We start from the raw sequence: 64,902 nt of genomic DNA, 5'->3' as shown, positions 1-64,902 counted from the left end.
CCGCAGCCCCAGCCTGCCCACAGCAGCCGCAGCGATCCCACAGTGTGCCCGTAGCCACGGCACCGTGTTCTCCGCCGACGGGAGGGACACGCAGCCGCTGCTGTTTGGAAATCGCGCCCAGCCCGCCTCGGGAGCCGCGCAGGCTCCTCGCGGTTCGCAGCACACGCTCCTTGTGCCGAGCGGACACCCACGGGGTGCCCGGGGTACAGCGGTAACAATCTGTCTGCTATTCTGGCTCTCTCCGTTTCTCTTTTTCCCTCTTTGTTCCCTTTTCTATCCCCACTTGAATGGAAGTGGGAGGAACACTTACCCTTCTTTATCAATAAACAGTTCTCAGATATAATATTGCCGCGTTTGCGCTTTATTTTTTTGTGCAAGAAATCTATTAAAAGAATCCTCCCCGACTCCCTCTTCTCAAGCGGGACGGGACATCATCACTATTTCCTGTGTTGTAATCCAGTAAAATAGAGCCTTACAGTTTTGTATTTATGTGTGATTGACTTTTCTTAGCTTAAAAATAACTGTTACTCTGTTTGATGACTCTTTGCCCTAACAAATATCAAATGTCTTTCCATGAGCCAGGATGTTCATTGGAACACATAGCAATCTGCTTTTAGACAAATCCTCTTTATGTGCTTATAAAGGAAGTGTATCTTAAGGACAGCATCCTTAATCCTCACTCTAGCAGATACATTATTTGGTTCTTGAGAAGAGGTCACAGGAATTTTAAAAAGCCTGTTTTTCAAATTCAGGAGCTCTTGGGTGCTTTTAAAGAACACTGTAAAGTGTGGGTGTTCTGCTTCTTTGCCTGCTGACAGGTATAGTCATAGTAAATTTTGGGGTTGTAATTAAAGTCCAAAATACACAAAATAGAGAATAGTAAAAAAATATTTTAGATATTCAGTGTTATAAAGAAACATAAAATATTACTCCTAAAATCACATAACTTTTACTTCATCCTTTAACTAATWTAAAATTCTTAGAAGAATTGCTTAGATTCAAAAATGCTAATATCTGTTGGTAACTTTTGCCTTGTGAAAATAAAGGTGAAAGCCAGAATTTAGTAAATTACTTTTCCCCTTCTAAGTGTTAGCTCCAGCTCTATGAAGCTTCATCTGTTATCATTCAGTGACTTGTGTTAGATTCAGTTGCTTTCATTTTTTCCTTTCTTTTCTTTTTAGAGCCTAGGACAAGTGCCTGGCTTTTAAGAGTCCACTTAGATTTATGTGTAGTGGTTGATACACATAAATATTTAAAATCTCTTCAAACTAAAGTTGGTATATTTACTGTCACTGCTACTTGAGGGCAATTCATACATGCTTATTGAGATTGTTTACACATGCACCCATAATTGCAATGGCATGTTTGATAATATTTTCTGTTTTTGTTMGAGTATGTAACACAGAGAAGGTCAGCCACACAACAAGGACATATAAATAGGACTTTCAAAAGYCCGTGTGGTAGCAAACCGTGTACATTGCCCCTTAGAATAGTGAGAACTGATATTTTGTGATGCTCTTTGCATAATGGTCTGTCAGACCACTTAAGGCTTGCACATCTGCATTTGAAGACAGACCATTATCTATTGCATTATCCATAAGAAGCTATGCCAAATTTGTCAATCTGCAAGTATAATACAAAGCACTCACTGAAACTTAAATCAAATTTAGTTTGTTCTTTTACTACRTCTCATAATACTTTATTTAATGGGRAAAACAATAAATATGTTTTTAATAATTCTGTGACCTTCATGTTTCTGAAATTGCTTGAGCTCCAGTTGGTTTYGGTTTTTTCCTCTCAGCTCCATTCTGGTTTTTAAAGGTAAGAAATCCCCATGACCACATGAAACTGAGAAAGAATCAAACACTCTGCACGACCTGTACAAAGCACAGGGGCTTTTTGGCTCCACTCTGCAGGAACGAGCAGCCTCAGAGTGACTGAATGGTGCCAAGTACAGAATTTCCAGGTTGTTTAGAACATCCAAAGAAAGATATGCTTGAGGAAGAAGTTACTGCACCCTTTGACACATGGGGGTTGTTATCYTGGACTTTGCATCAATGAACTGTACTCCACATACCTTTATTTAAGTGATGGTGAAGGGCAGGCTAGTGGGTGAGATGACTGCTTGAGGGAAAACTTACTACATCCATGGCTTCTTGGGTGTTMTGTTGAATTCACAAATTCTGTTATGTTCACAAATAGCCCTAAAAATACCTATGGCAAATATAAGACAATTTTCCTCTTTGCAATCTTTTTAGTATCTTAATATGCTCACAAGTGAGGCTCTTTCTTGTTGACATGAGTGCCACCTGGTCTGTGAGGGAGAGAATCTAGGAGCTGGGAGGGGTACTGTGGCCAGCAGGGAGGGCCTGGCTAGCCAGGGCCTGTCCCACCACCCCTAGCCGGGGAACAAGGCAGGCAGGCATGGGAGTGAAGCCCAGAGCCCAGGTTATGAAGCAAACATCTGAAAATGAAGCAGGTCCAATGTCAAGCACATAAAACAATCCCCAAGTCAGGATCAAGGTTAGGACTGGTGGTATTAGCAAGAATCCGACAGTCTAGGGATCACCATGCAGGTCCATGGTGACTGGAAAGGTCTAAAGTCAACATTGAAAGTTGGTGCCCTTCTAACCCCTTTTGGGTGGGGAGGGTGTGGTGTGTGTTATCTGTGCATTTTTCTCTGTTCCTCCACATAGTGTGCTCCAGACTGGGGTACAGTATGAGGTCACAATTCAGATCAATCCTGTTGGACAAAAATATTTCTGGTTTTCAGTTCTGACATCAGTGAAGAGCCTTCCCCTGTTCTGCCAGAGCTATGCTTTCAGGACAYTTGAAAGAGAATACATGGCATGGGTCCTGCTTTCTCTAACCCTTGTATTTTCTCTCTTGATGACAAGCTGACCCATCATGATGATGAGCATTGTTTCTCCATGATWCTGGTAGACTTTTTCTTTGTAGAGAAAACTGAAATTAAAACAGGCATAAAAGTGTTAGCTTCATACACAGCTCATTCCTACTTTATAAATCTCCTTAGGAATATATTGAGGTCAGTATTACACAACTGACTGATTTTTAAATGTCTGGAAAAATCAATTGAAAATGTTCATCTCCTGACCTATTTTTTTCTATTACTGCTTCATATTTCTCGCTTGAAGGTCCTTAGGGTTTTGGTTCATTGCTTTTAAATTATTAATGTTATRTATATGAGAAGCAGGGAAAATAGTATCTGATGTCTTTCTTTCCTCTTCAGCTCTTCACTCTTTTACAGAGGACAATCCTGCATGTGGGGGTCACATCTGAAAACCCTTTTTGTTTTCTAATTGATATATTTTTCTTTCTTTTCTTTTTCCAGTTAATACTTGGTTATTCATCACTGAAAGTCTTCAAKATGCCTTTTCTGAATGAGGGACTGGCAGAGAAGACGGTTATTGGATGAACAAAACTAACACAAGATTAATTTCTTAACTGACTTGGAGATTTTACTACAGCATGAGAGACTGTTTTCTTGAAAATCAAATAATTCATAGCCTTTATACTTGCCACAGATAGTGAAATGTAAGCATCTGAGGAACAACCTGATTTTACAAGTTTGGGGGTTTGAGAGCAGTTTGGGTATGGGAAATATAAAAATCATGTATATATGTATCCATATGAATTAACTGCCATAGCATTTTAAGTTTGTCAGTGAGTTCTTCATCTTATCTAGGCTTGTTTCTTTTGTGTGATGTTGTAGAAGCTGCACCTATCCTGTCTTTTAGCTCTGCCATGGTCAGGCTCAGGCAAAGCAAACGTTTGATGGTGTTGGGACACACTCCACAGGTGGGAAGAGGGATGGAGCCACAGGCGGGCATGCAAAGTCGCTTTCAGAGTTTTGGAGATGGGAAGGCTGAAGAGGGATGAAAGAAACAACTGGCGGAGCACAGCGGGGAAAAGGCGGGCGGTGGGGCTGAGGCGTGCAGAGGYTTTGGGCGCTGAATGGGGACGGAGACGCTGATCAGGCAGGCAGGGGCTCGGCCTCTATACCTGCCCCTGCTCCGTGCCCTGCTCCTGTGCCCTGCACCTGTGCCCTGCTCCCATCCCCTGCACCCATCCCCTGTCCCTGCCGCTACCCCTGCCCCCTCCTGCCCGCCCGGGCCCGCTGCTCTCGGCGCGGGGCGGGGGCCCCGGGCCCGTCCCGCCCCGTCTCGCCCCCGTCACCAGGCGATGCTGCGGCCAAGATGGCGCCGGGCGTCGAGTGAGCGCGAGTGGGGATWGAGGCTCCTCTCCCGGCGCTCTCCCCACCCCGGGCAGGGCGGGCGCAGGGATGAAGCGCGTTCCTGGTCCCGGCAGGTCGTTGTGAGGGGCGCGGGCAGGCAGACACCATGGCGGGGATTATCAAGAAGCAGATCCTGAAGCATCTCTCCAGGTCAGTGGGGCGCGGTGCACCGGGCAGGCTGAAGGGGCTCGGGGCGGGGGCGACGGTGGGTCCCTGTGCCTGAGAGCGACCCCCGGGCTGCGCGCTGGGCGGGGGGACCGGGTCCGTTCTGTCCGCGGAAGGGAGAGCTGAGGCCGCCTCCTCGTAGTGATTTGGAGGCGGAGGGGGTAGCCGGGTGCCCGTGTGGGGCTGTCCGGTGGCCACAGCCGCTTAGCTGGCCGCTGGCCCCCGGCTCCCTCGCTCGGCGCCCGGCGGCGCAGACGGGGAACGGGCTCGGTCTGCCTGGCGCAGGAGGGAGTCACCGAGTGAGTCACCGCCGAGCTCCGGCCGCCTCCCCGCCGGGCAGACGGTGTCCGCCCCCGCTAGCCGAGGTGTGCGGGGGGCAGAGAAGCGAGGAAACCCCCGGCCCTCGTGGTGCCCCGGCGGCGAGGGGAACAGCAGCCGCCCAGGTGCGCTGGCCGGCCGGCGCTGGGGCAGCTCGGCCTGTGTCCTTGCAGCTCAGGTCGCAGCATCTGAGCTCTTGAGACGCAGGTGAGGCCGGGCAACAAAAAGGTAATGCAGAGGGATGAGAWTAAGTTCCTGGTTTTCTGGGTGACCGAAATAATGTCTAAGGTGCCTCACGGCCTAAAACAAGCCAACCTACTGTAAATTTCTTAGCTGTCAATGTCGTTTGCTTGAAAGATGGAGAAATTGCAGAAAGTACACAATCTGATTCATACAGTTTTAAAAAGCCACATCACGTTTCTACCATTTTGTAGAGAGAGACAAAAACCCGTTAGGTACTGTCGTAACACCATAGCCCTTCAAATTCTTCAGGGCTTACTTTTATGTCTTAAAAAAATATAACGTTTTTCCAAAATGTTTTATTCCACTGTTGTATTTCTGAAAAGTGTTTATAGAGAATATCAAACAAAATGAAGTGACAGATTGTTATTTGACTAATCTGTTGTTGATGCACATGGAAAACATAATTCTCATTCCAAATCCTTTTATATCTATCTGCTAAATGTGATGTATGAAGCRGTAGTAGAATAATTTTTCTTCTCTGCCCTGCTCGTGAGTTATGTAGCAGGGAGTGCTGATAAAGAAATCTTTTCTTCATATGAAAATGACAGAGCACTGTGTGAATGGAAATGCAACATGAAGATGTCATCAGCCTTGAGTCAGTTTCCTAATCAGCGTTGTGCGTGGAATAGCTGGATTTAGCTTGTTTCCTGTAGTGGTATATAGCAAGCTGTATGGAAAGTGAACTCTAGTCTCTGTGTTTAGGTTAAACTCTAAAATGTGTCTGGGAACTAGTCATGAGTAAAATAAGTCAGTTTTTTCTAGTTTTTCAAATGAACAGCTGCATAGATTAGAACTAAGAGCTTTGTCATGTTGGTAAATTTGTGATTGCTCTCTTGAGTGTTGTGAGAAAGGTTACTCACCAAGTCTATGTCAAGTGATTATAACACATTTTATCACTTCTGGAAAGCTTATGAGATAYATCCATTGACCTGGTAGCAAGTTGAAGCTGATGCTCATAATCCATAATGCTTAAAGAGTGTGTTTGCTATGTAAAATATAGACAGTATTATTAACCTGCTTATTATGGGTGTTCTTCATTACATGTTTAGATATTATCTTTACTTTCTACAGAACAGATGTTTCAGTGGTTGCAGAAGTTTGTTACTCAGGCAAACAGAAWTCAAGTGACATGAGGTTCTTAAATTTCAGGATCTTGATTTTTTGACAGAAATTATAACAGTAATATTTCAAGATTTTCTTTAATAAGTTTTGTAAGAATGTGATTAAGGAGCCAAATACATAAGGAATTTCCTGTAATAGAGAGAATGACAAAGGACACTCTCACATTTTACTTTTACTACATTAGTTCCTGTTCWGCAGTTTTCATAGCTTCTTGAAACTGCTGCCTGCTTGTCATCTTCAACAAAGCAGGTATTAGTGGCAGGATTAAAATTTTTAGGAAGAAGTCCATGTATAATAAAGCAATAGTGGAAAGATTTAGCCTCTTATCTTGCTTTATTTTCCTTTTTGATTATTTTATTCCCCTTAGGTTTGAACAAAGATATGAACTTGTACCGTAAGTTACGGAGAAGTACTTCGATTTTTTGCCACAAACCACTGTTGAGGTTGGAAGGGATCTTTAGCGGTCATCTTGCCTATCTCCCCCAGTCATCATTGATTTGGCAGCATTTGCTGTGAAGATTGCTGCAATATCTGTTAATCATGTGTAATCAATTTTCAGCTCTTCTTTACTATCTAGATTCTATATCTTCTAATTTAAAAGTGTTGTGTCATTCAACAGTGCAGTTTCCATTTAGCAGTTTCCAGTGCTTTTATTAGATGAACTGATAATGGACAGTGGTATGAAGGAGCCTCATCATTCTACATTTGTTAGATAGGGAAATTTTACATAGGTATGAATGTTTGAAGTCTGAGAACAAGAAGAAGATGACCCAAACTACATTTTGAAACAGTTTTGATATCTAYATTACTTTTTATCTTTGTAAAGGGTTTTTCTTACTCCTGTGTTACAGTTTAAGAGCAGTGAAGGTAATAAAACTTATTTTATTCAGTTTGTGACAAATCTATATCTCGAATCAGGATCTGGTGATGAGTTTTCTGCCTTTTCAGTCTTTTAAAATTTGAAGAAATGTCCTCTATCTTCAACATGCATTTTTCTTTCCTAAGGCTGTGGTAGAAAATGAGAAGGAGGGAAGGGGCAGGAACAAAATAAGTGGTTTTGTTGTACTTCACATTTTGTAATGCTTGGTATATGATTTGAAACTAAATGTATCAACTAAACTGAAGAGGTGAGTTTGTCATTTGGAGGCTTGAATTTTTGTCRGCTCCATATTGTGCTGGGTGTGGTTTTGCTGATTGCAGATGATGGATTGTTTATTTCTTATGTGCCATAAAATGAAACGAGTGTCTGGATAATGGCATCATCCTTTACACAAGTAGGAAAGACATACCATTCCTAGAAGTCTCTCTAGTGTTGGGATTACCTACTGTRAAGGTCTTTCGCAGTGAACTGAAACTTGTGTTGAATCTTCATTTGTGATGTTAGGTATTTTCAGTGCATAAGAGATTTGTTGTTGAAGARCACCTTTTTATTGCAAGATTTTGTGTTCAGTGCTCTGCTATGATGGTAGCAGATATCCTTCAGTATTTCTTCTTTGTTCTCAGACTTTGTGGACAAGTGTATGAAACAATGGTGTTAAAGATTTCCAATGGGAATCTAGATTGCCATGCAAGTTCACTCTGGTGTTGCTGTGGTTGTAAGGGATCATCTTCATGGCAGTTTCAGTCTTGCATTGTTCAGATGGGAGATACATCGAACAGAGATCAGGTATTACTAACACAGACTTGTGTAAGGGTGTTTTCAGGTGTTTCATAGTTTTGGCTTTTAGTATCATTGAAATTCCCTTCCTAGTTAATGAGCAAYTTCAGTCCTCYKTATATCTGCATTATCCAGCCTTTCTGTGAAAAAGTTTYGTTTATCAAGTCATGTRTGAGAAGCATGAAGGAAAGCTTATAAACTTTGCCTCTCTGTTAAGCAGCCACAACTGAATATGACAGTCTCCACTTCAATTGATATTAACTCTTATCAATGATAACACATAGTACAACTTAAAAAGTTACAGTTATCATCTTACTTGCTATTTTCACAGAGAAAACAGTGAGAGGTTTTAAAGTGCTTGGTATGGCWGAAATTATTTTCAGTTGTGTCATTAGTTAATGTTCTGCATGAACTTAGACCTTTGCTTTTGCTCATCTGAATCAATAGATATGAACATACTAAGATTTCAACAGAAGAAAATTGCAGTGAGTTTTGTGACAATTATTTTCGTSTCATAATTGGGAAGTCATTCTAAAGCTCATATGAAGAATGGTTGTACAAAGAATAGCATACCAACTGTATGGATATCAGGAATCAGCTGGTCCTGATACAAACAACGATGTACCTCATCTGGTACATCTTCACTGATAACATATAATGATATGTTACACTGATATAATGATATGATACACTGATAACCAAAATATTTGCCCTGCATATTGCCTTGCTTTTATGCCAGTCAAACATGCCTGGTTGGTGAGGAGTGTTGCCCCCTCAAGACATCTGAGGGGACTCCTTTAAAGCAGTTGTAATGCCTTTATTTGACTAGAATGGGCTGTTTTCTTCCTGTAAGTAAATGAACAAAATTGTTTGGATGAACTTTGAAAATTCTGCTTGTAGCAAAATAAGTAGGTTTTTGCTTATTTTCAGTTCTGTGTATTCCACTTCTGTGTCACTTTCGTTTTGTGGAAGTTAGCCAATTCCTTTAGCCAGCCAAAGAACACAAAGTGTGTACTTTTCTGCTTCTCTCTTTGTAGTAATTTTGCAGTGTATTCTACGTGACTGACTTTATTGGCTTGTGCAGTATGTGAGAAAATTGCAAAACACAATGTAGACATAACAATTTCTGTTGTTCTGAATGAATCTGTACTGAATCTGAATGCTTWCAGGAAGTGTCAGCATTATGTCTGTCTTAAATGTTGCACCAAGTGAAAGAATAAGCCTGAAAAACATCAGGTAGTAAAGCAGAACTGCTTGAGACAGCAGAAAAGGAGGAGGAGAAAGAGCAATTTAAAGTTTCACTATAATCCTGTATTTCTTAAATTCTCATATGTTTGAAAATCAGTACTTTTAGTGTTTAAGTGGAAATTTAATGCCAACAGTTTTTTTCTCTGTGAATGTGTTGATAATGTACTAATGAGTATAAAGGAATCAATAAATGTGTTTTTCAACAGAAATAAAAAACTTTCACTTTCTTCTGGTTTTGTTAGTAGCTTCATGCATCATATTGCATTTTAAGGTTCTGTAACAGAACATCTTCTAAAATCCAAACTGAAATTGCTACRGTGCTTTATGAAATTACACAGGTATTTCGGAGATAAGTGAGCAATAATGTATTTTCTGGTAGAATTCCTAATCATTGCATTTATTTAAAAGTTGATATTAAATCTTGTATTACATCTCAGAAAGATCTCTAATCTTTCAGTAGCATTTGAGTTAATAAAATAAACTCACAGAACTTGACTTCTGTGTTTCAGTTTAACATTATGTTTGCAACTGTATTATCAACCTGATTTTACAGACATTGTGCATGCATAATAATAACAAAAATGAATACATTTCCACAATCAGCTCAAATTAATCAGTAGCATTTTACTTATATGCAATCATTTTCTTAAAGAATTCTCAGAATAGTTTGCTAATAAGTTGCACAATTAAAATGGGTCTTGGTCGCTGTTGCAATTACCTGACATGCCAGTATGAAAGATGCCCTGGAAAAAAAAGGACATTTAAATAAAGCCTATGAGGAACAAAATTGTCTCTTAAGATCAAGTGATTATGGAGTATGTAAGAATCAAAACTAGCTCACGGTTATGTATTTTAAAATTTATTATTTCTCCTGCTAAATCCTTTGGTTTTTGTTTGGTTTTTTTTTTTTAATGTCAAAGCAGTATAAAAGTATGTGCTAAATAATTCTAAGAATGAGAGGTGCTTTTTAAAGTGTCTTGTTTTATTTTTTTTCTTTTTCCTACAAGCAGATTGGACAAAGGAGATCAGATAATTTCTGATGAAACATTAATGGAATTAWAAAGGCTTACATGAAGAGATTTATTTCACAGTTTTTTTTGCAAATCATGAGAATGATTGCTATGAAGTAATTAGACAGTGYATCTTGGGTTTGGCCGCTTGCACAATAACCCATATTTCTTCATCCAGTAACTCCTGTAGGAGTACACTTCCTTGCAGCTAGTCCTAATCATGGTTCAGGTCTCTTCATTGTCTCCTTTTTTGATGAGAAAAAACATGAGAGGAAAGAGCTTCAGCTAGGCCRTGCCTTTTTGTTCTTCCAGCCTCCCCAGGATGGATGTACAAGCCTTGCTGTATGAACGTCCCTAGCACAGATTTTATGGCAGCTCTACTGTGTATCTTCACCAAGTAGCTTGAGAACACCAGAGGGTTTTTTTTTCCTCAGAGACCCTTGCTGCTTCTGTCTCCCAAGGAAGCAACACTTGGATTCAGCTACCCAGGAAGCTGAAAGTTTTGCCTACTTCTGGAACAGTTTTCATGTTGTTTCATTGTTGGCAGTTGGGAGACCGGAGAAAAATCATAATTTGTAACTAGKTGTCTGTAATTCACTTAAGTGATAAATCTCTTAAATGCTGTTCAGATATCCCAACAAGCTACTTGCCAAGGTCACTGTCCAGATGTTTGGGTTTTATTGTACCCAAAACGTAAAAGTGTAGGAATTAATTCTGTTTAAGCTGAAGCATCTCTTTGAGGTGAAGACARTTTGCAGAAAACTTTTTCTTTTTTCTTTATTGTACTACAATTTCATAGTCTGCAAAATCAGACTGTCAGACATGTAAAGGTCTTTGTAGCGCCACCCCAAACACAAAAACAAATYCAGAGGTCCCATTCTCCTACATCTCTAGGGTCAGGTTTCTTTAGTGTGAATTTTGAATAGCTGATGTTGAGACACTGTGAATAGGAACAGACAATGTGGGTTGAGAAATCTCAGGCTAGGCAAAACAAAACTGAAAAGTTGTCTCCCATTTAAAAATAAAATAAAATCCTCTTATGCTGCATCTTTGGGCTCTCTTCTGTCTCATCTTCCAAATGTACTTAYTGAGTATTTCTGAAACCACTTGGCTATATTACACAGATCTTTTCTGCATGATTTTCTTTATAAGCTGTTCATGTAAACAGGGCTGCAGTGTTGTAGTATTACACAGCAAGGGATATTCTCATGGGAATCTAGAGTTTTACACAGGTCTGTTTCCTTTTGAGTTCTGTAGTGTCATGAAGTGTAACAAACTGTTGTAATTGCAGTTATCTTCAGCTAAAATTCTCTTACATTATTGTATCACTCCTTTTTCCCTTTGAACTTGATCCCTTGTGTGTCCCCTGTGTCCCGTTCCCTGCAGCGATTCCAGCTGGCTCTGGTGGAGATTGGTTTGCTGTGAATATCCTTACTACCAAAATGAGTACCAGAAGCTTCTCAGAACCTGTGGCAACTGACCACTTGCTTTCACCAGGAGTAGGGGCCTTATGTCTGAATACCTTGCCCTCAGGTAACTTCCTGTCTCCCACCTTTGTAGAGTAAATGTACAAGGTGGTATGTATTTATATAGATTTAGGAGTGAAGTGAGCTCTATAAAATTACTTGGGTTTTCACTCCTGTTTCTTTTTTTAACTTAGAATTCTGTAAATGGTTATTGTTTGCTATGCAGCTGCATGTTTTGATTTTTGGGGGTTTTTATAAATCCTAAACTAAACTAAGTTGTTACAACTAAAATTTACAAAACTGTTTTGTGAACTAAATCAGCGATCCCATTTTAAACATACCTTTTTGTGTTTTCTAAGTGCAATCTRGGTGTTTCCTGATATCTTTAGGCTATGTGACATTTACTGTTTATCATTTGCATCTGCTTAATTCCTTTTCATAACTTACTGTGTGTTACCTCTGTATTGATATATTTGAAGGGTCAGTCAGCTTTTTACCTAGTTTACAGAAGWAATTGACTGATTTTCTTTTTTTAAAGGAGTTCTTATATTTTATACCTTATCAAAAGATACTGTGTAGTGTGATGTGATCCGTTAGCATTAAAAAAGATATCTGCTAATGTCATATAAGTAAATGATGCTGTTTCCAAAAGGCAGAGGTTGTTATGCTTTTACATTGTATAATTGTTTCTTGATTTTAAATTTCTAAAATTGTTTTTCATTAAATGGCTTTTCTTTGTATTAGATACAAAATGTTGTATTTTAAGTGGAATTTAATAGTTATCAGGTGTAAGCAAATTGAAGTGGTTTTTTTTCTGCCTGTGGTGGGGAAGTTGCATTTGCATTGCCACATATGTTTTGATGGATTCGGGATTTGTGTTATCTTGTATTCAACATTAAGGCCTCACATGTATATGTAGGATTGTCATGTTTGAATAAAATACTCTGGGTTTGATCATACTGGCCATTTCTCTGCTTGATGTGAAAAGACTCATGGAATTGAAAAGCTAATATTGGTCTATGTAAGGGTTTATTGTAAATGAAAGATAAATTGCTTGAGCAACATTTCACTAGCAAGATGATTATCACTCATGCAGTGCAAGCTYCTCATTTATGCACAGTGCTTGTCTGTGTCTGAGATGCGCATATCTGCTTCATGACACATAATTAGATAATAACCATTGATGACAGCAGCTGTCTCAGTTCTGCCTGTACCCAAAAAGCAAGCAATAGAGTTTTTCTAAATAGAAAGAAAATTATTTCGTATATATGTTATTATAGAATTAAATAGGAGAAGCATTATGTACTATCAAGAGACTTGGTGGGGATGTCAGTATTTGAGAAGGTATGGAATGGGTCTTGAAGTGGATAGGAGCATACTGAAGTGTCTTTAGGAAGTTACCTGGAGTAGGAGTCCCTGCTGAAGGCCTTCTGTGTTTTGATGAAATGGAAGCAATTATTTGAAAAGTGTCAGCAAAGCCGATGTACTATGCAGGGCTCCTAGGATGGGATGGATAAGGGGATGGTGTAACACTGAGCCAGATGCGTTGCACAAATACTGGGCCAAGGTCCTAATTAGTGATTTCCATGGAGAGGAAGATCTGGCTTTAGACTATGATAGGTCAAAAAGCCTGATGAGTGTTAGCTAACCCTTGCAGTTCACCTGCTGATAGGAACTTCTTGGGAGAAAACTGCATGGTATTTATGCAGGACACAGCATTCATTGCTGACATCCAGGTGGATTCTGGATGCAAGCAGGAGGATAACTGGAGGAATAGCCTCTCACACCACCAAACGTGTGTCCATTCTAGGCTTGTGTATTGGTCATCCATTGGTTCACAGTGCTGGTGAGATTTTATAGTGCTGTTTGGCAATGCTCTTCCTGGTGCAGAATGTGAGAGTGCCGTTGTTTGTAGGAGGAATTTTTTTCCAGAAATTTTAAAATTTGTCCTTACTAGTGTTTATTTTCAACTCAATGTGCTGTTAATATTCATAAAYAAAGAACTTAAGTGTTTTATGTGTCAGAGTGTGTATAGTTGATCCTACCATGTTGTAAATATAAAAGGTGTTACCTCTCCCCAAAAMCCCTACCACAGGTGCCTTAATTTTTCACTTTTTTAGAGCTTCTGATTTTTATACTGTATTCTATCCTGATGTTTTAATGGATATTAAAATACTTTGCAATTAGTGTTTCCTTGTACTTACTTTCAAAGTATTCTGTTTAGTTTCATGTATGGTTTTGTTTCTATATTAAGGTAAATGAGCAGCTGATTAACTTTTTGTGCTAAAAAAATAACACTAATTATTATTTTTATAGTAAAAATTAATAAAATTAATATTTTAATAAGTGGGAAAAGTGTCCAAGATGAAGACATTCCATATTTTGTGGTGATATTTAGTACTACTTGCCATTCATTTTTTATACGCAGAAGTACTTTAACCTTTATATATCTCAGGCAATTTTTCATCAATCATTTCTTATCTTCCTGCTTTATTTCCAAAAAAATCTGTCTTTCACTTAGAACTCAGTAGTTTCCATGACATGTATTTTCAAATGTTGTGTATCTTGCATCAGCAATGAGTTGGCTATTGCTGCAAAGCCATTTGCTGCTGTTTTGGGTTCCTCAGAAAGATCGTTTTCTGTGGTCTTGATTAATGTGACTTGTATGCTACGTCATCTTTTATACATTTTAACTCAGACTGCAGAGCTAAAAGTTTTTACTCCTAAGCTTGCATAAAGCACATCTAACATTTTTTTGCTAGGTGAAATACTASTTTAATACACTTGATTAAAATTAAAGCATCCCTAGGACAACCAGGACTCACTCAAATGTTTCTTGTCCTTCCCAGTTCACCAGCTTTTTCTAGGACGTCGCTAAATATATTCAGTGCTTTTGGCTTTCCGCAAATCCTTTGGACAGTGAGTTATGTGATATTGTTGWTCTTGCAGTCTCCTGACCAATACTAACTCTAAGCCTTTACTGTTRATTTTATAGCACTTTTTGTGATGCTTTTTCAGTGAAGTTTTTTGAAGTACTCAGAGAAGATATCAGCTACCTGATTCTAATCTTGTTTCTTAAATTTGAAGGATTGAAATTGACTTCTTTTACAGAAGTTAGTTCTTTTAAAATTTRGTTATGTTTTTCCCCTAGTCTATCACATCCTTGCAAAATTTTCATTAGTTCGTTACTTTATCGATGCAGGCCAAACACTTGTTGCATCTGTAAAGACTGTCTTTCGTCAGTCTTTCACTTAGTGGCAGCTTAATCTTTAATCCTGTGTGTCTGCAGTGGATCTGGCCGTTTCTGTTCTGTCGTACTTGGATCAAAAAGAAATCTTCTGAATGTCACTGGGCTTAATGTTACTGGTATGTAGAGCTGTATTTTAATCTAGGCAGTTTTTCTTTTTCCCATATATAACTTGCTACCATCTAAATAGATCTAATCATCTTGGTACTTGGGACTTAAATACTGAAGTGCTGTTGCAGGAAAAGGTACAGCAATGCTCCTGAACTCAGAATTTACATGTGGTGTTTTTTTCCCTGAGACACTGATATTTCTTTTGGCTACAGCAAAGAAAATATGAGAGAGGAAATCATTATGTTGCTTGCAGCATGCTATTTGTATTTTTTTCTTACTTAAAGCTGGGGGGAGTTAAATGTATTTTTTTTCCAGCTCAAGCCAGTTATTGAAAATCAGCTGTGGTGTGTGATATTATGCTGGATGAGAGAACTCATAACATTACATATTGTTGATCCCAATACTTTTTTTCTGTGGCAGACTTGACAGAGAGTTCTATTCGTCTCTTACTTAAACTTGAAATCTTAAAATTTGAAGTGGTACAGTGAGCTGAATGAGCCCTTCATTCTGTTACTTAGAGTCATGGGAAGCAAATGTCTTCCTGAGRAACTTGATTGAAAAAGACCATTTTTCTTGCTTCAGAAATGTTGTGTAATGTTCCTTAGAGATCAAGTAACATGGTTCAAACAGGTGAAACTGTAAAGAAAAAAATCAGTTATCTTTGTGTTACATTTCTGCTGTTCTATTATTGATTTATTTGCCAGTGCTTAATAGGTCATGCTTCCCTTTTTCAGAACCTGTTGTTTCAGCAGTTTGAGTTCGTAACAAGGAGATAAGCAAAACTTGTGACACATACTCTGATTTAGTAGTCTGTCATGATTAGAACATACATTTAGAATAATATCGCTGAGGAAATTTTATTTTAGAAGCAGTGAAGGCACAGGGTAGAGTTTGGGTAAGCAATTGTGTACTCAAGGAGATGTGCAGAACAGCTGAGAATCTGTGTCCAAATGTGATCCAGACTTCTGTTATTTCTCTACCAAATCCAGAGGTTGGCTTTTCTGTTGACAAACTTGACAAGGCATCTGGTATTTACTCCAAGCCTTTGGGGAGTGCAGCCCTAAGCATCATATCGTGTGTTGGCCTTCATTATACAAACCATAAGCCTGTGACTTCAGAAAAGTGTTTTCCCATCTTCTCTACCTGTTGTTGAGTTTTTTTTTTTTGTTTCTGTTTTCAACTTCTTGGCCATCTCTGCCAGCATGGTGGAGTGCTCCATTCAGAGCTCCATGCCTGTGGTGTTGCAAACAAACCTTCAGAAAATAAGTATTTCAGTTAAAGAAATGCATCTTTTATGTAGATTTTGAGTTACTTTAGAGGGAAAAAACTGAAAGAACTATTGTGGTACTGACAAAATACAGTGATTGTAACTTATTGCTCTGATTCTTAATAGTGTGCTATTACTGTGTAATCTTTTACACTTTTCACTGAACTCTTAGTCTGTACATTTTAGATTAAACTTGAACCTSTATCTGTAACTGAATAGTAATATTTAGTGCATGTGTATGTATGTGTACCCAAAGAAGCTATGCTAAGGTGCTTGTGCTGTTGATAACTTCATATTTCTAGACTCTTGCATTTAAACCATAAATRCTTCACGGCATTATTCTACTTATAAAATTCAATATTAAAACTGTATTGAAATGCATACTGTCACATAGTAATTCATACCTCAGATATCTTTAGAGAGACAACGTGTAGTTTGTGAAATTGAAACTCAGTYTGTGAAAACAGTTTTGCTGAGAATATCTTGAGGTATTAGTAAACCAAGTCTGTATTGCCTCAGTAACAGTAATGTCTTACTGACACAGCAAAACAAGGTAATAGAAAGCTTTATTTCCGTTCCTCTTGCCCTTGTCTTTTATTTTTCTCTGTTCTGCTTTATTTATTTCATGTAGTGAGTAGTCTACAATCGGTCTGTTGCCTAGAAAAGCAGTCAGAAGTTCATGGGATGTTGTGCAGAGAAATGGCCCTGTTGTTAAGATCTCTGCTCCCAGTTTGACCAARTTTTAAAGGAGCAATTAACTCATTCTAAGGAAAGAAAACCAGGGTAAAAAGCAAATGGCAAGCTGGTAGGGGGACTGTTTGCACATGCCTGGTCAGAGAGAAGAATATGTGTGTATCATGAACTCAGGCACTTCRTTGGTTCTGAGTAGTTACATGAAAAATTTATAGAAAATTTTTAAATGGTTTTGCCCTATCCAGGATTTCTAATCATGAAACATCATGACCCAATCAAGGATTTCTAATTATTTTGTATTCAGAATTAGGTGGGCCTAAATTTATGGGAATTACCTCTCTGTTTTACATAAAAATGTGTGATACATATGATAGCCTAAGAAGTTTTCAAAGTGTAAGCAATTAAATGTTYTAGGTCTCTGTTGGCTGAGTGCGAGCCCACCAGAAAGAAAAGTCAAAGCCCTCAGTCTCAGAGGGGCATGTGCTGATCYGATGTACCGTGGGATTCTAGAGCAATACCATTTGGAGACTTGCRGTTGTCCTAAGGACTTCTTTAGTTTTTAATTCAAAGTGTTGTTSTTCTTGTAATTTGGCTCTTCTTTCAATTTTATGCACAAAGATCACAATTCTTATAAATTCTAACTCACAGGTATGTGATTGCAAGGCTAGCTGCCCAAATAGGCCCGCTTTTTTTTTTATGTTTGAACTTATGGGCCACTGTATAACACGAAAAGGTTTTTCTATTACAGTAAGTGCAATGGAATGGTTCTGAAGTGCTGAAATKGTTCAGCAGACAAACAAAATTATATTATATTATATGGAACAGCTGAATTTAGAAGGAGAAGAGAATTGGCACAGGTGAGTAAAATGTTGGCATCCTCAGTGGAAAACTGGCACTGGAAGAAGCAGATRGTTAAAGCAGATGTGATTGTTGTGTGTTATGAAGTTGCTACYGGTTTTGGGGAAACACCACAGTCTCCTCAGCATCCAGCTGTGGAAGTGGAATGAAGAAACCTGCTATGAGAAATATCAGGACCTGCCAAAAATACCTTCTCACGCCTCATCTGTTGAGCGTTTCCCTCCATGACTTTTGACATGAAGGGTACAGTCTTAATAGGTGGTGATCCTCTTATGTTTGTCTCTTCCGAATGATGCAGCACGTAGAGCATTTTTTCATTTGCTGTCTGGAGGAGAAGAAACAAATACAAAGCAACAGTCTTGGAAGAATTTAAAAAAAAMATCTATATATAAAAGTGATGGTCCTTGAATTGTTTCCCTCTCCTTGTGCTCCCTGTTGAGAGAGACTGGCTTCTGTTTCATTTGTTTGAAGGATATTGAAAGTAACTCAAAATTGGTTTTGTTGTTGCCATTCTCCTCTTTAATGGTATTTTAGTGTCTTTCTTGCTGTGGAGTTTGAAAACCTTTCTGTAGGTCCTGTGTGTTTCACTGTGATGTGTCTGCAGTTGTGACCAGGATAATACTTAGATCTGTCTCCAAGCTGAGAGACATTTCTAGTGTGGCTGACTAACAGGGAATTTTGAAGGGTACTTCTTTCACAGAGCATGAGTATCAGGAGACTTGTGTGTACATGCATGTGTGTAATGGCAGAATATGTTTTTGCGTTTGCTATGTAAATGTGACTTTAAAATAACACCAATTTTTAATTCTAATGTTGACCCTTATCTAGAAAATMAAGAGTGAGAGGTACTGCCATGTGACTGAAATCTCTCAATGTCTGCTTTTTGTCATCTAGGAATTTTGTATGACCTGAGTCAGATGAGACTTTGCAATGATTTCTGAGATAGGAAGTTTTGTGTTTGCAGTTACAGATAGGTTGTTTTAATGAGGCAGGTTACTTAGCTCTTCTCATTATTCTTGTTGGAAGGAAGAAAAAAGGGTAACCAGAAAATAAAGTAATTCAAGTCCTTTATTCCCCTCATATTGTTTTTAAACAGAGCATTTGGAAGTACAATAATTGCCAAGGAAAATACATTTATTAATAGTCTTATCTCAATATATTTTTAGTACTGAAATTATTAAGCTGTTTTATTTACAGATTAAAGCTCATTGTTCGTGGATAATTTATGCCTTATAAACAATACAATTCAGCACTTCTGTCATAAGAAACATGTCTAGTATTATTTGCAAATATTACTTGTGTTTTGTCAGGCTAGGTAAATGCATTTCCTAACCATCCCAGGAATGGMGTAAGGCASTTGAACTCAGAAAATGCCTGCTTTKTTTCCAGCTGTAATTGGAAGCTGTTAAGAGGAAAAGCTTGCTGACCTTCTTCATCTTCTTCCACCATCTCCCCCAGTATCAGACTTCATGAGGATCCTGTAGTTCAGTTAGAAGTTGGTCTCTTGAATGGAAAGGAAATGCTGGAATTGCACCTCCTGGGGCATTGCTTCAGGCAATGTTTCATCATTGAGGACAGATAAACCCCTTTGCCCTTTGCCTTCAGAACAGCAGCACCTGGAGATTTTGGTGGGAAAAGGCACTAAGCATAATGCCAACAGTAGTATTTTCTGCTGCCTAATCTTATAAAATYAGACTCAGTCCATGAGCAGAAACAATTTTTCATGGCAGATTGAAAGTGTGGTTATATAGCCTATTCTTAGCTTGTGGTAGATACAATGCCACAGCTATTGGTTTGAGAATAGAAAACCCGTGGGCTCTGTCATGTTGCCTCACAAGGATGTGAGCCATTTGACACAGTCACACAGATTGTTGTATTGTATCWGCAAATCCTAGTGCCTTTGAAATAGAAGAAATTTAAATGTACTCTTTTAAATAGTTCTATTTTTCACCATGTGGATATCATACTGAGGTTTCAAGTTTTCATCCAGTATTTTATATACCTCATGCTGCTGTGTGTGTATGTCTATTTCTAATTTGGCATTAAATTCTATGACTAAATATAATTAATTTTGTAAATAAAACTTTTTCATTTCAAGATCCTAAAGAAATATGTAGAAAGGTACTGTTTATGACAATAAGTTGAGGGGTTTGAGATTTTTGTTCTCCTTTTGAAAAATTAAAGAAGAGTGAAATAGGTTCAATTCCACTTTATATAGTTTGAAATAAATACTTYAATAGTTAGAGTCAAAGAGCATTTGTTATTCCAGGTGATGGAAAAATTAGAAGATAGCTCATATTTTTGTTTGTGTATTTATAAATAGAGTTAATGAGATGAAAAAAGTTAAAGGGACAAATCAATTCCATTGTACCCCTTCTTTCCAGGGTGAAATTTATCTAAGAACCTACGATGATTTTTTCACCTCCAGACCATTGCTTTAAGTTAAATTGTCACTGGCATCTATGATAGCTTTGATTGCTTTATATGTATTTACTTAAGATGTGTTTATCTTTAGATTCACCAAAAATCTGTCACCTGACAAGATCAACCTGAGCACGTTGAAGGGGGAAGGTCAGCTGACCAACTTGGAGCTGGATCAAGAGGTGCTTCAGAACATGCTGGATCTTCCAACATGGCTGGCTATAAACAAGGTGTTTTGTAATAAAGCATCCATTAGGGTGAGTATTTTATTGTGCTGGCATGGTAATTAACCAAATCTTTTTTCATTTCCTTCTTTCTCTAAACTTCCAAGCAACTTTGTATTAATAGGAAATTGTGRTAAGTGCTTGATTACATTTTAAAGKACAACAGAGATGTTATCAGCAGTAATTTCTTCCTAATTTTTGTTTCTCATGTGATAACATACATCTGGAAACGACAAAACTAAGAGCGATTTTAAAATTTTTTTTTCTGAGTAGAATTTATTCCTGCATGTTTTGAAAATGAGCTAGAAGTAAAGGTTTGTATTTGTCCATGGTGGTTGGCCTACCATAATTATTGTTCTCTTTTCTGTGTGTTCTCTCTTAAGTCGTGTTCGTTTATTACTTTCTCTCTTGTTCTATTCTTATTTCCAAAAACACCTTTGACTGCTTCTGTTCTCTGTGGGAAATGTGGAAACATAGTAAATCTAGTAGATATTGCTTTTTTTGTCCAGCGTGGTTGCTAATAATTGAAACAATGTATATCATCTGTTCCACATTATGCTAGTAAGGGATTAGGAAATGAAGGCTGGCTCTCTTTTGATTTAAGTTACAATGTGGCCAAACATTGGCATCTCTGCAGTCTTTTAGTGGGGTTTGTGGGTTTTCTGTGTTGTTTTGGCTGCCCTTGTTTCTCACAATTGTCCTGATTTTTTCTGARTGCAGTGAACTTGGTGTTTTGTTACAGGCATCCAATCAGTTGTAGGGCAACGAAGCAAATGTAGATATTTTTTTTCCTTTTAAAGGAAAGGATATGTAAGGCAGGGATGCTTTTTCTGATGCTTGACAACTCACTATTAAAGAGACAGTTTCTGCTTTGTTCTTCTTTTTCTGCTCAGTGATAAGTAGATTATGAAGTCCAGAGATTTTAGCACCTAGTGTGTGCATAAAGGTACTGTATGGTMTTTGGAGATAAATTTAAAGTTTTGAAAGTAATATTATGCTGAATTCAGAAGTTAGAACTAYAATTTGTATACYTAAAACATATTMTATGTRATTTATTTTACAGTATTTTTAATAYTTAACTTGCTTTAGRATACTGTGTTCTCTTGCAGATACCATGGACAAAATTGAAAACACATCCCATCTCTTTGGTGAGTTCTGAAATAAACTCTGAAATATACTATGTGTAGCAGGATCTGTATCAAATATTTATATAGTTCTCTTGATGTGATTGTAGAGATAACTGGAACATTAACAGGCCTTTACTACATATCCTCTGTGTAGCAGCAGATCAAGGCAAAATGCCTTAATGTTTTCCTTGACAGGTGTGTTTTCTTAATCTGTGGTTTCAGTGTAATCACCATAATGTTTGACTATTAGCTAATTTCTGTCAAGTTTTTAGTCATTACATGTTAATTTGAATTTACCTGAAGGGTAGTTATTTGTCAAGCTTTTGTCAACCCTTTTAACAAGTTCCTGCCTCTCTTTTGGAGCTGTCTTTTTTAGGAACTTTTCAATTCTACGTCTTGGCTATAGTAGGTTTGGCACAGATAGCATTTACGGGGTTTTTGTAACAGTGTAGGATTCAGCCTGGATATAAATAGGAGGTAAAATGTGTAAATAACACTCAATAGAAGTAATAGAAGKAATTAGAAGTAATATTAATTCTTGCATTTGTTTTCCTTTGTTCTTTATTTTTAAGTAGACTACTTCTGGTAGCATCAGAAGTAATTTATTTGATGATGAATAAACTTTGTTAATTGCTTTTGCTTAAGAGTGAATATTCCTTTAGCTGCCACGTTTCGTAGCCTTGCATGAATGTGCTTGTAATTCCTTTATTCTGAATCAGACTTGGGARAGACACGTTGTTTTAAATAATTGATGCATTTGCTAGTGACCCAGTTATAATGTACCAATGTCTGTACTGCTTCTTCCTGACACCCAGAACTTAAAGTCTGGTAATGCTGAGCTGGGATGATTCAACCTCTTGGTGTGAGATGCAACTGCCAAGTTAGGAAATCGGTTTAAGCTGTGCTATTCTTAAACATGACATACTTTGACCTATGGTAGCAAGATGCTGTTTGCTTTGCTCCTGTTGGACTTACAGTAGCAATCTTTGAGACTAAAATAACTTTCAAGGTAACCTTTTTTTCATAAAGGTTTCCTTGACCAAGTGGTTCAAATAGGTTGCAAAAGTTCACTGTTCAGTGGTAGATCGTACTAACAGCCTTTTTTATTTCTAAAGTGTAGTGAACTCAGTGGCCCAAATGTCAAACCTTCGCTCTTCATTAAATCACTGAAGTTCCAGTATTTTGGCAGGGATAGGGAAGGAGCAATATTTTTGCTACTGAGAGTTTAATTAAGTTGGAATAGCATCCTCTGTTTGCACAGTCACTTGGTAACTAGAACCCACCTGTCCAGCCGAAGGGCCTTTCACTGGCCTGAGTTGCCCTTTGTGAGAATCAGTCTGTTAGCATAGTGGCATGTACTGTTATCTCTGCTCATAACCAATTTCTGGTTTTATGTGATAAACAAGATAGTTTTGACAAGTGATTTGGGTCCCAAGGATGATGTACAGCAGTTTTTACTCTGTCCGAATAGAGTAGTTACCAGTGAGAAAAGACACAGATCTGCATCCAGGCATTCTTYGCTATCTCTTATTTGTATTTTGCAAACTCCATGAATCACTGTCCTACTGTTCTTTGCACTAGTCATGTAGTAAAGGCAATTCTTAAAAGAGTGGTGAAACTTCCAAAAATGTTAGGATAACTGGGAGAAATCTTGGCTTCCCCCCACTATCCGCAAACTAAGGGATTGGGTTTTTCTTGGTTTTTTTCCTCCATTGTTTTYGTTTTTCAAGGCAAGGTAGTCATTAAGGCAGATGAAAAAATAATTTAAAAATATCCAAATTTACTGTTAACAGCTGTTGCCTCCCTTTAAGCATCAAAATACAGCGAAGTACTACTAAATCCAGACTAGACTAGAATTTTTTCATTATGATCAGGTTTTCATGGATAAGAGTAGCACAAATAAATGTAGAGCAAGTGGAATTATGACGATAGGCATGATTAACACAGTATGATAATAGTCYAGTAGCTAGAGCAGGTTGAATTGTGAAAAATCTAAATTCTACAAGGGTTTTTTTGGTGGTTTTCTGACCTAAGAGTATAAATGTAAGAATTCAGAAAGGGGTAGAAAGTTAGAATTAGACAGGGACATAATCTTAACTGCCGTGCTTTGAATCAGCTTGCATTAAATATTAAGTATTTTATTGAAAGAACAGCCATATCGAAAGAAAGCTCAGATAACTGCACCTTAAAGCATGCCCATTTKGARATGCAATTYYTGAAAATGCATTTGTTGGATAAATAAAATTCAAGGATTAAGAATTCTGTAACRCAATATTTGACTGGGGATGTCTCTTAGAACTCCCAAAATTTAAAAAAAAATGTGAAAAAAAGTTTTAAAAATTGGAAAAATTGACGTGGCAAAAAATGTTTTATGTATATTTCAGAAAAAGTTCTCAAGTGACCTTTTTTGTTTGGATTCTTGTTCTTCATATGTTGTGTATTTACTCAGTTACCTCTTAGGTCTCCAACTTTTTTGTTTTGTTTTGTTTTTCAAGTCCTTGGATAAAGTTGTAATGGAAATGAGCACATGTGAAGAGCCCCGTGCCCCTAATGGACCCTCTCCTATAGCAACTGCATCTGGACAGAGGTCAGTGATGGTACTTATATGTAATCAATCAAACAAGGTTTTGAATTGCTATAGAACGGATCAACTGTAGATTTCCAGAAGTTCATAGGATTGCAGCTTGCCATTCCAATATCTCCAATTTTTTTTTTATTGCTTGTGCATGAAGTAGTCTAGTGATAATTGAACTATTCAGACCCAGGCCTGGAGAGAACATGTGACCTAAGTATGGAGCTTGCAAGGTATGTTTCGTGTAGGTGCAGCTACTATGTCAAATATTTACTGAGTTTTATTGACATTAATTTTTTTAAAAATTAATGATATCTTGCCTTCATTCTTTTTCAAAAATATATATAATGTTCCTATGGGTTTAAAATTTTTTAATATTCGTTTTGTCTAAAGAATTTTAAGTGTTAGTGCAGTGTTTTAAGGTTTTATTTCCTTGATTGTATCAGCCAATTCTTACCGAGAGATGCACACTTTAAGAGAGATTTAAGCAATTTGGTGGGACAATACAGCATTATGTCAGTGATTTTCATCTTTCCACACCTTCAGTCATTTCCTTTACATGGACCCAAAACATTTTTCAGTGGTCACAGGGATCTRTATACAGAGAAATAAATTCGATGATACAATTGCTTTTCTTGTTTTAACATCTGTGTGATGTGTAGAAGTAGTCCATGGGCCTCTGTATCTCYTAAGGTACAGCTTGAAAACGATTGCTGTAGAGATTTCATGTAGAATGAAATTTGTGAAGAGGAAAAGGAATAACAAACAACACAAACTGTTTTTTCTTTAAACAAGCAGAAGAAAACCCAAGAAAATAAAAGGGCAAAAAATTTTAGATGTTATAATAGTATTTAGTATTCAATTTTCCATTCACTAATCTGAAATACTCAGAACGTATAAGATTTTTATTAAAAAGTTWTTTGCAACTGCTTTATCTTTTTTAATACTGGAATGCATGTTGGTTCGTTGTAGAAGTGTAACTACCATTTAGGAAGCCTTTSTTTATAGAATGAAATAAAGCAAATACTTCATGCTGTTTTTAATGGACAAAATAATTTGGTGTATAGAGAGAAATACTGACCAGACTGGAATTGTCAAAGACTTAATTTGACATTAATTACTCCCTATGTATGCATGAAGAAAAGTAGATTTCTGCATAATGATGTAGACTGCTATTTTTATGTATGTATCRTAACATATAATACATCCATCCACATAATTTAACATGGAATGATTGTATTAAATGTTGTACTTTGTATAGATTGACCTTGGTCAAATATATGTTCTTTAACTAATGTAGAGAGATTAGGATCACAGAGTGGAAATTGCTGTAAACTACATCAAGTATACTGAGCAAAAGTTGCTAAATGTAGAATATATTAGTAAATTCATTTATTTTAACATCTATTTCATGATTTATTTAATCTGTTTAATTTTATGCCCTTTCACTCTSTTTATATTTAATATGTTGGCATTTCACTTTTTAGTGAATATGGCTTTGCTGAAAAAGTAGTAGAAGGCATTTCAGTTTCYGTGAACTCCATTATAATAAGGATTGGTGCAAAAGCCTTTAATGCTTCGTTTGAACTTTCCCAGCTGAGAATATATAGTGTAAATGCAAACTGGGAACATGCTGACCTTAGATTTACCAGAATACAAGAAGCTCAACGTGGAGAGGTAAATAATACCTTTTGCTAACTTTTTTCCCTTGTTTTTRTGGTAAAGGAGGAAGTTGAATTGCAACCTTTTACAGAATAGACAACATGCTGTTACTGGGAGTGGAGACACTGTGCTCTGTAATTTCAGTTGTCCTCTAGGAACACAAATTTGTAAAAACGGTGAATGTGAGTCAGATCAAATGGCCAAAGTAGACTCAGGCAAGAACAAAGACCAGAGCAAGCRGGTGTATTATTTCCCTCTTATGTTCTCCAAGAGTGTGACTATTTTAAAATGCAAACTGAGCATGACTTGAAGAGTACTGAAAGAACAAAGAATGGTATAYTAAATGTGGAGGGATAAGAGGTTGTGCTGTTTTTGTTATTGTTGTTGTTATTATTAGTAATAATAATAACAACAAGAATAATATTTTCAAAGTTTTAAATGGTTATTTATTTGCTTGTGAGGGCTTGCCTGATAAGGATTTTGTTTTCTAAAGCAATTTTAAATGAATATAAGTTCTTGTACAAAAACTAAATACTTTCCTTGGAATGTCTAAATCATATGTATATATAAAAAAGTAACAGTAAAGTGTATGTGTTTCTACTGTCTGGGAGAAGTTCACATGGAAGTGCTAGTTTGATGTCCACCATACTTTCTCCCAGGTAACCAAAGCAAGATGTATACTGAGTGCAAGATGGATTCTAAATATTGTATTCAAGGRGACTAATTTTAGCCATACATCTGGCCTTGGATAAATCGGTGTTTAAGTTTTGCCCATAAATGCCTATTTAGAGAGGATCATTCTGAAATAAATAGAACTTACTCAGAGTTAAGGAGTCTGGTAGTTGATTTTTATGTATGGAAAGAAACCCAAGAGAATATCARTTAAAAATACCACAAAAGTAAGAAGTTGAAAACTATTTTTCTGTCAGTTAACCTTTTCTGCAGCTTATCTGTATGCTAATGCTCCCATGTTAATGAAGTCTAAATGGGAAAAATTAAAGTTTGACTAGATGGAATGGCAGATTTTTTGATTTTGTGTTTTTTTAAGGAAGAATTTTATTCTGAACAGTTGAYCTGTGCACAACAGCTTTCATTGGTGGAGTATTTCTTTTAGTGGAATGAATATCAGAAASAAATTTCTAGAAATTAAAGTGAATGATTTGTTAGCAATAAATTGCATGAAAAGGTGAAAAACCAAAACTGGTGCTGTACTTTAAAGGTAACATTTTGAATGATACTTTTGGGGTGTAATCACTTAGCTTTGTGCTGTAGCTACATTCTTAATGTAATAAGGAATCTCCTTAGAATTCTTCTAGAGGCTTTTGATCACATCTCTTCTGTATGAGGAGGATAGATAKTCTGCTTTTCTGTAGATACTGTTTTAGGATATTTTGCACTGCACCTTTCCATCTTGCTCACTTGATTGTGTGTGTCTCACTTCCRGACACACTGGGTATGTTTAACTTAAGTCTCTGTGTAGGTTCTCAGGACATATTGCTGTAAGGTTTTCAAATGGACAAGAGGAGAATGACAGATAAAGAATAAGACAAATACCAAACAAATTCTTCCTTCTTACTCTTTACTCATGGCTAAGCTTTGTTTCTTCAGGGAGTAGTCTTAGAATCATGGAATCATTAAAGTTGGAAAAGACCTCCAAGATCATTGAGTCYGACTTTTGGCTAAATGCTATCATGCCYACTAAACCATAGCACTAAGTGCTGTGTCCAGTCATTTCTTAACCATCTCCAGGGACAGTGACTCCACCACTTCCCTAGATAGCCCATTCCAATGCTAAGCCAAGTTTTTAGTGAAAAAATTCTYCCYGATGTCYYGGGTGCAGCTTGAGSCATTTACTCTTGTCCTGTTGCTACTCTTGTCTCTTGCCTGGSAGAAGACACCATCTTGCTGCAATCTCTTTTCAGGTGATTATGGAGAGCAATAAGGTCACTTCTGAGCCTCCTTTTCTTCAGGCTAAACACACCCATCTCCCTCAGACGCTTCTCATAAGACTTGTGCTTCAGAMCCTTCTTCTCTGGGCATTCTCCAGCCACCTCCATGTCTGCCTTGAAGTGGGGGAGCCCAGAACTGTACAGTCACTCTGCCCCCAGCCTGTGGTGCTGCCTGGGGTTGTTGTGACCCAAGTGCAAGACGTGGCACTTGGCCTTGTTGAAAATCATARAATTGCCCTTGGTCCATCAATCCAAACTGCCTGGATCCCTCTTCAGTGCCTTCCTACCCTYCAGCAAATCAATGCTCTCCCAGCTTAGTGTTGTSTGTGAACTTACGAAGGGAACTTCATCCCATCATCTAAATCATATAGGAAGGAGTTTAAGTTAAACCAGAATTGCTGTTTTTTCCTGTTGATGTCATGCTCATTTGATGTTGTTCCTGGACACTCACTCATTTTTCCATGTTTGATTTTCAGCGTCCAGCTGTACTAGATGCTCTTGTATCATTATTCTAACATTTGCTTGCTGTGTCTTGTAGAAATCCATGTAGTAGATTCAAAGCTTGCGAGCATGCAGTGTGCTCAATGTTTAGCTTTCTTTTCATTGAAATAAAACATTCAAAAAATACCTCTCCTATCCTATAGCTCTGCTTCCCTCCCTGCTCTTTTCTTAGACTAAACTACACAATCATTGTTTTCCTCTCCCAAAAGCAACCTAGTATGCTTCTGAATATTTTAAATGCTGCTTGTCACCTTGGCCTGCTTGGAAGTAGCTTAATGTTTCCGTGACATTTTGGAGGTAGAAAAAAGGATGAGGGCTTTACGAATGAGTGGAGTAACAAATGATTTGTATTTGTCCTGTTCCTGTGGCTTACATGAGTTTGCTTGTGCATATGTGCAGATGTGTACATACACATGCACAGGGTTAGGTGCAAGTAAACTGTCATATTGCCTCAAGGTGTTCTTCTCTTTTTTTTTGTCTTCAAAGGTTTTGACCTTTAAAGAAATCAACTGGCAGATGATCAGAATAGAAGCAGATGCAATCCAGAGTTCTAAGCATGAAATCATGAGTGCTCCAGTTCGACTGATTACTAACCAATCAAAAATTAGGGTCACGCTTAAAAGAAGGGTAAATTTGAAAAGTTTAAAATCCTATTTTATTTTTTAATTTTTAACTCATGCTCTTAATGCATGCATGCACATAGTAAAGATTTTAAATTAAGGCCATATTGAATGTAGAATTCCCTGAACTAAATTTATAATACCATGTATTATGAATTTAAAATTTTATATCTAAAGTATAAATTTAAGTTAAGACTGTAGAGTTTACCAGATATACTGCAGGCAGATTTTGAAAAGGAAGACCTTATACAGGTCTCATTAATAAAATGGTTTGATCTGTAGAGCTTTGTTTATCATGGTGCCTGGTTTTTTTATCTTTCTAGATTCAGGTGATGATATTTGCATTGCTTATATTTAGACAAATGGATCAGTTTAATATCTCATGCATGCCAAACAMAAGAGTGAGGTATAAATATACTGTGTCTTAGGCACTTCTTAGTTAATGAGAGGAATAAAATTTAAAATAAAAAATGTTATTGCTTTTTGTGTGCAGCCTTTTTTAAACCCACGTGTTTAATATAAGTACTTTGTTCAACTTCTTTAAATTTTTGTTTTACAGTTAAAAGATTGTAATGTAGTGGCATCCAAACTGGTTCTGATTCTGGATGATTTGCTGTGGGTTTTGACTGATTCCCAATTGAAAGCCATGGTGCAGTATGCCAAATCTCTTAGTGAAGCTATAGAAAAATCAGCAGAACAGAGGAAAAGCTTGGCTTCTGAAACAGCCCAGGTATGAGAATTGATTGTCTCACTGTATCATTGGCAGGTGTTCTACAATATAACGCAGTGTGGTTAGTTTCATTATTTTAGAGAATGTTCAGTTACTCATTTTCATTCAGCTGTATAGCATAAATTACACTGGGAATGAATCGTAATATAAAAGTCTTTATTTTCCAAGATTYTGTGTATTGATGTTAATTGCAGAAAATAAAAAAGTATTGTTTCTTGATGTACACTGTGTTTAGGTGTCTGTATTACTTAATTCTTTATTAACTTTAAGGTACATTTGTTCTCCAAATATTTTCTGGTTATGAATTTAAATAATTAAGACAAGCTAAGGTAACCTTAATGCGTAGGTAGATACGCTTACTATAATGATTTAAGGTGCTTGTCCAGTTTGTTCTCATGTTACTGAAAAATTAGGTTTTTTGAAGAGCTTACGTTCATGCAGCTCATCAGAATATATAGTAAAAAAAATGGTACTTCCAACATATTTCTGCTGGCATATCTGTGCTGTTGATGTTGCATGTAAATTTTGGTGGTCTTCAGCACGCAGAGCAGGCTAGACCAGCTGGGCTTTGTGACTGGCACCTCTTCTTGTCTGTGTAGAAGCATGACAAGTACAATGATAAAAGAGAAGTGCTATAAAATAAAACATAGTTTATTACTGAATACAGTCAGTTGKAGGGAATCTCTTAGAGTGAAACTAGTGTAGTGTAATGGAGAGTTCACTTCTTGTGCTGTTCCTGATGCCTTACAATGTGGTTTCATGGTTCAGCATCAACAATCTAATGGTTACCTGTCCTTGAGGAGGGAGATTCTGATTCTTCAGTGCCCTCCCTGTATTTGCATCTCRCCTATTCTGTGATACTGACTCAGGTTTGACCTTATTGTGATGTAGCTTGAGGGACTGAATTAGCAAGAAAGGAGACCTTTGTTGGGTTAGTTCCCTGAACGACTTGCAACAAAAGTTAGAAAAAGGCCAGTGCTGCAAGTGACAGGGGTATAAGGAAGTGTGGGGAATGGGGAGAACATGGGATGAATTGGCACTGCAGTGCAGCTACACACATCCATTAGCTCAACTTAGCTTATTCTGAAACAGTACGCTTAAATCTCAGTAATGATCCAAGGCAGAATGCATGTTGTGCAGATTTTTCCACGTTTCAAAGGCTGTTTTTTTTGTAAGTAAACAGATACTTATGCTTGAAACAAACAATAAACATTGTAAGTGTATGTGACTAAATATTTTTTCAGAGCTCTGCCCCTGTGCCCAGCTCCCAGCAGGTGAAAGCGCACCAGACAACAGCAGCACCTGATCAAAATGATGCAATAGTAAAATTGTTCAATGATTTTGATGTCAAGGAAACTTCTTATCACTTAGTAATTTCCCATTTGGAYCTACATATATGTGATGATATCCATTCTAAAGAAAAAGGTAATTTCTTTGTAAGTTATATGTCTGTGAATCATAACCATCTTTAGGAGACATTTGACTAATACAATAATGAGGCAATAGTAATAATACAGTAAAGTCAARAGGCTTCAGTTTAGAGGAACAGTCAGAATTGTCTCCAGTGTCTGTGGACACATGTAAAATTATTTAGATGGCTCTGTCAGGACAACATTTCATTATTAAATTAATTATTTTAGAATAAGTGCAAAAACTAAGACTGCTAGTAGCTTTTGTGTTTTTTCCTGTCTCCTAGGAACCGATTCTATCAGTCTGATTGTTACTGCTGGGTTTTTTTCCTTTTGTGAGTTAACTGGGTTATGAAGAATGCAGTTGCAACATTTTTGTGGCTTGAAGGGGTGACTATACAGTCTGCTTCTGTATTACTCTTATAAATACAGACTGATAAAAGAGCAGTCCTCTTTGTGTTACTAATTTAGACAATTTGGTATGGTCTGCAGCACATGGAAAGAATGGAACAAGTGTCCTGTGACCTTAAAATTTTGTGTGTAAATCTTGTACTGTTTCTTGTTAACAAAAGCCKATTGCATGTAGTCACATTTAGAATCAGAAAAAAAAAAAGAAGACAAATGAAGGCACTTTTTTAATGCCTTTTAAAAGTGATCATAGGAGAGYGGCATGTTGGTTTATTTCCAAGAAGCTGGCTAGACACTGAAAAATTTATGGAAACATACAAGGTCTGTTGAAGAAAAGTATGAAAACTTAGGGTTTAACAAATGCATTTCCTTGATTAGGGAAGACACTTTCAGAGCAGCAGAGCATAATGTTCACTGTCTAAAGACTTACATGTAGTGTATCCACTGAAGTTGGAATTTATCACTTCTAGTGAGATCTCTTTATTGGGCCTTTATTTTTGGCCATGAAGTTTCAATTCAACAGTGGAAAAATCAGAAGATTCTCAGAAGACCCCTTCACTGCAATATTTGTCAAATAAAATTATATTTGTCATATATGTTGTATTCTTGAAAATTAATGTTGACTTCAAAGACAGATCATAATCATACAAAAAAGCTTTGTTTCAKAAAAACTGCAGTAATCTGTTTTCAAAGTGTTGTCTTTTTAGTAGCATTGAAMACAATACATAATTTTTAAGTAGTGACTGAGTACAGAATTCTACAAGCTGCTCTTTAGAAACCAGTGAAGACTATCTGAATGAAAATTTTGAGGGAAGATGATGAGGTTGTAAGGAGAGGTAGTAAAGGGAAGAAAGTAAGAGCTGTTCGGTGTTTAAAGGATTACAGCAACGTGAGAACTAAYATGCTAAATGCAATGTCTGCAGAGCCAAGTATTGTTTTGTTTTACAGACCCAAACAGACGTGTTACAGGAGGGGCCATGCAGCTTTCCTTCAGCTATTTAACAGTGGACTATTAYCCATTTCACAAAGCAGGTAGGAAAGTGAGCATTATATGAATTACCTGTGACTGTCTTGCTTGAATGCTAAAAAATTGTGTGTGCATTTTTACAGCTTGGATAATGGTGTTCAAACCATTTGAAATGCACACCTTTTTACTTCCTTCTGTATGCAAAAACAAACAACAAAAGCAAAAGCCTGGGAACCAATTTAATTTCTTTCAATGAGCTGTTTTAGGCCAAATGCTTTTCATTGTTTTGTTTGGTCAACAAAACAGTGTTTACACATTTCTGACATGAAGAGAACTTTGTGTTGACAGAGGAACGCAGTATTGCATATTGAGAATCAGTAATTGGATATTTGCACATATCAATCTGCTAGATTTTTTTCAGAGATAGAAGTCTCTTTTTATGTCTGTTTCTATTCAGTGTTTTGCTTTTTATTTTCTTTTTCTGAGCAAGGATCTCAGTGTGTAGACGTTCAGTTGTGTAGCCCTTTGTTAAGAAAAGTTATTWAAAAAAGTTAGCAATTTCCAAAGAAGTGTTTCTTACAAATAAAACATTTCTCATAAATAATTTCTAGTAGAAATCTAAAAAATTTAGAAGAGACAGGATACAATACAAAGAGTKTGATGAGAAAAAGGGCCTGATCATCTTCCCAATCAGATTTCTGTAGCAGAAATCCACATCATCATCCATGTTGTTCTGTCCTCTACTCCCAACCTGGAAGCATTCAGGCATTCATTGGCTGATCATCCATCCCAAGGCAGAGCTCTGTCTGTTCCCACTGGTCTTGCCCTTGGTGCCATCTTGTGCTTCCCAAAAGCCCCTGTTGATCACTTGCAGCATTTCAGTGTATGCTGTCCTGCCATGAGATCACAGCTGTGCAGCTGCATACAGATGTGTGATTGCCCCTGCTCCCACGTGGGTTAGTGTGCAAGCCCTTCAGAGAGGAGCTGCCCAAACTGACTTCCCTCAAGTGGTATAAGAGCTTTTGCTATGGGGTTGCCAACAAAGTCCTGTAGGTCCTTTGGACTTTGTGTGCATGTACTAGGGGAAACCCCATGTTAGCCTTGTTTTAGAGAATTGCAGTGTCATGGGCTTCAGGTTAATGCATCTTTGCCCTTTTGTTCCCTTTCTGGTTTCTTTCCAGTTCCTTTGGAGTCTTCCTTAGCTATAAAGATGTAAATAATTGACAAAGATAACTATGAGGAAGAAGGGTGGGAAAAATTGTTCTTTTGTGATTGGCCCCTCTCTGAAAGTTTCTTCAATGCTGCAATATTTATATTTAAACTTGAAATCACATCTTTTTCCAAAATAATTTTCCTATTTTAATAGCAAACATATTTACTCATCCCCAGTATAAGTATTCAAAAACTCATTAAGTCCCAAAAAAGATAAGTTTTCACATGGTAATATTTAAAGAGTGATATACCAACTGGTAGAAGTTATTTGTTATTGTATCCTTGTTATTGAACAGGTTAGTAGAATGTTGTTACAGGGACTGTTTGAACATATCTCAATTTCTTTCAGAGGTTTGAATGCTTGACCAACAGAAACATGTTGGAATTGGAAACAGGAACAAATGGATTTCCATTGGGATTGATTTTTAAGGCTGTGTGTGCTGCAGCACTACCTGAACTTACCTTCTTGTCTGTGTGCCATGAAGGTGATAGAGAACCAAGACAAAAAGAATGCATTTCTGAAAAGGGACCAGGAACTCCTTAGGACACAGTTCTGGCAGGAAAGATAAGCTCRGAAAAAATGAGCATGAGAACATAGTTTTGTTACTTGCTCTCACTTTTTAAAAAAAATTGAACGGTTTTTTGCATGGTCTCATATATGACATTAAATTGTCATAAAATTCCTCTGAACTGAAAATATTYAATCATGTTTTGAGCATTAGTGGCGTTATAAGGCAGCTGACAATGATTTTGTGAAGTTAAGAGACTTGGTTTTGTGGAATAAATAACTTCTGTTTTAATGTCTGGTATGACTTCTGTTGTTCCACAATTACAGCATGCAATGAGCTTATATTTTGAAGAATAATTGTGAAATAGTGGARACTTGTTATCCTGTTAGAAGCAAGATTTCAAATGAATTAATATTTTCCCCATTTGTCTTATTTGCAGGAGACAGCTGTGATCACTGGATGCATTATAGTGATGCCACAAAAGCCAGAAGTGGATGGGCCGAAGAATTACTAAATGAATTCAAAAGCAATGTTGAATTGCTTAAGCAGGCTGTGAAGGATCAGGTCATAGATTCTCCTCCCAAATCACCGCCTGCTGTATCTCCTCAGAACCTTCAAACAGGTGCTTTGTTTACATCACTAATTCTCTACTTCCATGAAATATTAAAACTAAAAAAAAAAGACTGTTCTTTTCAATGATTCCATCACTGTTCTTTCCTGCAGGCAAGGAACAGATACCGAAAGGAACATCTAGGGCTTCCTCTGTATCTTCCCAACAACCAAAGGGCAAACTGATGTCTAGTCCTATTGTGGTTAGACTTGCAGATTTCAATATATATCAGGTACATTTCTTCAAGTTAGTAAAAGTGGGGCTACTCCACTCTTGGCTGTTATGTAACTGTGKTTTTTTAGGGACAATTATGAAGCCYAATGAAATGAATAAGTCTTTCCATTCATTATTGGATTAGACCTTTATGGACCTTCTTTTGCTTTGTTAAAATTGTGATCCTGTCACAATTATGTATTGGATCCAAGTTCTGCTGTTCTACAAATTATGAATTTGGAATTTAAATTTCATGTTTTCATTGTACTATCTTATGTGCCCACTATTCAATACRTGGTTTTGTATATCATGCTTTTCTTTTTGTTTTATTTTTCAAAGTACATAAAAAAGTTTTAAGAGGTTTTTAAAGTTTTTTTAATTACTTTCCCAGTCCTTTCCTCACCAGTGGTATTTTGAGCAGACACTTTAACCATTTCCATCCCCCTCCCCTTTGTTAGAATGAGTAGTTTTGGTTGCTGGTTGCTGTTCTGAGGCAACAGAATTGATGAGTGTATCTGTTAGGCAGAATGGTAGTGATATGGGAGCATCTACTCTTAATTTCAAGTCCTAACAAAAATGCTTTGTGTGTGTCCTTTGTCATTGTGATTTCTGCTTGCTCTTGTTCCAACACTTTTCTGCCATATCACTTCTGGTGTTGTGGGTTTGCTGCTAGGAGTCTTTATCTGGATCTAAAGTGGTTTTATAATATTGTTTTGTACTGTTCATGTTTCCATTTGCCTTCCACTCTTGTCTCCTCCACTCTACACAGACACATTTTCAGTTTTTAAATGGTCATTATTTTAGTGCGATTTCCTAAAAGCTATTTTTCTAAATAGATCATTCTACTTTAATTTTTGTGTGTGTTAATGCAGAGATGTTTGCCTCTTAAAAACACCTACATAGAGTGAAGCAGGCTTACAAAGGTCATGTATTCCTTATTTCCACTGAAACTCATTCTAGTAGACATCACCATACATTCAATATTAATACATTGGTTAATTTCAAACAAGCAGTTTGACCTACTAACTGTCGAATGAAAGAGCTTTGTTTTGGCTGCATAGTTTTTAACCTAGGATACATTCAATGAAATTTAGGGTCAAATATATATCAAATATTGATTTCTTACTTGTTCCATRCATTGTAAGGAAACAAATGAAGGTTACTGCTCCATGCTGTCCTGATTCTCCTATGAAGCAGACCTTAAGGCRTATCCAAGCATACATATCTCTGCCAGGTGCATGCTGAACACCTTGTTTAGCATACAGTTTGAGAGTCCTCCTGTGTATTGGAATTTATTCTTAGGACAATACAAGAACTTCCCAATGTGTGGAATAAACTTATCTACCTTATCTAGACCAGACTGTGTGGAAATACACTCCATCCAAGCATAAATGCTGAAACAGGAGCTGTAGTATTTRCAATAAAAGATCAGAACATTCTAGTCTTCTGCTGAACACCTTTGAAAGTGACCTGCTGCCTCTTACCTCGTGTKARGGAAGGGGATSTGTTATCTKTAAARCAGTTTTTGTGAAACTGTTCTATGCAAATCTTTCCTGCTASAAGGCAATTAAGTCTTCCTTACTGTCAGCACTTTGTGTTGTACTTGGGGATCTACACCCAAGAGYAGTGGAATGTTACCTTACTAGGGATAATACCTTGCAACTACAAACCCTTAATGATTCATGAAAATGTGTTAATGAAATAATCTTTTATCTTTTTACAGGTTTCGACAGCAGACCAGTGTCGGTCTTCCCCTAAAGCTCTGATCTCTTGCAATAAAAAGTCACTTTACCTTCCACCAGAAATGCCAGCTATTCATATTGAATTCACTGAATATTACTACCCAGATGGAAAGGACTTTCCTAGTAAGACTTTTTTTTTGTCCTGAAGCATAAATTTTGTGTGTTGCTTTCACCTTTGTGAAGCTTAAAACTTGGAAATAASTATGGTTTTCTAAAATGAGTTGAGCACAAGACTGCTTCATTTCCACACTGCTTGCTYCTGGCAAACTCCTGTTAGTACTGATTTTTATAAGCATGGCTTTTCAGTCTTAAAGCATTTGCGACATTTTTACTGGCACATGAATTATTCATTCTCCAACATCCACATATTGTTTCTGCAATTTCACTGTCTGGCTACATAAAARAACTATTGCAGTAATATCTAAAATGCAACAAAGACCTGCTGGAGTTATTTGTAGGAATGTGTTCTGTGACCAGTTCTGGTATRTATACAGAAATGTTAGTGGATTTCTAGACTTTTAGAAAGTCAGCATATGTGGAGATGTTTATCTTTCTAAGCTTTCACTATATACCTAATGAAATTTTACAAGGAGTTRGTTTATACTGAATAAAAACAGTTACTAAAAGCAAACTTAACTAGAAAACTAGGACTTGGGGACAGCAAATTTCCATGCTGTTGCCCTTTTTCTGTAATGAGAACATTTTTCCCCTTTCATCATGTCAATTCTATTCTTAGTTTTCTTACACTCAAAAATTCAGTTACTTGCTCGGAGTGAGAGAAAGAAATACCTCTTCAGGTTTCACTTAACAATTTATTCTTCCTTGAGTCTAAAGGACCAGGTTTGTGTTCTTTCTCTGATGAAAAGTACTGCTGAAAATGTAAGTTTGCAATCATTTAAAAAACAAACAAAMCCCAACCCATAAACATTTTACTTATTCTCATGGTTTTGTTTTCTTTTCTCTTTTAGTTCCATGTCCAAATTTGTATGGCCAGCTGAACGCTTTACAGTTCACCCTGGATGAGAGAAGTATTCTTTGGCTGAATCAGTTTGTGTTGGATTTGAAACAGAGYCTTATTCAGTTCATGGCCATGTACAAGTTAAATGACAATTCAAAATCAGATGAACATGTTGATGTTAGAGTGGATGGACTAATGTTAAAGGTATGCTGCCASTGTGGAGGGGTTTTGTGGTTCCTTKGAAGRCTATTGCTTCTCTTACTCTGAAAAGCTGTTAGCAAAGCAACTTCAGAAATAAATACACAAATGAATGAAAACAACGCTACTGTCAAAACTTCTGCAGAATATGATGGTTTGAAGACAGCCATCTTGTCTCCTGCACTCCCTCATCTGTGTCCTAGGGGTATTTTGGTTTTGTATTGAAGTCCTGAATGGGAGTAGTAACAAATTATTTTTAGTGAACTTGGCATAGCCGAACTAAAAAGAAATTGAACACTAAAGTAAAAAGAACTAATGAAGATTAATATTTGTACTCTATATTAATGCAGGGTCCTCCCTAGTTCCTCTGGTTGTATTATATCAAAACTCTTTGATCTTGTTAGTGAATGCCTAGAGTAAAGAAAACAGTTCATCTAAAGTTTATTTCCTTCTCCAAAACCCATTTTCTGGCTATATACTGTACTTCATGCTGGCTGTTGGTGTAGTTCAGGTACACAAGTTCTCTGGATGCTTATTCCAGAGGAGTGGTGCTTGTTAATGCACCTGAACATCAAATTTTTACTTCCTTTGTCTTTTTCGTCTCTGTAAAGAAAGGATTTTTGAGCAGATAAATTTCCCATCCATCACCAGCCCTTGTTTGGTAATTTTATTRGATTATTTCCAAGGTTCAGAGGTGAGCAAAACGAGTCTTCTCAGTGGTGCCCACAGGAGAGGTTTCAACGGTTTTAGAAAGTCATCATATGTGGAGATGATTATCTTTCTAAGCTTTCACTATATACTTAATGGAACTTTACAAGGAGTTGGTTTATACTGAATAAAAGCAGYTATTAAAAGCAAACTTARCTAGAAAACTGCAAATGTAGATTGAGCTGATACTGAATTATTATATGTGAATAGCCTACTAAACTAAGAGAAGACAAACATTCTCAAATCCCTTAAACTTTGATTCATGTTGGTTATGTCACCCCTGTATTATCAGCATTATTTTTATTCTAGATAATGAAGAGTATTTTAATAGTGTGCTTGATGTTTACATATCATATAGTTAATTATTTGGTTATTTTTTCTGGGTCGTTATATGAAGAAGTTTCATTGCCCCCATCTTCAAGTGTCTTTGGGATAATTTTTTTCTCCTACTTTCTAGATTCAGCATGGAGGTGTTGTGATAGAAGGTAGCATCACTGATATTAGCAAAGCTAGAGTAGCCAAGGTCCATCATAACAATATTAGATAAAGGATTTGGCATAATATATGTTTACCTTAAAATGTGCACTAAAAATATGCAAGTTAAATTAATTGCAGTGTGTTGAACTATTTTGCTGCTTTTTAGGAGTTGAAAAATATTATTTTCTTTCTGATGAAACATATGTATTATGATTATTCGATAATTGTCAAAAATACCTATTCTGTATTCTGCAATGTTAGGAATATTAGCTGCATTAGCACATTTAACTTTTTGCTTGTATCTTAACGTAAAAATAAAATACTGCAATTCTTGGTATGGTGAAAACCCCTATCTGACAAGCCAGATCAAACTCCGAATTACAATTCTCTCTTTTTCAAAAGTAAATATTTGAAACACTTGAAGAAACTTTCTCCCAAGCTGCTTGAGTTAAAGAAGTGAGCCACTTCTGCCTAATATAGCCGAACTAAATTTAAGACCTTCAGAGAAGAAAAGCCTCAGACCCTTATGTTTTTGTACAAATATTGATGCCACAGCATTGTTCTTAAAAATGAGAGAAAGCATAAATCATATTCAGTGAGCCTGACATCCCTTGCTGCATCTCTGTGCTTGATTTCCCATAAAACTATAACTATATTCCTTTGTATCAGCTGTCATGGGTATTATTTTGTTTCTTTAATTGTATACCTTCTTAATCTCTGTATTTTTAACTAGAAATGTATTTCTCCCTTTCAGATCATAATTCCGTTTGAAAACAAACCTGAAATTCATAAAGATCAACCTCGTGCACTTTCCATTCAAAGTTCAGAGATGATTGCTACGAATAACAGATGCTCACCAAACTGCAGACACTCTGATTTAGAAGCTTTGTTTCAGAAATTCAAGGACTCCGAATTTTTCAGTAGAACTTTCACCACTTTTCCTAAATCCCCTAAAAATTTTAATCTTTTGCATCCAATCTTCCAGAGACATGCGCATGAACAAGATACTAAAATGCATGATGTTTATAAAGGTTATATCATCCCAGAGTTGAATAAATATGCTTTAAAGACATCTGCAGCTACTGATGTTTGGGCAGTGCATTTTTCCCAGTTTTGGATAGATTATGAAGGGACAAAAAGTGAGAAAGGCCGACCAGTTAGCTTTGTGGACGCATTCCCGCTTTCACTTTGGATTTGCCAGCCAGTAAGATTTGCAAAATCACAAAAAGAACTTTTATCACATAATCAGCCAGCCTTGAACATTCCAAAAAGTGAATCTAGTGATCTCTCCAATAGATTGCAACGTAAGAAACTTCTGAAGGAGTATTACAGCAGTGAGGCAGAGCCCTTGACTAATGGCATCCAACTGTCTGAGACTTCAGGAGTGCTTTCTGAAAGCTCTTCTGATGCAGATGTACATGTTCTTGTCCATGTTCAAAAACATGTCAGTGTGCAGATCAATCACTACCAGTATCTTTTTTTGCTGTTTCTCCATGAATCTCTTGTATTGCTCCTGGAAAACTTAAGGAATGACGTAGAGGCAGTGACAGGAAAACCTGCGAAGCAAACAGATATCTGCATTGGGATCCTACTGAAAAGTGCAGAAGTAGCCTTACTGCTTCATCCAGTGTCTCAGGGAAACCCTTGTAAGTCTCCTGTTGAGGAAGAAGGAAGTCCCACTGCATCAGAACTCTCTCCTGTGGGAAATGGGGAAGCTCTTACTTCAGAGAGTAAATTAGTTGGTAGTAAGATAACAGAAGCTGGTATGACTAATTTTGATTATGTAAATGACTGCAAGCCTCTGAATGCTGAAGTTAATAAAGGGATTTTAATAGATCCTCTTTTGTTTAAATCAGACAGTAATATGGATTTTCAGAAAGGAATGTCATTTTCAGATGATGCATCAGATAAAGGTTTGGGAGATACAAGTGAAGGAGGAAGCAGTGGACTTTTTAGTAGAAGTGATTCAGAGGAGGTCTGTGGAACTCTGAGTGAGAAAAGTAGCTTGAATCCTAGGGATTTGGTGTCCATTCTAAATAAGAGAGAAGATTCTACTGAATTTTTCATTGACAAAGAGGATGACAGAAACATATTCTCAAAYAAGTTAAATGAACAGGAAGGCACAACTGAAGGCTGTCCTAACCAAGTCTGTGACTTGGAAACAGAAACTGCCTTAGAATCTGAAGAGCTTGAAATCAACAAAGACAAAGTGACTTCAKTTAAAATGTTTGCATCCCAGTCTTCATCAAGGTATAGAAGATTTAATACTAAATCAGTTTTCCTACTCTTTGAAAATATTTAGCAATCTTGTTGGCCACAGACTTGTRGTACTTTTAGCAGTCAGAAAGGAAACATCTTAAGAGTTGGGCTCAGTGATCCTTCCAACTCAGGCTCTTCWGTGTTTCTATGTTCTAGTAGATGAAAAATTTTAAAGTATGTAAGAAGTTATGCAGTATTTAGCATTCAGTGAAAGCTAAAATGAAGTRTTAGTCAATTTAAACYATTTACTTTCAGTTTAAATGTTAGGAAGTAAGTATTGAGAGAACTATTGACACAAATACCTAGATGAATGTATATTGTTTCTGCATTTACCTCTTTTTCTTTTATCAAAATATTATTGAATAATACCATTTTTCTTTTATGTCATACCTGGGTTAGAAGAATTTTTTAAAGTAGCTTCAAATTATTTACTTTAGTTTGAAATAATAATTTSCTAATATTTTTATATTTTAAAAGTGCTAAGCCCAAGGAACGCTGCTTGTCCAACCTCCCTGCATTCTCTGTTTCTTACAAAAATATGAAGAGAAGTCCATCACAAGTCTCTTTGGATACCATCTCTATTGATAGTATGATGCTGGAGGATCATTTCATAGAGAGCGATGGAAGTGATAGTCAAAGCTTTCTGGAAAAAGGTAAGTAGGTTTAACAAAATATGTTTAAGCAATACGTGAAAATGGTGTTTGTTACTAAAATTATGCTCAAAAGRATTCTAGTCCAGCAAATCCTGGACACTTGACGAGACTATTTTTGTTACCTTCCTTGGTAAACCAAATATATTCATCATACAGCATTTTAAGGGACAGCAATATCATGCACTACTTGAGCAGCACTATTTAATCTTAACACTGCTTAATTTTCTTCTCTTGATGAAAGTAAGAGCATTGAAGTGCKGTGTTGCAAATCTGAATTAAGCAGAACTTGTTCCTTGCTACGTTTAAAAGCAACTGCTTTGGCTGCATGTACTTACAGATTGTTCCCTGAATCAGGGTTACACTTGGAAGTCGTAAAGAAGCTTTCATKTTATAAGTGAATAAAAAAGAAAAAAGTTTTTACTAAATGCTCACCATGCTAATTACMAGGCAGATAGGTTTGGTAGTCTCCTTGCAGCTCATCTCTTAAGGACCAATTCCTGTCTATTGCGTGGCTAAATTGATATTTGTCCCATTTTTGCTCAYCTGTGTATGTACTGATGAAATAATTTTCTAATGTCAGAAAACATGAGAAGAYCTTATTGGTATCTCATTTCTGATAATTCTACTTTGAATAAAGACTGACTGGTTTTTTTTTTCTGTATGATTTCTTTTCAGTCTAGAGCAATAATGAGAAGACTGGTTTACTTGCAAGCCTGTTATATATTTGAATTGTAGGTGTATTCTTGCATGTGCTTATGTGGGAGTATGTCATAAAATACATTTCCCATTTTAAATAAACTTCATATGTCTTTTTAGSTTGTTACACAATATTTAACTGCAGGTTAAGTATCTCTGCTTTCCAGTTGTCAAGGAAACACTCATGATTGCTCTAATGAAAATATATGTAGCTTATTTCTCTAGACATAAAACCAYAAACATCTGCTCTAAAGGCACTGTGCAGTATTTTAGATACACAACTTGGAATTTTTTTTTTTCCAGCCGGATCACATTTATATTATTTGGTTTASAGGACTGAAAAATGCCCTTCAGAGATTTTTTTAACAATGCATGTAGAGTGCTGATTTGCTTTTGTCACTRTATCCTGCTTTACTTTTGATTAGCATCTAGAACTTCGAACTCTCTGTAAGAGGAATGGATTTGGCAGTTCAATTATAAATATTTGTTCAATAAGTCATTCAGCTCATGTTAAAAAATGAGTTAATGTATGCATACAGTAACAGACACTGACTTTAGTAGTGTAGTGTAGGAGTGATTCAGGTTGTGCTAACTTTGAGTTTTTTCTGATTTATATATGGAAGGTATTACAGCCATCAACTATCAAAGCCCATCAGAAAATGYCCACGAAGGAAGCACAGTGATTGAGACTTGCGATGGGTCATCTCCAGATGCCATGAGTGCTGCTTCAGAAAATGCCCGTGAGACTAGTGAAGAAATGGTAATATTATTGTATTCCATTAGAATACATGCTTCTGTAAATTAAACCTTAAAACAGAACTCAAATGGTTGCTTTTAGAGGTRATTTTTCAAGTCATTAGAGAAACGACCCCCGAATAGTAGTAATGATGATGAATGCACATCATCGGGTACCAAAGCTGACATAAACTGGCTCCTACTTCTGTTTTAAAAATACTGCAACACAGTAATAGAGAAAAAAGGCTGACTACTATGCAGATAGCCAAAGATTAGTAGCCTATCCTAGCTCTTTAACCTGGTCTGATTCAGCACTGCAAGTGCTTGGTTGTGCTGATGGTATGCAYAAAGTTGAATGCAGTTATTGCTATGTTGTAGGTAATGTTAGATATCTGACATTTCAGGTATCACATAGATCATGTGCTTCTCTTTCAGAGTAAGGAAACTCTGTCTCACTTCCATGATTTTTCTAGCCTATTCTGAATTTGTGTCAATGGGGCACAAATACAAGTATCTGTCTTTGGACAGGGCTGTTGGACAATCCATTATGAAGCTAATGAAGAAATGAGAAAACKTGGTGCTTCTCTGGGAACAGGGATTTTGCATACAAAGTTTTTTTTCTTCCTTTTGTGATRGAAAAGGTTTAGGCATGCCTTATAAACAATAGTGACTGTAAATTCATTTTATAATCTTACTTTATTTTATCTGGGTTTTGTTGACAGATGTCTGTTGTGGTTTTTCAAGTATTTGGTGTTAATGGTGAAATTGACATCAGAGGAGATGACACAGAAATATGTCTACAGGTCAACCAAGTGATACCAAACCAACTGGGAAATATTGGYGTTCGACAATATCTGTGTAACAGAACTGTTGGTAAGAACTAACAATTCAGTGTGGTGAAATTTGAGCTGGAAACACTTGTTCTAAAGTGTTTACTTCTAAGTAAATAAAACTGCGAACACAGTTTTGTGTTAGTACAATAGCATCCTTTTTATGCTGATTTAGAACTCTGATTTCTTTCTTCATTGCCATACATTAAAAAGGAAGAATAAATAAAAGGAACTGTGTATGATTATGTGGGTAAAAAGGTGCATTGCAYTGAATTCTGATCATTAGTTTGCTTTTTTGAAAGTGAAGTAAGCTGCATTATGTGCTTCTTTTGGCTGGAATAGAATTAATTGTCCTCAGAGTGACTAGTATGGGACTAGGTTTTGGATTTTGTTTTCCCTATTAAACGGTCTTTATCTCAACCCATGAGTTTTCTGGCTCTTACCCTTACAGTTCTCTCACGATCTCACTGTGAGTGAGAGGCTGCATGGGGCGTGGTTGCTGGGGGGGTGAAACCACAATGCATTCCATTGTGTTACTGTTTCATGAAGATGGAACTCCCTCACGACTCTAATAGTACTTTGCTTAACGTACCTTCCTTTGAAGGAACATTTCTTCTTTTCACGATCAGTTTCTTTAGATTAAATGACACACAGAGTTTAAATAGACATAATATGTGGTTTAAGGAAACTTAAAAAAATTATTCTTTGCCAGAAAACCATGTTGTCATAGGGTGAGGTTTCTTTCCTTGGCATGGTGTATTGGCATGCCAGTTCATGTCACAGTGTGCTTTGCTCCCCTCTGCCAGCCTTCTACATGGATTGCTGGATGCAAACTCTGTTGCACTGTAGGGTTTTTGGGGCAGATCCCTTATGCATCTGCCTCCTGCTTCTGGTTCATCTCCTTTCCCTGGAAATAGCTATAGCAGCTGTTGGCTGCCATTTTTTGTTCCTACCTTCCATCAGCATGGATTTTGTTCAGGAGGTCGTGCTTTACCTTCRGAGGAGATACAGCCTCTGATCACCTGGCTCAAGAGCCCATTTACTGGTAAGCTGAGCTGTTGCCAGCAGCTGCTGCCTGAGCAGCTGTTGCATGGTGTTCTGTTCAAGCATCTGAAGGCAAGGAGGAGGTCCAGCAGGGAGGATTCATGGCTGAGCGTCAGTTCATACAGCAGGCAGATTGATTTCTGGTTATCTGCCATATCCTCTGGARAAGCCAGAGGGAGTAAATAATATGAACATGCCACCTTCCTGCTCTTGTGTGTATCTACAGCTAAAACCTGCTTCCTCTGCCTCAGCTGATAATGAGAGGCTTGTATACTGTCTGATTATTTTGTGAATGAAAAAGTTATAACATGATTGGGATCTCCAAACACTTCCGGTTCATATCTCTTCCTTTCTCTTTCTTATGGGTACCCAAATGGGTGAGCCAACAATACTTTTTTTGTGCATTGCTGGTCACTCTCATTCTGTAAGTACATCTTCTCCCAAATGATCTTTTCTTCTCTCCACCATAGGGCTGTGATCTCTGTACTGTCAGGAGTCTTCTGCAGCTGCTCCCCATCTCCCATATTAATTTCTATTAGAAGAACAAAGGGAGGAAAAGTTTGGAAAAAGCTTGAGAATCAAAACAAAAGAGACTATTTAAAAGAGTTAATGGTAACCAAATATAACTAAAAGAACAAGTGAGCAAATGTGTATGATAATATCCCAATAAAAGCAACCTCCCCCTTCAAGACCTTTAATAAAACTTTCTYAAGTGCTTAATTATCAATTATAACCAGTAACCTGAGGAACCCCACAAAGCAGTGAATACTCAATTTATAATTACAGTCTATAAAGCCTTYTGGATGAAAATAACCATTAAAAACCTACTATACTGTTAATGCACTGARTGTAGAAAGGGAAAAATGTGGCTAAAGGCTGGACTAAGTTGAGGGCAACATGGCAGCTGTGCAATTCCCTGCAGGGCTGGATGCAGCACTGCAACTTTATCACATCTTGTGTGGCAGCAAAAACAAAAGAAGGTGGGGATGGAGTGTGGCAGAGGTATTGYGGGAGGGATGTTCTTTTACTGAGATTTTACCATGCTTGCCGTGTCTGAGAGAAGGGAACAGCAATTCACAGCAGCTTCCAAATTGTTTTTACTCCATCTTCCCTTGATGCTGTCCCTTTCATGTATCTGCAAGATAACTGAAATGGATTCAAGACTCAGACTGAATATGTGGCCTTTTCCTCAGCTCTTTTTCTGTACATTGGATTCTTCCAGCATTGATACAGGCACACTTTTCTGGTGCAGAAATACTTCGGGCATCTACTGCTTATTTCTTGGTATGTATATGAGCCCTTGAGGGAAACAAAGTTTCCCAAACCAGTTGCAGAGATTCATTGAACAGAGTGGTCATTGTTTTTCTATCTGGAAAAAGCCCTTCTTYTCCAGGGCTGATGGAAGTTTATTCTCCTCTGTCTGGACTAGACCTAAAAAGGTAGCTGATACTTRTAGAATGGTTTTGGTTGGTTGTTTGGTTGTTTTTTGGGGTGRGATTTTTGGGGGARGGGGAATATGAGCTTTAGCACTTCTTAAACATTGGAAAGATTGAAGRATGGAGTCATGGCTGTTGGTGTTGTGGAAACCTCTATTCACAGAGGTAGCAAAGGGAGAGGTTCGGGTTCACAGGAGAGGCTGGAGATTCTCATGTTCATCTTGCCATTGGTCTTTGTCAGCCCAGATCAACAGTGTGTCCATGTACCCTGACTCCAGTGCCAGTAGATAAGAGCATAAGTCCTGACTCTGCTGCTGTGCCAGGTCATCCATGAACTGGCACACTATACAGGAAGAGAAACCCAATTAATCTACAGAGAGGAAAGCAAATTAATTACTTTGTCAGGTTCCTGTTCCTTCAGATAGTGTCTGCTGCATGATCAATTAATACACCTCAGTTGCTTTTTCTTGAGTTTCTTTCTTGAGGTATCTTTCAAGTTTCAATGTTTGTTTTTTTTCTGTAGTTACTGTGATTATGCTTCTTGTCATAGAGATGATTTCTGTAGGTCAGCCATCATAGTGGTGAGATAACTTGAGAATCCCATGGGGTAACTGTTTTGTACAAGAAATGGATACTGCTCACCCCCTGCCATCTTTTTCCCTTAAATTGTTATTTTAATTTACTTTAGTTTAGTTTATTGTGGTTTTTAGAACTTTTTTAGTTGAACGTTGCAATTGTCCTTGCTGATTAAGGTACTGAAATTAACCAGAAAGTGCCAGAGTTTTTTTAAGRTTCAAGTCTATTGCCTCTCAAGTAATGGATGTGGTCATGTTCTCTACCTTACTGCATTGCTCATTATGATTCCTAAGTCAGGAAATTCAGCCTTTTCAAGGAAATACCTGCTCTCCTGAGAGAGCAAACTGATTTTAATGTTTTTCTGAATTGAAATTTAAGGAGCTACTTAAATTTAAAAAGTGTGCAAAATAATTGGTTTTCCATTGTCAAAGGACCAAGGAGATACAATTTTTTTTGTGGATGGTGATACTTCTGCATTGTCCTTTCACTTATCACAGGGAAGTACTAGTCCTTGTATGTACTCTGTATTTTTGAAGTGATATACTTAGAAATTTGGTCTGAAGTTCTGTATTTGCAACACTGCCTTTTGTGGATAATAGCTCTACGGAACTTTTTGGAAAATCAATTGGACAGTAGAGGCAGAAATAATTACATCATAATTGATTCTTTTGTACACTGCAAAATTTTAATGCAAATTTGTTTTCTTTCTGCAGCAGGTTCTGACTGTAAATCTGTGGCTGGACCTGTTAATTCATCACCTGAGATTAGTCTGAGATGGGAAAGTGGGCCTAGTGCTGCWGTACATTCCCTGCTAGCTGTAAAAAATGGATTTCTTCAGTGTCATGTGGAGAACTTCAGTGCTGAATTTCTAACATCTTCTCTCACAAACATTCAGCATTTTCTAGAAGATGAAACTGTCGCAGAAGTGATGCCTATGAAGATAAAAGTTTCKAATGCAAGGATTAATTTAAAAGTATGTTAACAATAAGATATTTGGCTGCTCTAAGAAAAAAGTGTTCTTGTTTCTTTGATGATAAACTACTAATCTGGATACAGTTAACTTCAAAGAAACTGCTTTCATATTCTGGAAGGTCCTTAGATAACACAAAAACAATTTAAAAGTCCATAGATTTGGTTAGCTCTGTGGTATGCCTGGAGGGGATTTATCTTCATGACCAAGATTTTTGTATGAATTAATATTTTGTACTTTTTCCTCCTCTCCCAAATCTCTCCTATAGAGTGACAGTGTCTCAGAATTTTATATGTAAGGTATATCAAGCTTCTAGAATTGGGTGTTTCTGGCTGGACCTTTTTGCTTAGCAAAGTATATGGTTTTCTAATTACCAACTATGGATTTTAAAGGTTATTTCTCTCTCCTAGTTGGAGGATAGTTCTTGCAATTAAAGTTCTGTACAAAAGAAGGAAAAAGGTTGTGGAATTCCAGTACAAACCACTTGAACACTCTTTCTTACAACCCAAATTTCATGTTCAGCTCTACTAGAAACAGATACTAAACAATGCAAGCATYTTTCACCACCATAGCTTAAAATAGTAACATTAAGAGGACACTTCTGTTCAAGTCTCCTAGGGGATTTTCTTTCAGACACTTGAAAAAGATGGTGAGTTCTGTGCTGCACAATCACTGAGTATAAAATAAGGGCAGTTTTATCATGCGTGTAGAATAGAAAAATAAAGATAATTATTGCATTACTTTGAACAGTAATAATCAGCCATATAAACCTCAAACAAGGAAGAGCAGCTCCAGTTCTACATCTGGGGCTAAAGTCTTGATTCTGCCAAGATCATTATTGASTGGAAAGGCAATTGTCTTGTGTTCTATTTAAAATGCATCAGTRTTACTTCCCTTAGTGATACAGCCTTTCCATCCCCAGAGGATCTTTGGACATTCTTTTAGAGATGTTTCTACTGTACAAGATTAGCACAAGCATCTTCTTTGAATCTGTTCCTCAGATTTCAGTGGATCACAAACATGAATGCCCAAATGCAAATAGCAAAGTCTTTACATACAGTCATTTGCATTTAAAACCAGGATTGTGCCAGTTTATTGGCAAGAAGGCAGACTTAAGCAAAATGTTCTTGGGAAAGCAGCTGCTTGAGATGGGAAATGAACATTAATAAACTGGCAACAAGATTCTGCTTGGCAGCAAAAGCACCGATGTGTTCACTCAGCAGTGCACACAAGTCATGGTGAAGTTACTCATGATGGCTGACAAAGTGAAAATTTGACACAGAGATGATCCATTTCTATAGAATTGTTGGGTAATAGAGAGTGAGAGGATATGGTTCGAATGTATGCTGCACTGCCTGTTCAATGGAGTATGCTTTTCTATTTCTTCTGCATGAGACTTGATASACTGTGTTTCATGGCAGGGGGGAAATTAAGGAAAGATTATTGTTTGCATTTTCTGCTGCAATCTCAGTGGTGTTTCAAAMAACTTTAGAAGCTATATCTCAACAGCTTTCTTGGTACATGTTTAGTGCTGATACATGTAGTTCCTGATAATTTGGCTGCACTATGTTTGATCGGGAAAATGAACTGTTAAGACTTCCTGGGGAGATGCCAGAGAAGTAATTTGTGAAGGTTTTCTTCTTTTGGGTACAGTAATATAACTAAACTGCAGTTGGTGTCATCCTAAACTAAATTCTAAAAAGACAAAATCTGCTCAAGAATGATAGCTGTACCCATTCAGCCTTTAAATAGTTCAAGGGAAAATCAGATACTAGATAGTACAGGCTTCTTATCTGTGACTCAGAGAGCCCCTGAGCTTATGAATGTCTTGGGTTGGGGTATAATCTTACTGAGATGTCTGTAAAAACACTTTGAAGTATTTTAGTCAGATGGTATATTGAGTTCAGCAGACTTACTCCAGAGATAATTTTTAGCCTTTAATACGATCCCTGGGGAAAGAAAAATGGAGCCAAAGTTTAGTGGAGATCCCATTAGAAAATCCTGCTCTGAAATGTTTCCTTTCAAGTTTCATCAAATTCATWATGTTTAAATGAACATTCTAATTATCAATTTTGATTTCCTAGTAAACTAATTTTTGATTATATGTATTTTCAAGGATGACAGTCCACGTGAAAATCTMAAGGTATCTGAGCTGGTGCCCATAAAACTGCATATTGACATACTGTGGATAGAAAGAAATGATGATGGCACTTTTCTCATTAGAGGTTTGTATGTTCCTGCACCTTGATATCTCAGTTCTGTAATCCTGTTGTTTTTTCCGTTGTGCGTATATGTGACTAATTATGAAAAGATAACTAATGATAATTTGTGCAAGCTGTGTTGCCATATGCCTTAATTCAAAGAGGAAGATTACCTTTTTGAATAGTGTATTGCCTGTGATAACCCATAGTTTAATCAGTCTGAGAGAAATAAAATACAATTTCATCAGGATACGTTTCATCAGTGCATAGCACTTCATCATGATAAGTTTAGGGTTCCCAAAAGTTTTGTCGCTACAAAGCAAACAAAAATTTGCCTTTCTTTACAGCTTACCAAGGTGCTTACCGTCTTTGTGGTTTTGTGTTACAGGTAATAGAAACTACTGTAAAACAAAAACCTATTTAAGATATACAAGCAGCAGCTTCCAATTCTCTGTATTATGGTGCTGTCCTGGCAGCTCAAGGCTGAGCCTGCATTGAAACTTGCATTTAGAACAGTGATTTAACTTTGTACTTTTCATGTAGCATATATGTGCTGAGAGGATTTTTACATGGGCAAATACTAAATACTTGTAAAAAGACAATACATATAGAGCTGAAACTTGACAGTTGTCTTTCACAGATAYGTTAAAGAATCATATTCTAGGATGGAGGAAGCCTCTAGAGGTCATCTGGTCCTACTCCTGGCTCAAAGCAAGAGCAGATTAGATAAAAGTCGCTCAATGCCTTGTCCAGGCAAATTTTGAGCATCAAAAAGACAATATGTCATAAATACACAAGACAATACAAAAAGACAATATGTCATAAATAATCTGTCCCAGTGTTTGGCCACTGTTATGATTTTTTTTTTTTATAATGTGTAATTGGAATTCCCTTATTTGCAGCTTGCATTTATTGCCTCCTGTCCTGCCATCTCAAGAGTGAGGTGCTTGATGTCTTGCCAAGCACCTCAGGCAAATCTGGTCCATCTTCCCTATACCCATCCACTAGGCAGGCAAAGGTGGCGTTAAGATCACCCCACGGCCTTCTCATCTTCAGATTTGACGAGTGCATCTCACTTGGCACCTCATTTGTACATCGTGTGCTCTTGACCACAATTATCTTGGTGGTCCTCTGCTATCAGTGTCTTTCTCACACTTGGGAATCCAAAACTAGATCCAGTATTCCAGATACGATCTCACTGATGCTGAGTAGTGGGGAATAACAATTTCTCTCACATTGCTAGCTATACCCTTGCTCATACAACCTATGTGTTCATCGTTTTTGCTGTCAGAGCTCACKGCTGACTCATGATAAATCTTAATAACCAGGGCCTAGAGGTCACTTCCTGCAATGTTGCTTTCTGTCCAGTTGGTCCCCAACCTATGGCAGAGCCAGAGGTTATTGACTCCCAGCTGTAGGACTTCACATTGACTTCCACTGAACTTCATGAAACTCCAGTCAGTCCATCTGTCCAGCCATCCAAGTTCCCCTGAAAAAAAGCTTTTTATTTTTTTGAAACCCATCAGTGTGTCAGTCACCTGCCCTTCAATTTGGTGAAGTTCACAGACCTGCAGAGGGTGCACCCACCCTTTCATCCAGGTCCCAGATATGTTAATCCAGCAATATGCAATGTGTTGTATCACTTTAGAGGCCGCAAGATGATCTTAATGCCCCCTTCCGCCTGATGGGAAGGTATAGCAAAGATGGACCAGACTTTGCAGAGGTATGCTGTGGCATGATTTGCTTGTATTTTGATTTCTGCATATTATCCAATGCATTGAGTTAAAGATGTTCAATGCATTTTACTCATCTTTTTATAGTAAGCATTGAAAGTTTAGTAAGATAATGAGAAAATACATCATTTCAAGGTTTCTTTCAGTTAATTTTTTTCTCTTTTTTGCTGAAGTGCTTTGATCCCTATTCTTGTCTTAGACTGCTCAGGTCTTCAGAGTGTCTTCAAAGGCAGAGGTCAAATGCCTTCTGCACTGCAGTGATATGTGTCTTAAGTGSTACATCTTTCAGGTCCTTGTGTGTGTGGAGAGAGGAAGGGACAATGAACAGAAACCCCTTGTTTAGAAGGAAATGCTTAAAAAGCAAAACAGAATAGAGTATTTTTTAGACTCAAACCATGACCCTTGCTTTTCCCCTAGATGTACAACAGTATATATTAACAGATTCTATATTGCACTTCAGTTACAAATACTAGAAAGTTTCTTTAATGCCAAGTAATTGAAGTTATTTCCTAATTTTAAAACTTGATCCTGCAGGTTTATCTCACTATGTYTTTAAATGTAAATGCAGTATTCAGACAGACCTGGAAACAGTATGTTAATAGCAATATTAATAGCTCTCAAATTTCTGATTATTCAGAGTGCATATTCCRTGGTGAGGATATGGGTGGGTATAAAAATCTGCTTATTTTCTTCATGCTGGAAGTTACATACTCTTTTTTTCTTCTTTTAAAAGGTTATGAGTTTTAATTAAATTTCTTCCTCAAAGTTGATTTTGAGAGGCAAATATACATGTATTTAATATTATATTTGTTTTAGGTGGGTTTAGTTGTGTTCTGGTAGGAATAAAGCTTAAAAAAATTGACAAATGCCCTGCATACTATTTCTGTGATRTAGACACTCAAAAAGTAAATGATGTGTCAAAGATGAAGAACTCAAGCAGTACATTGGAGCAAGCAGTGGGRTGTGTTGAACGCAAAACACAGGACCAAGCCACGCAGACTACTTGTGAAACTCCCAGACCTTCTAAATCAAGCCGGGATTCAGCTGACTTCCTTAAAAATGAGGTATTAAGAATTGATTTTGACTTCACCTTGTTCCCTCAAAATTATGTTACAGTCATTAATAATCATAATCGTAAGGCTGTCTGGGGGTGGGCCTGGGATATACTTCAAGATGGAAAATATGGATTGTGGATATTATAGTATGGTTCASCAATTTAATGCTGCTTTCTAAATAGTGTTATAATGCACTGCACACTGATTCTTTTCCTTTACATCAGAGGGAGTATTATGAAGGAGTTTTCTTCTCCTCATCTCCCTCATCTCTGTACAACATGACTGCCTCGAGTTCAGAACCTTGGGTCATTTCCATTCCATTCCAGAATGGAAATGGCCCAGCTAAAACACTGGCTCTCCTGCCATTTGAGCTAATTACATCAACTGTCTCCATGTTCTACACTCACTGACTGAGAATCAGTTGCAATTGACTCAGCCTCAGCAAAYCTCCGCCCAGCTGTGAATGGGAACATTTGGTATTTTAAAAGTTACTGCAATGGAGAAAGTTGTCASTATGCAGGAATACTAACAGCTTTCTTTTCTAACCCAATCATTTCAGCTTATTGAAGAAAACGAATGTCTCAAACAGGAACTAGCCAAAGCCAAAATGGCTCTTGCTGAGGTCCAAATGGAAAAAGATGCCCTGCTTCATCGCTTGAAGAAGATGAATGTTGATTATCAGTAGGACAGTGTACTGTTGGTGCAAAGCATCATCATCATAACTGGTGGTGGTGGCACCTAAAATACCATCTGCAAATCACTTGAAAATGTGGGGGGTTTTGCTTACAAAGTTTTCTCAACAAAAAAAAAGGTTGTGAACCAGGCACTATGCTGAAATGATTCTTTAACATAGTTTTTTGTGCCCATTTTAAACTGAATGACTTTGGAAAAATCAGTTTATACTGTACTTTATTAATTTACTATAAAAAAAAACATATCATCTACTTTTAATATTATGAAAGGAAATGTTATTTTTAAAATGTTTTCTGAAAAGTGGATGGTTCAGCAATGAAAGAAGGTGCCTGGGTGTATAATAAGGTACATGTACCACGCCTCACTAAAAATCTGTACCTCTCTTTGTTAAGGTTATGTTGTTTGATTGTTACCAGAAGGTATCTTAACAAGAGGTTACATTTGCACTATGATGGTACAGGCTAGATCCTCTAGAATAGTATAGCTACTGAAAATTTAAATACCAGCCCTAAACTGACCCTAAATTCAGTGTAATTTGCCCCGAGGGGATTTTTAAGTATAATCCTCTGGTGCTATAGAGTCCCATATATCCTTTCCGTATGCACTCCTAAACTAACACAGTAAATGCTGGAGAATTTAAGAGGGCATACTACAGGGCTTTCCTTCTCCTGAAGGTCCACTGTATCTGTACAGTTGATGTAATTTAAACATTCACTTTATTTTTCCTCTCTCTGTGAAGAGGATCTGGCCCTTTGTGACAGGTGAGCTTTGAGCCATTTTGCATGCATGTCTGATTTCTGCACAACTCATCAGACATGCCCAAGCATTTGGTTCAATGTGTTTAAATATGTAATGTCAGTGCTTGTGAGGGGGAAAACATCCTACTGGGATTTGTTAGTTGTATATTGCTTTTTTTTGACAAAAAAGCTGTAGAGAATCAATTACCCAATGAAATTGTGAGATTACATGAAATGTAATTATACAGTTTAAATTATGGGTGATTTGTACAAATTGAACAATAATTTTCAGCTAAAAACTGGTACMGATGAATAAGTTAAAAAGCACAACACTGTATAATAGAGAATATAAGAGTGTGCTTCTAAACAATTCAGGAAACTACATACAAAACCGTACATGCCTGTAAGAGATTGTCTTTGCTAAAGGTAAAACTGACTGAATAATTTAACTAGTGACCTTGAATCTGACAAATGAAAAATCTTTTRATTGCTACCACAATTGTTTCTGCACCATGGGTTGTTGGAGGGAAGTTCAGTTTGTAGATAAGCAAACAAATCTCAAAAAGTATTTAGTATCCTGTGGTTTGACTTTGCATATTCAGGTTGTCAAACTATTTTTAATTAAAATGGTTTTCATTAAAACTTATTGGAGGACACATAATTTGCACTGCTGAAAATAGTTATTGAAAGTGTGTAGATGTTAATCAAGAACTCTGTCAAAGAAATGGTTCAGGCACTATTTTAAAGCCTGCCTTATGAAACCCTACTTGAAACTCTTAATGCCCATGGAAATTTTTTTTATTCTGAATTGGATGAAAAAGTATACACACAATGTTTCTGTTACAGAAACGAAATATTTCTATTGTTACAGCTATTTAAGACAACACAGTATTAAATATGAGTGGTGCAATTTCACATAAATGTCAGATTCAGGGGAGGAGTTCTCCATTGGTTTAATTCTGGTTGCTACTATTAAAGTAATTCTTATTTGGTTATCCTTGCCAAGATCTAGTAAGAATTATTCTAAAGAAAGGAATGTATAGAGTGCTTAGTAGCATGTTGCTAGAATATTACATTGAGAATTGTCTAATTTTTAAAAAGAAATAAATAGCAATATCAAATGCCTGTCTTTATTACTGCATAGGCTAAAACCAGCTTTTTTTGAGAAAAACCAAATGCAAACCAAACCCAAAATAATACCCAAACCAGCCCTTCTCAGCACAGTTGCTGAAATTCAGGGTATCACTTCCTATCATTTTATTATTAACTGAATGTATTTTTTCTTCGTGGCCATTTTATAGTAAAAGGAGCATTATCTGTGGATAATTCTGAGSAGATGGGTGTGATTGGTTGTGAGCTTGGCAACACCGAGAGTGGTAGTACTGTGTCATTCTGGAGTGTGTTTCGCTATTGAAAGAAAATTGAGAGGGAGAGAATTTATTACTGTTTGAAAGTACAAAGTTAAACTAAGCTCTAATAGCTTACACTAAGCATAGTTATGAAAAGCATCAGAATTTTTTAAAAAAAGGCTTAATTCATCCTCAGGGCTCTGCTAGTGTTCATAAACTAGACAGGAAGTTTGTACTATCAGTGGAGCTTCTTGCTTTTATTCTGCAAAGAACTAAATGGAAGATAATTTTGAGAACTTCAGTATATACAGAAAATTGACTCCAGGAGTCCAATAAGAAAACTGTTAYCGTGTTTTATTTTACATTTTCTGTGGAAATTTAAACTGTTCTAGAGTTTAGCCTAACACATAGTCTTGTTCAGATGAAATSGTTCGGTGTCTAATGAAGGTTTTATGTCAGCTCACCATAAAGATGGTGTGCCCTTTCYCTGGCTTGGTCACTGAATCATTCTGGCATGTGCTGTCCAGTTCTCACTGCAGCTCTAACTTTGTTGGTAAGCACCAGGTTTAAATCACAATTCTGCAGCCTTACAATACTACTTACAAAAGGCCTGTTGGAGAGGGAGTTTTGTAGAGATTGTACGTGTTCTCTGACATCCCTGCTCTGGCCCCTTCTGCCTAAATCCTTTATTTCCCAGTTCCATTAGCCATGTCTGTTTGTGCATTGTCTCCATTACTGAATTACTTGGAAGTCTTAAACTGGCATCATAGGTGATCTCTAAAGGATAACTGCTAGCTGCAGAAAACTTCCTATGTCTGCCATGATACTTACCTTTATTCAAAATCATTTTATAATAAATGTAAGGAGAATGTGCTAATAAAGGACAAATATTTGTATCAAGCATCTACAATTCCAAGAGTACAAAATGTTTGTAAGTATTGCAGAAGCAAGCTTCCTGTAGTGATGAGATTTCAGGTAAGTAATGATGGACAAAATGGTTTCTATATAAAAAGTGTGCTTGCATTGCTCTAATTTTTAAAACATTCATCACAAAATGCTTTAAGTAGATTTTCTGCTCACTGTTGCCATTTGCATATTTTAGAGAGTACTTCAGATTCCAGTTAAACGGTTGATATAAATGAATGTCTACCTATTGTRGGAACAGAACATCACCTTGCTAGTATGTTAAGGAAATTGTGAGCACTTGCTGTGAAATCCACTAATTCACCCCTCCCAGTAGGAAAATGAGTTTTTTGACAGCCCTGCAATACAACCTTATCTTTTTTTAATTCCAACTTAACTTACTTACCTTTTGCTGACTAGCTTTTGAATAGCAGCCCATTTCCTGTGCCTCAGCAAACACACATGTCATAGTGAGCCCAGTGGCAGGCTTTGTAGTGCTGAAGCACAGCTCTCGTCTGAGGCTAACGCGTGGCTTCCAGTGGTGCAGCACCAAGCAGCGTGCTCAGCTCACTGCTGAGGTCTCTGGCAGTGCACCTCCTCATCTTAGTAACAACAGGAAACCTGAGGACTAGCAACACAAAGATCATGCTGATCTCCATGAAGGGATGCAAAATTTGTATAGCAATAGTGGAGGAACAAAGCTTTGTTTCTCAATAAAATTAAGGAAAAGCATAAAAATTGCTGGTAAATAGAAGCTGTGCAGTTACAGTTGTTACAGTTTTTGGTATTTTTAGCATGCTTACATTAAAACTTAATTGAAATTGTTCTGATTTTAAAGTTTATGAAAGATGTTTTTGAATACTTTAAAGAACATTTTTGCAACTTGCAGCTTCTCAAATATTACAGAATGTCTTGCAAGTGTCACACTGCTTGCTAGCTGAAACAAGTTGCAGGAATTAAATCTTWAAAAATCAACTAGACTTTTGATAGCCTGTGTTTCTCCCAAAATAACGGGTAACTTCTGCATCCCAAAGAGACAAATCTTTCATGTTGCCACCTACTTAAAATGGGTAGATAGTAACTTTTTTAAAGGCCATTTTTTTGTTTGGTCTGCCATTGCCYAAGCCACTCCTAAGCAGTTTCATGAAAGTATCTGTACCTTATTATTTCTTCACTATMTCCTGGCTTTCTTTTTGTTGCCATCACTTACTTTAGTATGAGTGGAAGTGGCATAAATGTATTTCCTAAAGCTTTGCACCATGCAAACTCAGTATTAAATCTTACGTTGTCTTGAGAATCTCGGAGAGCATTGTTTTGGAARTAAAAATAAGATGTACTTATGCTGTATCTTCTGTGAGAGTAAGATGGCAGTGTGTGGAGCATAATGCATGAACTAGTTAATGCAGTTTTCCTAGGACAGAGTGTGTTTGAAACCACCATGATTTAATTTGAGTTAGATAATTGGTAAGTATTTTAAAAATTTGACAGAGACATGAACGAATGAGCACTTAAGAAGTGGTAGTCTGAGCCAGTAAGTGCTGAATGAAGAGGCAGCCTCTAAGCAGCTTATCTGTGGAACAAATCTGCAAACCYCGATACACCACTGCCACAGAAGGTGCAACTGTAAGAAATAACCTCTGTCAGTGTAATTACTTTGTTCTAGTACTATGGAGATTTTGAGCAGTGGAAAATACTTTTCTAAGGAGAATTATCACCTTGCAGTTTATGACGGTGAATGTTTTAGCAGTAAGAAAAGCCGTGCTTGGCTGTGAATTTTTCAGTGGAGGTTGTTGGTATAAACCCGCACTGAGCTCACCCCTCTGAGCAGCGCTGCCGCCGCCAGGTGGCGATRCGGGAGCCACTCCCGGGGGGACGGGCGGGACAGGCGTCAGCACGCTGAGAAGTGTCACCGTACAACTGGAGCTTTCATAGACTTCTCATGACCAATTTCATAATGTGACTTTAAATCAGGAGGGTTTTTCCAAATTTAGATAGCTTGGCTTTGTTTCTACTGCCTTCTTTATAGCATATGTTTTCCTCTTTAAGTAAATCACATTAACTGCCTGAAGAGTGTCAGAAGAAAGATTTTCTTTCCCTTTTTAGCTTTCTTTCTTGTACACATTGTCCCTTTTCTGGTAAAATGTTTGCCACATTTGTTGTGCTTCATCATTATCTCTTAAAAAGTGTAGAATAAATTTTTCCAGTTTTCCTATCATTATATAGATTAAAAACTCCACCTTGGTATCAACAATTTATTTATTATTGCTAACTAGATAAAGCCCTCATTTTTAATAAAAGAAGCATAAGGAGGTTTCCTGTGTATCTTTGAGAATAACCAAATATAATCCTTAACAAATGCTTACCTTACCCACCTTTGCCAGATGGYAATCTAATATGACATTTTATATTAACACTGTAGTGTGTGGTAAGTGATTTGGAGTTACTTATTTTTATATCCTGTTGGGCTATTCAGAAACTTTCAGGCAGAATGACTAAGCAGAGTCATTTATTTATATAAAATTTACTGTAGGAATGGGGTCGCTTTATTTTTGTCAAATAGAGAAAATAGCTTAGAAAGCAGCTGTCTCTTGATTCCTCTGGAATCTTAATGTAGTTTTTTCCTTCCACTTATTTTTTAATTCTATTTCCATCAAGAGGCTGCAACTCAGGATAGCTACAATGGAGAGTTTTCTAAGGTGTCATCCTGCAGTGCCACATACTAGAACATGTTGCAAAACATGACAATATACTGGATACCAGCACAATCACTGCTGCTTACCTGAACTGAGTTTGATGTAGAAATTAGGCTTCTCTGCTCAAACTTAGCCAGAAGATAGCAAGAAGACTCCTTGAAAAATCACTTCCTTCTAAAACATGAGATTTGCTATTTCTGTAAAATTTGCCAAAAAGCTGTTTACAGACTTTGAGTGTGTATGTATATATATGTATATATATGTATGTATGGATAGATATGAAAGTATTTATACAACAGCTTTCTCAAAGAATTATAAAAAACATGTCACCTCAGCATTTAATTTCCTGTCCAGAAGTAATGTCAGAAATATGATAAACTGTCATTGAGAAATTCTGTAAAGCAGTGTCAGAGCTATTTGCTTTAACTGTATCCTAAATCCTTCCAAATCACTAACAGCTGGCAATKTAACTCATGGAAAATGACAAGTTTCCAACTCATACTCATCTGAAGATGTATCTGAAAGGGGTCACAACTTGAATGCTGTTCTTAAACTTTCCTTTGCAATTATCAGAAGYATTTTCAGCTTACGCAACAGGAACATATTCCTTCAAAGTCATAACATTAAGAAGATTTAAAAGACTCCTTGAAACAGGACTTGACAAAATATTTCAGCAGGCAATGGCAACCTAGAGTTAATCTCTTTTGCCTTTTCATTATGCAAAACATGTCCCTTGTTTAGCTACTGTAAGTCAAGGAGGAAAGAGGGAGAGTGTTTGAAATAAGCATAGAACATACATTAGAATACATTAGAACAAATTCTGAGCACCTTATTCATGAAAACATGTTCCTATGCAGCTGAATAGCTGCCATCCTTAATGTCAGTRTGGCTGCCTTTAAATCCACAGCTGTGGGAATCAAAAGGAATATTTTTATTTAGCAGCAAATAGTAATGTAGGGGCAGTAACAGATTTTTTGTTTTCCTTCTCCATCTGGTGATAAAACTCATGTATGGAGACACATCATACTTCATGTGTTAGCTGGCTATAAACTGACAAGAGTGTCATAATCTCCCACTTGGCTGATGTCCTGTCACTTTAAGGACCCTTGGAAACTTCTTATGCCAATCCAGAGAACCTACATCAAGTGGGATTTATGAAAAACAGGAAATCAGTTTTCAGATACTCAGTATCCAGTCTCACCCACTCTACCATTCCTGATGCCCACAGGAAACAGGCCTGCCAGAAGAATCTGAGACTGAAACCCTGGAGGTGAAGTTACTATGAGAACTGAAGCTGTGCATAACCAAAAAAGGATGAGGCAGAGCTGTAGCACAAAGATGGTTTCATTAACATTTTGACTACAACCATCCTAACAGGCTAATCTTCCCTGTGAGAAAGACTATTATAGAAGGAGATAGAAAAGGGAAACTGAGAATTTCAATAAAAGGAAATTTTAAAACTGTGGAAAGAGAAAAAATGCACCATAAAGAGATGAGTACTAACTAAATCAGGTGCTATGAATGTTTAGTTACTGTATACACAATGTGCATTAGAGCAGCTACATTACAAAATGTATCAAAACATTCAAAATARCTGGAAAATATTATTTGATGTAAAAGCAATCCTACCTGAAGAAAAAGAATTTGACTTGGCTACAGCAGCAAATCTGAACAGTTGTTTCCTTGCTCAAATGCTGGTGGTCAGTCTCTCCTCACAGGAAACAAGTGATGGGACAAGAGGAAACAGCCTCAAGTTGCACTAGGCGAGCTTTAGATGCAAATATTTGAATATTTGAAAAATTTCTGGACCAAAAGGGTTTTCAAGCACTGGGCCAGTCTGTCCAGGGAAGTGGTGGAGTCACCATCCCTGAAGGTGTTTGAAAGACGTGTAGATGTGACACTTAYGGACACAGASCAGTGGTGGACTTGGGCAGTGATGGGGTAATTGTTGGGCTTGATGACTTTAAAGGTCTTTTCCAACCCGAATGTTTCTATGAAAAGGGATTAGGCTAATGCAGGGTAGTGTCTTCACTGGGATCTTGCTGAGAAAAGCATCAGTTTGATGCAATGCTAACATCAAAATAAAGCTGGGTAGTTCCATATTTTGATGTTTCAAATCTAAAAATGCTGTATCTTCAATATAAAAAGGAATGATGTGATAAAATAGTAATATCATAGAAGCTCACTAACTTGCCATTACAAAATCGATTTTCCAAAACCTATATGTGAGAAATCCAGAGGTGTGAAAGGAGGAAACAAATGTAAGAAAACAGCAGTTATCAGATTTACRTGACTTCCGAATTTTCCTGCTTGAATTAGTCATCCTACTTTAGTTTTCACCCTGCTTTATTGGAGGTGGATCTTTTTAGCTGCAATTTGTGGCATACTTAATTATTTGATTAAAGATTACTTTGCATTAATTATTGCRTATTTTTCTAGGATTATGCCAGCCTATTTGCATATCCATAGCAGAGTGTGTCTCTGCACTTTCTATTCTCTTAACAGAATATGGAAATAGAACATCTATCACAAATAGCTGCACCAGTTTTCTTCCAATGTAAAAGAACATAAACATTAATTCCTAAATGTGTTTTTCTGAGTCAGCTCTACTTAAAAGAGTGTCATGGATATGCTGGTATTCCTGTAATCCTCTCTGCTACCTTTGCTATTGATGTTCTGGGATAGGTCAACACACTATTGTGTTCTTAAAACGTGAATCTTACACAATACTTTTTTTTGTGCATGGTTCTTCCTCTGAGATCTTAGCTTTAAYGTAGCTGCTGAAATAAAATTAGGGCTTTTTGCCTGGGGTTGATAGTTACCTTTGGTTCAGATGAATAGTAAGTGTAAATCAAATTAATTGGCTGGTTTAGCCATAGACTTTACCAATTATTATTTTGGATAAAGACCTATTGTATTGTTAGAAGGCACAAAATGAGGGAGTTGCACATCAGCAACAAATTACTCATGTTAATATTTTCTTCTGTAATCAGGTTAAACAAGAGATAAAGAAATTAACTTGARATTGACATTAAGAAATTCACTGCATAACCATGTCCTCAGGATAAAAAAGCAGTAACTTTCGTCCCCAGGCAGTGCAGGACTAGCTTTCTGATTTTAATAAACAMTTTAGAATATAGTTTTGTGGGGCTTGAAGAAGTAATTAAGAATGAAGAACCTTTTTACTCTTAGGCTAACTGAATAAAGTATGTTGGGGCCCTAATCTTGTGCTAGGAGAAAAGTGCCAGCTTCAAAAAATCACCATCTCTGAAAATTTTATATTAATTGGTTTTTTCGGCAGACAGTAGCAGTACCCTTAACATGAGAGTAACTGTATGGTTATATATGTACTGTACAAAACTTACAAAACAGTAAACAATGCTGTGTGTTTTCATTTACATGTGAAGACTCCATTAAACTACACTCTCACACAAGGCAGTAACCTGAGATAAAACAGATTAGCAAGATGATGAGCAAAGCTCACACACCTGTTATTTGTGCTGTGTTGYGTCAGTGTGCATGCATACAGGTCCACACTAAAATGTCATTTCTCAGAATAAAAGCACGTGCCTCCAAGTGCAATGCAAAGCAACTCCAAGCCTATTCTAAATTAGAATATTTGAATGAAAACAATATATTAACTTGGTTTAAGTCTGCCACCTGAGAACTTGATTCCTAAGATCTTGTTTAGGAAAAATAATGGGTAATTGTTTAATATTTATCTTTTGCATGTCACTTACTTTATATACTTCTGTTTATATCTCCCTATAGTTATATTTTTTTTAAAGCTGCATTGGCCTAGTCTCTTTAGGCTTTACAAAGATTGCACATACTATACATCTGATTATAGCTCTGGTCCTTTACTGTACCTTGCTTAGTTCTGATGTAATGTTTTTGAGACAGGACAACTCAGTGGTTTTACACATTGACATATTGATGGTTATTTTCTTACCTAATAATTTCCAATAATTGTATTTGCTATTTGATTACCATACATCATGGTTTTTATAGAAATGTATGGAGATGTAACAGCAGTTTTGTACCTGTGAAAGGGGAATCCAAAATATCCCTCCACTAGAGAATTATTCCTTTCTTTCATCAGTATTGAGTTCCACCTCCTGTTTTACTATCTAGAAGAAAAATGTACTCTTTCATTTGTACTTCAATGTACTCATTCAGTTTTAGTCCAAGCTATTCCGTTGTTTTGCTAGTTTGTTTCACTTACTCTCTTCAGAGGCTGCTGGACAGTGCAATTCCTGGGAGAGACTTCTACACAGGTGTCCTGAGAACCTCTCACCATTGTGAAAACTGGCCATTCTTTCTTTTTGCTTTCCTTCCTTTAGCCAACTGTCCACTYGCAAGAGAATCATCCCTCTTAATAACAATTTGATTTCTTTAAAAGTATTCCCTAAGGATCTTGTCAAAAGCTTTTTGGAAAGCCAAATACAACCTATTGACTGACTTGCAATTTTCTATATGCTCTTTGACTCCTCCAAAGAACTCTTATAGTAACATGAGACATGACTTGCTTGTCCAAAAGTTGCACTGAATCTTCACTATTGCCAGGTGTCTACCAATTTTCCAAGCACACAAACCAGACTCGGCAGTTACCTTCAAGCCCCTTAGAAATTATTAGCATCACATTTTCCACCTTCCACTCATCTAGTACCAAGGCCAATTGAAATAATGGCTCACACATCATCATTTTAATTTTGTGTTAGATCTGAGGTTCCTCAGACTCTTTGGGGAATTGCATCTGGTCCAGGCAAGTTATTTTTATTTATTATTTGTTTCAACAAAGCCTTTTTTTATGGGACGGTACCACCTTGGACTTGGCCTGTAGAAAGGCTCTGGTAGTTGAAATGTCAACCACTTTTTCACCAATAATTCAGTGGAAAAAAAGCCTGGCTAGACCAGGAATCCAGTGCAAAGTTAGCTATCTGTATAATCCGTGTTAAGAATAGGCATCAAAGCTAAAACTTGCAAGGGCTTGGTGAATTAAAGCTAGTAAGAGAATCAATGGAAGAATCTACATTTGGCAATGCTACATTGAGAAAAAAAGAGTGCTGTGTCCATTTGGTTCCATGTTAATTCCCATTGCAACATCAATCAAAAATTTGTCCTTGTCATGTATTTCTCCTTTAAAACATTTCTCCTGTTTTTCTTAGTTGTACACCTCTCACTGCCCAGCTCTCAGTCTGACAGTTACACCTTTTAAATACACACAAACAGTTACGAGCCTTCCCAGATCATTACCTAAATATACTCTATTTTGTTCTGTGTGCACCATTCTTTTCCACTAACCAAGCTCTCCTTTGGGCCCAATGAAGTGATGTTGCACAACAGCACAGTTGAAATTTCAAATTCATTTTGCCTTGTTGGTCATCACCACACGTATGCACAAACACAAACCTAAAGAATGTATGATGCATGAGTGCTCAACCATCTATATTAATTCTGAG

General features: G+C 37.0%; 1 protein-coding gene across 5 annotated transcripts; it reads left to right on the top strand.

The window, feature by feature from the left end:
* The first annotated feature begins 4,176 nt into the window (after window positions 1-4,176).
* Window positions 4,177-59,647, top strand: BLTP3B (bridge-like lipid transfer protein family member 3B). Of its 5 annotated transcripts, XM_057385993.1 has the most exons (22): window positions 4,177-4,405; window positions 11,405-11,551; window positions 20,176-20,338; window positions 21,415-21,453; window positions 23,928-24,019; window positions 25,492-25,681; window positions 28,603-28,743; window positions 29,296-29,466; window positions 30,711-30,891; window positions 32,232-32,315; window positions 34,411-34,593; window positions 34,695-34,813; window positions 36,518-36,659; window positions 37,505-37,698; window positions 39,632-41,127; window positions 41,614-41,789; window positions 43,109-43,245; window positions 43,943-44,093; window positions 47,820-48,079; window positions 50,193-50,301; window positions 52,905-53,074; window positions 53,625-59,647. In XM_057385993.1, exons 2-22 carry the CDS (start codon window positions 11,529-11,531, stop codon window positions 53,748-53,750), a joined length of 4,347 nt encoding a protein of 1,448 aa, XP_057241976.1. In that variant the 5' UTR covers window positions 4,177-4,405; window positions 11,405-11,528; the 3' UTR covers window positions 53,751-59,647. The 5 variants fall into 5 exon arrangements, with proteins under 5 accessions (XP_057241976.1, XP_057241967.1, XP_057241958.1 ...); XM_057385984.1 differs by lacking the exon at window positions 11,405-11,551 and having other exon boundaries at window positions 47,823-48,079; XM_057385975.1 differs by lacking the exon at window positions 11,405-11,551.
* Window positions 59,648-64,902: the final 5,255 nt, after the last annotated feature.

This window comes from Malurus melanocephalus, unplaced genomic scaffold, assembly GCF_030028575.1.
Source record: "Malurus melanocephalus ecotype Western Australia unplaced genomic scaffold, MMel_1.1 scaffold_16, whole genome shotgun sequence".
Classification (NCBI taxonomy): Eukaryota; Metazoa; Chordata; class Aves; order Passeriformes; family Maluridae; genus Malurus; species Malurus melanocephalus.
Note: the sequence above shows the minus strand (reverse complement) of the source record. Positions and strands in the feature narration are given on the sequence as shown.